At 42.5% G+C, this 72,089-nt stretch overlaps 1 protein-coding gene across 1 annotated transcript; it reads left to right on the top strand.

Moving 5' to 3' along the window:
- Window positions 1-66,088: 66,088 nt before the first annotated feature.
- Window positions 66,089-71,455, top strand: LOC149287338 (RELT-like protein 2). The gene is made up of 5 exons (XM_089493037.1): window positions 66,089-66,287; window positions 68,110-68,175; window positions 68,256-68,319; window positions 69,594-69,782; window positions 71,029-71,455. The coding sequence occupies exons 1-5, from the start codon at window positions 66,092-66,094 to the stop codon at window positions 71,453-71,455; spliced, it is 942 nt and encodes a 313-aa protein (XP_089349163.1). The 5' UTR covers window positions 66,089-66,091.
- The last annotated feature ends 634 nt before the right edge of the window (window positions 71,456-72,089 follow it).

Here is a 72,089-nt window from a genome sequence, read left to right as displayed (position 1 = left end):
GGTTTTTGGCTATGGTGGTTTAGTTCCCTTTTGGGGGTTTCTTATTCTACATATTCATTTTTTACCCCTTAATGAATTAGTAATATAACATTTGCTCTCTCTATTTTTCCACAGTTTGTGCTACCCTGACATTTGCATATTCACTGTTCCAGGTTTAGTTTCTTTTTCTTATTTATTTAAGGTCTTTGATCTGTTTATTATATTGTTTAGATTGTTTGCTTTGTCTGTTATTGCACATGTTTTGTTTTTGTCCTCAGGGGAGTTTGATGGTCCTCAACAAATGGATCTAGGCACTGGCGATTCTATAGTTCGCCCCTCTCATGGGTCACTTCCTATTGTCCCACCAGGAGACGCTGCTGGTCTTCTGCAGTGTTCATTGACTGAGGCCATTCACTCAGCAATGTATTCTATGTCCTCATTACTCTCTCGATCCATTGCACATGCCTTACAGCATGCACAAATGGTGTGTCCAAGGGATCCTTCCCCTGTGGCACCTCCTGAGATTTCTACTGCTCTTCTAAACCACCGAGCCAGCGGTACTGGAAGGCCCTTTGTAAGTCCTGTAGGACAGGTACCTCCAGAAATGTGTTAAATGATGGTGATTTCCCATCCCTGAGAGTACGAGCGTGCGCAAGAGAACCTGTACTCACCAGGCAGAAAAGGCGAGAAAACGGAAACTGAAAATGTCTGCAAATCTGGGGAAGAATCAGTGACAAACTCACAGTCTGGCGAAAAACCTTGTCGTTCTCGTACTCCCCCTCGGGCACCTCAGGGCAAGGCTGGGTGTTCTACCCAATCAGAGGCCATCCTAGACCCGCTAGGTGAACCACTCTCAACTGGATGAGCTGCATCATAATAGGTCAGCGGAATGGGCCCCCTCAAAACATTTCGCTCTGTACCTTCAGAACAAGGTGAATAAGGAGGCTAGAAGTTGAGAGCAGAATGCAATTATACGGTTGACCTAGAGAATGCTAACATAATCTTCTTTGCAGCTGACTGCCGTCCAACTATATCATTTGCATATAACGGTTGCTTGCTTACAACCCCTATCACATATAAACTTTGTACAATTTTCTGCCTTGTTCCACATAGTTTCAGGATTAACCAATTAACACGATTTACGTAACCTGACGCCCCTCTATATAAACTATAGTGTAAACGTAATAAAGCAGAGTGATTTTGGACCTGACCCAGAGTGTGTCGTGTGTCTTATTTCTCTCACCGTGCACGTACATTTATATTCATATAATTTGGAGCAGTTCAACAATTGAAGAAAGGCTTTATTGGAAAGCATCCAAAACAGTTGGCGCCCAACGTGGGGCTCGAGGAAGCCGTACCCGTCGGAGGTCCCTCCCGGGGAGAGTTCACGCCGTGAGCTGACGATTGGACCCTGGGACTGCAGCCCAGTTACAAGGTAAGATGGTTTCTTATCTACCTTGTGTGTCTCTCGTTACTCACGTGTGTATTCAGAGGAGGGAACTCAGGTGGTTGACGCACCCTCGAGAGGCAATAAAAGAACCCCATGTAAATCTACTGTATAATCACTTGTTGAACTGTGGTGCCTCCCTTTTGCTGGCGAGCACACTGTAATGGGAAGGAATCGGTAAAGTGTTGCAAGTCTACACCGGATCAACCCAGTTGCTCTGATCCCCAGACAGTGCCGTAAGACTAACACTAATTTGGACAGCCCAGTCGCCTGTCCCCAGTATATTGTATTACTACAGTGTGTGTGTGTGCCTCGTATCAGAAGGTTTCGGACGGTTGGGGACAAGGACAAGGTTACGATACCGTTGCGGAATGGGGAACGATAACAGCGTTCCAAGTGGGTTTTTTACGCCCTCCCAATTAGTTGCCGACAGATGAGGGAAAAGGTACATTAAGCAGTTATCTAAGCTGGAAAAACGATACAAAATACCCAAAGGAGGAACCTTATCGATTTGCACCTGGCAAAAACTCCTAAATGAAAAGGCAGGAAAAATAAAATGACGACGGATTGAAAGATACTGTTAAAATCTGGCTAGATTGTAGCAAAGAATTTAAATCGTTAGATGGCGAAGAAACGTATGGTGAAAAGCACTCAAGATATCTGTGTAAAATTCCAGTGTCTCATACACCACCGCCCTATAATGGCGCCGAGTTGTCGGACAAGGGGTGGAACTGCACAGCCTGTAATGCAATGACGTCAGGGAGCCGTTGCTCTTGTCTGTACTGTGAGGCCCCCCGCCCCCTGTCTACTCCGGCTACCATGTCGTGTCTGGCACAGACACCAGCGCCATCTTGTGACGCACTTCACCAACTGTCTTTAGTGGAAAATCCCCACCAATTGCCTGCCCCGCCTTCTATGCTATATCCGGTACAGGCGTCAGCGCCATCTTTGTTAGCAAACAACGCCCAAAGTTCTGGCCTACCTCCGGCTCCTATAGGCATAGGGAATATGCCTATTCCCACAGTGTCATTGTACCCAGTAGTTAATCCGGATGGTACATTTGTATTACCTACCCAAATTGTGGCACCCAAACATATGGTTCCAATTATGGTGATTGGGAATGGTGACGAAACGGGAAGGGAAAATATATCTACTAGTGCTGCCATGCCTCCGACCCAACACCAGGCCCAGAACCAGAACCAAAACACTCCTACTCCTCCTCCTCCACAATAGGAAATAGGCAAGCAAATGGAGGAGGGGGACTCATTGCTCATTTCTTGTTTACACTGGCGCTGCCCGTAGCGTACTTTGTGAGACGGATGCACACCCATCTTGGCTATCTGATATACAACTCCCCTGTAGCGGGTTAGAAGGGGTAGTTCAACACAATCCACTTACCCGCCCATTGCCCGTCACTAGCTCTTCGATACATCTGCCTTCATCTACCCTAGCTCAATTTGTGTTCAGTGCCACCTGCCCGTTCAATCTTCTAGGAGCGGGTTTCCTCAGCAAAATCCAAGCCAACATCTCCTTTACTGACAATGGAATTGTCACTCTCAACACTGCTCTTGCCCCTGAGGAAACCTGTATGCTTATGGCAGTAATACATGACCCACCTCAAGATGATCCCCCTGACTTTTTGAACTGATTGCTTGAAAATCTTCCAGCTACTTTGTGGGCTTCTGGGCCTATGGACATTGGACGACTCAACGTCCCACCAGTACAAGTTGTGCTTAAGAATCCTAACATTCTTCCATATAAGGCCCAATATCCTCTATCAGTGACCCAACAAGATGTAATATCCACCCAAGTAGCTGCACTCCTAGAATCAGGTGCAATAATACCTACCACTTCTCCTTGCAACACTCCGCTATATCCAGTAAAGAAGAAACAGATTAAAGGACAACCTCCAGTGTACAGGATGGTACAAGATCTACGCGCTGTCAACGAAGCTACGGTTCTGGATGCCCCCATCGTGCCGAATCCATATACTCTTCTGTCCAGTATTCAGCCTGCGGCTTCCTGGTTTACTGTAATTGATCTTGCTAATGCTTTTTTCTCCATTCCACTGCATCCTTAGTGTCAATATCTTTTTGCATTCACCCACACTGGTCGACAGTATATCTGGACTGTGATGCCTCAAGGAGCCCAAAACAGCCCATCCAGTTTCAGCAAAGCTATGTCTTCTATGCTCTCCTCCTGGCAGGACGCTCACCCGGGAGTTGAACTCCTGCAATACGTGGATAACCTGCTTCTCTGTACTCCAGACCCATCCACGTGTCAAGAAACTACCTTGGATCTGCTCTATTTTCTAGCCTTGGCTGGCTGCAAGGTCTCCAAATCGAAGCTACAGTTATGTCTTCAAAAAGTTGTTTTTCTGGGACATTATATTACCAAAGGCCGCAAACACCTTACGATGGCACGAACGAAGTCTATCCTAGAGTTGGCCCCGCCAGAAAATCTATATCAATTACAGTCTTTTCTGGGTCTCATTTCATACTGTCGTCCCTGGATTCCTGACGCTTCTGTTCTGATGCAGCCTCTATATGACTGTATTCCTCAAGAACTCCCAGCAATTTTCTATCTCACACAAGAAGCCCTAGACTCTTTCTACGCTCTACAACAAATGATTGCCTCATCTCCAGCTTTGGGAATTCCAAACTACTCTCTTCCGTTCCGCCTATATGTAATAGAACGACAAGGCCATGCCACAGGTGTCCTCACCCAGATGCATCGTCCCCTCGGATTTTACTCCAAACGTCTGGATTCAGTTGCTTGCGCAGCACCCTCCTGTGTAAGGGCTATTCATGCTGCCAGCTGTCTTCTAGACGTCACTTCAGACATTGTTCTTGGACACCCTCTGACGATTCTAGCTCCACATGATATTTCAGCTATTTTGCAACAGACTCAACCCAGACATCTCACTGCTCAACGTCATCTCCGACTCCAGGGAAGTCTCCTCCTACCTGACAATGTCTCTATTCAACGTTGCAATGTTCTCAATCCGGCTGCCCTCCTTCCGCTTCCAAGGGGGGAGTATACTGATATTCCGTCTACGGATTTTATTGACATGGCGGGTAATGTCAACACCTCTATCACCATTGAGAGAAGAAAGGCAATTTTGTTAAAAATTGAACCGACGTTGGCCAATTTAGCGTTGACCAAGATGGGCAAAGATGTTGAGGGTTTGCTTTTCGGAGTCCTTTATAAAGGATTTGGGCATGTATGTTGGGGCTTTCACAACCCTTAACATCTATGTGCCGGGTCTTTTTTAGACAGGTTTTTGCCAGGGCCAGTGGTTCCAGGGGCCGCCCCACTGGCCGAAACCAATCGGGTTATAACAGACCAGACAGAGCCCCTGTTACTACACCATGGAAAGCCTCAACGAGGTCGACCATGGAGAGCAAGAGGTGTGAGAGGAACCCCTTCCTACAGACGCATGGGTATTGGAAACGGTGCAGGGTTATCGACTCAAGTTTATCCAAGTTCCACGCCAGTGGCGCATTCCTCCTCCTATAATATTATCAAAGGCAGGGCAAATTTTGGTTGAGTCAGAGTTGAACGATCTAAGAGAAAAAGCTGCTATCGAACAGGCACAAAAGGTTCCCCAGGCTTTTGTAAGCAACATCTTTCTTGTCCCAAAAAAAGTGGGCAGATGCATCCAGTTATAAACCTCCGGCAGGTAAACTCGTGGGTAACATACCATCACTTCAAGATGGAGGGTATCCACCTGTTACGAGATTTATTACTCCCTGGGGGTTGGATGGTCCAATTGGATCTCAAAGATGCCTATTTTACCAATAGACCCAAGTTCCTGGGATTTTCTGCAGTTTCGTTGGAGGAGGAGATGGCGCTTTACGTATCTATCCTTCAGGCTCTCCTCAGCTCCTTGGTGTTTTACCAAGCTACTCAGGCTGATCATGGTGCTTCTACGGATTTAGATTTTTTTCTCAATTAGACAGGGAGACCAGGGACAAGTTGTGGTGTGGATCCTGAACCTAGATGCGTGTTTTTTTCAGTTTGCCTCCCGACATTTCCATAGAGTCGGATGCAAGTCTCCACGGTTGGGGGGGCCCGTTGTGGAGCTGTGTGGACGAGGGGCAGGTGGTCCAGGGAAGAAGCCAGTCTTCATATCAATTGCTTAGAACTTCTGAGGGACTCCATTGGTGGTTGAAGCCCAGGGTTTTTTCAGAGATTCACAAATTATGGGGCCCACTCCAGGTGGATCTTTTTGCTTCTCGCCTGAACCGTGTTCTTCAGGTGGAGACTGGATCTGGAGGTACTGTCAGTGGATGCTTTCCTTCGGGACTGGTCCGACAGTCACAATTATGCCTTTCCTCCTTTCTTGATGATTCCCAGAGGCCTTCTTTAAGTGCGTCGTCAGTTATCAACGATCGTTCTGATTGTTCCCTGGTGGCCGGCCCAGTCATGATTCCCTCAAGTGTTGGAGTTGGCGATCGATATTCCCAGGATCATTGGGGCGGACCCTTTTCTCTTGCGGGATCCATCCGGTCAACCGCATGTTCCATCCGGTACACAGCATTGGATGGTGTATGTATGGATAGTTTTGAAGAACTTAAAAATGTCATACCAGAAGTGATTGAACAAGATACTGGAAAAGCAATTTTGCCTCACGCATTGAAAACAGAAATAATAAAGCTGGGTTCAAAGTACTGCCAGAATAGTGAGGGTCCTTTTCAACCATCAAATAATCGCTCATTGAACAAAACTTGGTTCAGGAGGAAACTAGGAAATGGTCGTGGTGAGGAAGTGACTCGCTCATGGCTGGTCTATTCCCCTTCTAAAAAGTCTGCATTTTGTATCTGCTGTCTTCTCTTTTCTCGGTCAGACCAGAATGAATTAATTCACATGATGGCATCCACTGTTCGCCAGAGTTTACTCAGAAGCATTCATAAAGCCAAGTACTATGGTTTCATATTTGACTCAACTCCTGATCAGGCACAGCGTGAGCAGATGTCAGAAGTAGTGAGGTATGTGGTAGTTGTGGAAGTTGATTTTGAGAAGAAAACAGTACATGTTTGAGAGTCCTTCCGCGGTTTTATACAGATAAACCAAAGGATGCTGAGAGCTTGGTTGAAGACATCTTGAAACAGCTAGAGAAGGACAAAATGGAACTACAAGATTGTTGGTCACAGTGCTATGATAACGCTGCTGTAATGGCTGGACACAGAAGTGGTGTTCATCAAAAGAATAAGAGAGAAAAACAACCTGGCAGTGTTGTGAATTGCAACAACCACTCACTCAACTTGGTGGGTGTACATGCAGCCAAGCAAGATCCAATGATGGTTACGTTTTGGCACCATTGAAGCTCTCTACGTGTTCTTTTCTCGTTCAACACTGCGCTGGGAGAAACTCAACAAATCTGTGCCTGTGGTAGTTAAGTTGCAGTCTGAAACTAGGTGGAGTGCAAGGACAGAAGCAGTGAAACTCATCAACAACTACCTTGAAAAGATACTTCAAGTTCTCCAGGACATGATAGACAATGAATACGAGACCAGTGAAACAAGAAGTGATGCAAGGCAGCTGTATAACCGCAAGTTGAGTTATGATTTTTTTGACGTTGCTGGGATTTTGGAACAAAGTGCTTATCTGCATTGACCGTATTCAGAAGAGGCTGCAGGATCCTAGCATGAACTTCCACAATGCTGCCCTGGATTTGAAAGCCCTCCAAGATCATTTTGATGATGAAAGAGAAGTGTTGGTCAGTGAGTCACTGGAAAAAGGATTTGGTATCTGTCAAGAATGGAATATTGACGTTGAAAGACGTCAGAGGCGAAAGAAAAGCATGCCTGATGAGAACTCGAGAGACGATGGGTTATGAAATGGAAAGGAACGCTTGACCGTCTTCACAGAGAAATGGATGAAAGGCTTGCCCGTCTGCATGACACTGACACCAAGTGTGGGTTCCTTCTTGATGTCAAGGGACTGTGTTATGGTGCCTGCAATAACGACCTAAAAAAGAAGTGCTGGGGGGCGTGGCTACCTGGCATCCATGATGGACGCTTAAGTCCGGAGCTCCGGCTACCCCGGCTCTTTTTTTAGCTTCTGAAAAGCTCACACGCACAGCATGGGCAAACATAATAAGGCTCCGGTAACCCCGAAGCCCTCGGGCTCGAAAGGGAAGGGTTCGCTTACCTCCGTGCGTTCCTTCTTCCAAGCTCCTTCCGACCAGGATTCGCGGGACTCCTTCGCTAGGCCTCCATCCTCTCCTGCAAGCCCGGTCAGCGACGCTGCCACTGAGGACGCTCCTCCGTCTGACGCACTTTCTCCGGATCTGGCGGTCTAGTCCTGGAGGGAGAAAATCAATCTGCTACCGACTAAAGCGGACATCAGTGACATTGTGGATCGCGCTACCTCGGGGATTCGTTCCAGCCTTACTGCAATCCAGGCGGATATCCGCCATATTGGAGAGCGCGTGGCGGCGCTTGAAGAAGGCCAGCCCCGAGTCTGCAAAACTATTGACTCCCTGACATCGCATCTGCGGGACCAATCGACCGTGATCCGCAATCTATCTCGCAAGCTTGAGGACCTTGATAATAGGAGCCGCAGGAGTAATTTAAGGGTTCGTGGCCTGCCCGAATCTTTCCTACACGCGGATCTACCTGCAACTCTTCAAGCAATTTTCAATAAGGCCCTGAATAAGGCCGCTGAGACGGCAATATCATTTGATAGGGTTCATAGAGCCCTGAGACAGAGGCCTTCGGATTCCCTTCCCCCACGGGATGTGGTGTGCTGCTTGCGGGATTTCCCGCTGAAGGAAGACATCGTGAGAGCCTTCAGACACAGACCCACCTTCACATGGGACTCACACAATATCACTGTCTTTCAGGATTTATCCCCTGCCACTCTGCAGAATCGGCGCATGTTGCAGCCTGTTACCAAGGCTCTCAGGGCAGCAAACATACCTTATCAGTGGGGCTTCCCATTCGCCCTGATAGTACGCCAGGATTCTACTACTTATGTCATCAGGCAGCCTGAAGATGTTCACGACTTTACCGAAGCTCTGGGACTTCCCCGTTGCGAGGTTTCTGACTGGGAATTCACTTTCCAACCTCCTGCGAGCCTCTCGGACCCCTCCAGAGAGTGGTCCCCTAGACCTCGTCGACAGAAACGCCAGAGAAGGCAAGACGACGCTCCAGCCTAGCTCTGCAGCCCGTCCATTTGGTCTCCTGCTCTCCACTCTGCGGCTCCTCCACGTCGTCGCCTTGGATGATCCTCCCGAATGCATCTGCCCCGTTGGGCTTCCCTTCGGGCACGTCGTGGCACCATACTCGGGACTATCGGACTCTGATGGTGTGGGGTAACGCATAAAGCTTTTTGTTTAGATTTTAGTTTCTCGGTTTTATTTGTATATTTTTGTTTATGGTTTGGGGTTTTTTTTTTGTTTTTTTTTTGTGCGCCCGCTTCGTCGTCGCTGAAGGGGTCTCTCACCTTCCTTTGCTCTCCACCACCTATGGAGCAGTCCCTAATTTTTCGGTGCCTATCTTGCTCTTGTTATGGTCAGGCCCTGTCACCTGCCTGTCTCTCACCATAATTGCCTGGGCGGTTGTTAATGGGCTCCCTGGTGGCTTATTCTTGCCACGGAGATGCCACGACACAACCACGCTCCTCCCTTGCACATATCATTACAGAACTCTACACGTTTCAAGAGGTCTCCAATTATAAAATAAACTTTCAGAAATCTGAAATTTTGGGGATCAATATTCCCGACGCGCTTCGGGACCGGCTGACTAGACTGTTCCCCTTTCGTTGGCAACCCTCGGCGATTAAATACCTGGGCATTTGGATCCCTGTCGACCTTTCCCACCTGCGTCATCTGAACTATGAGGCCTTATTGTCTTCGGTCCTCGTAGACCTTCGTCGATGGGCGGTTCCACATATCTCGTGGTTTGGTCGCATCGGGGTGCTGAAAATGTCCATCCTCCCGAAATTCCTCTATCTCCTCCAGTGTGTCCCACACCTACCTTATGGAGGATTTGGTGGCCGCTTCTAAGGGGAGGGAATACAAAAATGACCTCAAATGGCTTCCGTGGACAGCCTTTATTTCGTCTCCTCGTATGATCGACCTGGCTTTCGGTACCCCTGTGCGACCCTGATACCCCTACTGCCTTGTCGGTCGTCATGCCCCCTGCCCGCCGGGACACGTGTCATTAATATCGTTTCCCATCTGTAGTGCTCGCTTGTATGACTTCCTTTCACCGAGTCACCTTCGGTAGTTCGGCTGTGCAGTGTATTTGTTTTGTTTTACTTTTTCGTTTGTTTCATTTTTGTTCTGTTCTCTTCATGGTCCGATGGTACAATGTCATGTGATTTCGTGGTCCATGCCGCGTTTCGATTTCTCCTCTGCTCATGTCACTTACCTGTGCATGTACTGAAGCTGATGACCCTGGCATGCTATTCAACTCTGGACCCCGTCCGGTTTCATTTTTCCTGCCTACTGTCTGATGTTTTTCCACGGGTCCTTGATAGCACATTTGTCCCATTCTGTATTATATTGTGCATATTCTACAATGTTGCCACTGTTTGTATCCATTTTACCAGTATGCATATTTTCAATAAAGGAGAATTGACTAAAAAAGAAGTGCGAAAATTAGGTGAATTCAACAGCTGTGATGTTGATGGACAACAACTATATGAAGAAATTTTAGATTGCAAAATGTTGCTGTCAAGTCGGGCCACCGTGAAAATATCAAACCCTAAAGAGCTTCTCGAATTTATTATTCAGTATGGAGATGAGAGCGTCTTCCCTAATCTTTGCATTTCCATTCAGATTAAACCCTGATTTAACCCCTTCATCACAAGTCAATGACTGTTTTGACATTTCTGCATTTGTACCTGTAATTGTCCTCTTTCTCATTTACTATACAAGATATATTGTTTTTTTTCCAGAAAGAAGCTTTATTTAGATACTATTATTTTGATCAAATTATTTACTATAAAAATTATAAAATATGGTGAAACATTGAAAAAATTTACGCATCTACAAAAGCTAATGAAAAACGTGCTAAATAGATTCTAAAATGTGTCCTGAGTTTAGAAATAGTCAAAGTTCTTTAGCTTTTTTTAGCTATTGCTATTTCAAACCCTTTTTGTCAGATTTGGTCATCCTGAGCCCTTGTCCTATTTGGGATATCTTTGAAGCTGGCCAATTCAATTTACCCCATCAAACTATATATTTTGGAAAACTAGACATCCCAATGTTTTTCAAATGCTGGCATTTTAACACCTTTCATGTAATAGTTATACCACCAGCCTTTATCAAAGTTTAGTAGTAGTTTTTTTTACATACATTGTACCTCAGGTTTGGATTTACAGCTCCTGGTATATGTCACTTCCAAACAACTCCTCAATAGGTGTTCAGTAACATCCCTTGAGTACAGTAATACCACATATGCATACATTTGTCAGTTGTTTGAGGGGTAAAAGGCCACATTTTGGGGAAGTGCCTTTTTCCATTTGGAAATTTGACATCTGGTCATCCTGTGCCAATGTCCTAATTGGGGCCTCTTTAAAAATGGCTTATTCAATTTACCCCACAGACCATATATTTTTGAAAGCTAGAAACCAGAGTATTTCAAATGTTGGTATTTTAACACTTTCCATGCAATAATTTTACTACCAGCCTTTGTTAAAATGTATGGTAGTAATTGTTTGTCTTTTATTCACACACATGTGCAGTGATACCTCATATGCAGTGGTTATTTGTGGGCTAAAAGGCCACATTTGGGACATATGCATTTTGGAAGAAGCAGGTTACAGGAGAACCTGGCATTTCTGCAAGAAGGCATTTAATCTTGCACTGGAATGGGAACCCTAAGCCACAGAAACAACAAAGGAGACCAGGTGCATCTTGGTACAAAAAAGGATTGTAGGTTGCAATTTGCATCAGATATATTGCAGTCTTCTTGTACCAGGCCTTTGTCCTCCTCATAATGAGGTAGGGCTGTAGTAGCTGATTTGACAGATGGACCCCACGCATATTCTTGTTATAGGTCCTGATGCACACTGGCTTTCTTGTGATTCCAGTTCTGCCATGGACAGAAAGATCCCCAGTCCTCTCATCATGGATAATGCTCAGCATGCACACTTCTTTCTCTGTCCATAAACTTCAATGCCTGAGATCTCCGCCTTTGTAGCCGAACTATGCAGTTCTTACATATAGTACCACAAGCTACTGTGTCAAAACAATATAGTAACTTGAATAAAGGGATGCTTGTATAGAAATTATGTTATTATTGTAGAAAAGAATTATGTTACACAAGTAACAGTGGTGCCAGAGTACCATATATGTTAATAATATAATATAATAATATAAGTTTAACTTAACAGTTGTGACTTTCTATCCAGCCTATTTAAAGCCATCAATATTAAATCTAATTGCATTTTATAAACGATAACTTCAAATAATAATAATAACACAATCAGAAATACTCATATTTTTCTTCAATGTTTTTTTTTGTTTAAGGAATCACAAAGAAGGAACCACCTACTGCAAAATGTTTTATAGGAAAGTTTGAAGAAGTTCAAGTGCTCTTTCATAATTGGAGAGGAGTGTGGTCATGATACCTTAAGTAATCTTGTGGACAACATCCATCATGACCAATTCACTCTTAAGTTAAAACTTATACTATTAAGGCTTTAACTGGCAATGTGGTTTAGTGAAAGCTTACGTATCCTTATGTTTGTTTCCCTATTGTCGTAAATGCGTGTTTTTATATGAATTAGAATGGTCTGGTAAAGGTAAAGGAGCCTTGGGAGGAGATCTCCATTTTTTTTTCAAATGATCTCATAGAGAATTCCATATGAAAGTGGTTCAAGTGTAAGGATGAGCAGAAGTGGGGATATGAGGCATCCATTAGATGACAAGGTCCCATTTATTATAATCTTCAAAGGAATAGAGGGAAAGGACCCAAAACAACAGCCCATTGCCAAATCATACATGAGGTTCAATCGGTTGAGGTAGAACTGGTTGTATGCCGGATGCCATAACCTATGTGAGTATCTTCAACATTCAGCATTGAAATTGGGTAATAACTTGATGGCAGCATTGGGTCCTTCCCCTCCTTTGGAAGTAAAGCAATGTTAGCTGCTAGCCAGCGTGGGTGGAACTGTGCCACCTCTAAAATCAAATATATAGTCTTAGTGAATTGTTGGAGCAAACTCTCAGTGAATACCTTCACAGTAAGGTTTATTTGGCCCTGCCTGTCTGAAGTTGTTTTATAGCTATGGAGACTTTCTCATCCGCTATTGGAGCCCGCTGCAGGGCTAAGCTTCCCGTGAATATGCTTCTCCAAATGAGCATGAATATCTCATCTCCTCGTGACTTTCTTTTGAGTGCAAATTATACAAAGAGGAATATTATTTACATAGGGAGTCTGCAATCTCCCCTGGTCTAAACGTAACTACGACAACTAAAGTTTTAATTCTATCAATATATAGCTGATGCTGCTTCTCACAGAAAAGTCTTGCCAATGGCGTTTGTTTGAGGCCAAAACTGTCCTCAAACAGTCAACATGGTGATGATACTGTAATGTGGAGCGGAATTTGCGGTGGTGAGCCAATGGGACATGGAAGCCACTTGCAGAAATATTAAAAGTCACACAGCGGGACCATGAGTGCTGAGGCGCATGGTGCGTAAAAGTTGCCAGCGCTTTTCCGATTCCATAACTGAAAAGTTCCAGACTTCCCCTAGCATTAATATCAGCACAAAACCTGTGTGGCAAGATCTTCATGGAATGGATTTCCATGGCCGAACAGCTGCATGCAAGCCTCACACCACCAAGTACAATGCCATAAGTCGGATTGAGTAATGTAAAGCATGTCACGGCTGGACTCTTGAGCAGTAGAAACTGTGTTCTGTGGCGTGAATCACGCTTCTCTGTTTGGCAGTCTGATGGGTGAGTCTGGGTTTGGTGGACACCAGGAGAACATTACCTGCTTTACTGCATTGTGTCAACTGTAAAGTTTGCAGGAGGAGGCATAACAGTATGGTGCTGTTTTTCAGGGGTTGGGTCCAGTGAAAAGAAATCGTAATGCTTCAGTATAGCAAGACATTTTGGACAGTTGCTTCCAACTTTGTAAGAAAAGTTTGGGGAAGGCCCTTTTCTATTCCAACAAGGTAAAAAATGACATGGTTGGATTAGTTTGGTGTGGAAGAACTTGACTGGCCCCTACATAGTCCTGACCTCAACCCCATCAAACACCTTTGGAATGAACTGGAACAGAGATTGCAAGCCAGGCCTTCTCATCCAACATCAGTGCCTGGCCTCACAAATGCTCTACTGGATGAATGGGCAGAAATCCCCACAGAAACGCTCCAAAAGCTTGTGCAAATCCTTTGCAGAAGAGTGGAAGCTTTTATAGCAAAATGGGGGGAGGGCAACTACATATTAATGTCTATGTATTTAGAATGCAATGTCATAAAATTCTCTGTTCATGTAATGTGCAGCTGTCCCAATATTTCTGCCCATATAGTGTATATGTCAGAGCTAAAGCACCTGGTTGCATTCTTTAATCCATCAGTAGGGATGGCATACAGTTGAACACTTGATATGGATAGTAATGCCAAGTGGTGCATAGCTAACGCTCTTTAAGTGAGGATAGGTGGGATTTTAATGTAGTTCTATGGTATGCATTTTTCACAAACAGCGTTTTACCTTCTTTTACATGAAGGACCAGCCCAGCTGTTTACACCAGCTAGGAAGTGCATGACTCATTCCATGGAAATTTGTGATTGATCTCATGTACTCGCTACATGGCAATCATTAGCAGACAATGAGCTCCTATCCTATCTCCTGCTGCTCAGAAAATGATTTGCTAGGGTTGAAATCAACACTAATCCGCCAGTTTAATCAACTGATAACTGGAGAGTACAAAACAGCTTTCACCAAAAGCAACATGCATTAGCTTCACCGGCAAGGTCATATGAGTTCTTATGTTTATGTATTTACATAAAGGTAGCCATGCACACATAGAATTCCCTCTGTGCTCTGGAAATAGCTTCCCTTCTTGTCTCCTCACTGTATCAACCCTCTTATTTTATTCTCTGGTCTGCACAATTGAACCAATGAAAGACATTATTGCAATTGATTTTTTTCCTTGTCAGGGTAGAACTGCCTTCAATGTATTTAATGAATTGCAGGGTCTACTAGCTGCAGATGAGCTTAACTGTAACTAAAATTGTGCTTGCTACTGCAGTATGCTGTTCAGATAACTGATTTGACTTTAAAATGATCACATTACATCTTTACGTATCAGTACAGGCGTTTTTTCCCTCATTGCCGAGAAGGTTAACTGATCAGTCTCTCTATACACGGGGAAGGTTCCAGGTGTCTAGCAAAACTATCGAGCCATGGGAATTTTTTTTTTACTGACCTTCGTGAACATATCCACCCATTTGCTGCAATGCAGAATCATTTCCTGCATCAGGATGTTACTAATTTCATAGCGTTCTTTATCCTGTCCAATTCATGTATAATTTGTTTCCTTTTTCTTTATATCTAGAATAAATGCTGCCTTAAGATATTTATTATTTAATGCAAAAAAAACTATTTTGATTTCTGGCTTTTTAAAATTACAATCTAAATTCCATACTCATTTTTTTTTATTTAAACATTGATTGGTGTGTTTATTAGACATTTGGAAATATAAAATGTGGGTTATAATATTTATATTTTATTTATTTATTTATGTGTTTTTGCTGGGAAAACATAAACAGTGTAAAAACCAAGGGGCATTTTTAGATAATGCATACAACAGTAGATTTTGCACTTTGTGAATTATGGCAAAGTGCCATAATTTAGGTACAGCACATTTGCTTACCTTAAGCAATTCATGAACAATAGGCAGCTATAAAATAAACGTTAAGAGAAAGATCTGGATGCAAGATCAACAGGAAATGGAAGCAGGGTCAGAAAGAGGTCTTCACTCAATTAGATCTTATTTTTCTTTTTTAGTTTTCTGTTGTTTAATTATGTTATCATCCCCTTAACTCTTGTTAAATATTTATCATTTCTCTAATTTGCTTCCTGGAAAGAAGATCTTTGGACTATTGAACATAACCAAATTTTTAATTTGTATGTCAAATTTACCTTTTGTAACTCAATATATAAGTCTGCATCCAGACTACCAATGATTTTAGAAATCACATGTTGCATTTGGCTAATTCTTGCCATGACACTCTTTAAATGTGACAAGTATAGTGTTATACATGTTCCTTTCCTCTCTACAGTGAATGAGCTGTTCACTACACTTATGACGTGTTTCTTATGTCATTATACAGTATATTGTTAGAACATAAAACTGTATTTTCTGCACGCCCAAAGGGTAAACTAAACAACAAAAAATAAACTCAAAAATTGCCGCAAGGGTTTAAATTAATGTACGCTATTTGGAAAAACAGTATACCTGACCATTACACCAACAGGGACTGTTATGACATCACATTCTAAATAGATGGCACCACATTTATAGCTATAAAAGCTCCCACTCTTCTGGGAAGGCTTTCCACAAGATGTTGTAGTGTTTCTGCGGGAATTCATCCAGTAGAGCATTTGTGAGGTCAGGCACTGATGTTGGACAAGAAGACCTTTCTATTCCAGATCATCCCAAAGGTGCTTGATGAAGTTGAGGTCAGGACACTGTGTAGGCCAGTCAAGTTCTTTCATCCTGTCTTTATGGACCTTGCTTTATGCACTGGACACCTACTTGGGTGAGAGGTTCCATCCCACATTGATGGCACACCCACCTCTGGAAGCAAAAAGGGAAGCAGCGTCACTTGTGCGGGTCGGCAGAAGTATGCTATTCATCTTTCAGCACCTGGGGTAGCTGCCCTGCTGAACCCATGTTATTGAGTATTTGTTTTTGAATTTAAAATAAATGATTAACAGATACATAGCTAAGTAATTTGCCTGACTCTGTAGAATGCAAGAGATCTCCATTTAAACATGTATATTTTCACTGCACTTTATTAATAATATTAGGTATTAGGTATGGTATCTGAGGAGCCAAAACTTACAGTTGCCCCTCATATTTTTTATATTATGGTTTTAAACTCTTACACATTATTCCTATTACCTCTGAGAAGAGAATCTAATCCATTTTGTACCCACAGATCCTACATATATGGCTTCCTTTGAGACTTTAGCCTGCAGACAATGTCTGCATAAGGACGTTCCTGTTTTTAATACACAGTAGCAGTTTATTAGTTGATTGTAAAATACAGCAATCCATTGTTCTTTGTTTCAGTGCAGCGGATTCTAACCTAATGTTTTATGCATAACAGGAATTTCCAGATCAAACCAAACATAAACAATAGAAGCTTGTTCTTTTTATCAATATTGTTGACATTTGTGGGTTTTTGAATGTATGCCTTTAACCTTCAGTACTAAAGCTAAGACAATCAAGAGACCAACATATTTTTGGATATCATTTGGTGTAAGCCAAAAGCTTTTTTTTTAACAGATATACAGTAATAACCTATAATATATTTGCGTAAAAGCAGGCTTAAAATGAAATCCTGTCTAGTAATTTAATTTCAGTCTCATAAAATTAGAGCCTCCTCACTGAAATCATGACTAATAAAAAAAAACATAAAAAAAAAAAAAAATACCAATGAAATTCAGTAGTCATGTGCAGCCCCCTTGCAGATGGCTAGAGGGTTGGACAGAGACCTTCCTCAATCTCCTTATTAAGGCAAAAAAAAACAGGCTTTTACAACCCTAAATACAAACACTTGGTTGTTTTTCTCCAGTAAAGAAAACCCAGAATCACAGGAAGCTGCAGATTCTGTCATCACAAGGGAAAAAAAAGAAGAAAAGAGTGGGGGAGGACAGGAAAAGGGATTTGCCAGCTGAGACAATTTCCGTCATCTTGGTTGACAGTAAAGGGTTAATGCTGGATTCATCAGCATCCTGTGCCTCTCTGTTGTCAAGGAGACGGCTAAATATGAAACCTAAATCTATAAAAGCACATTAGAACATCTGCCATTGTTCACAACGAGCAGAGACATTGACAACGGCACCACCTGGTGGCAGAATGTTAGTAGCGCTCGACCCAGATTCCTATATGCCAGCGATAGCAAACAATACCTTTAAGAAGATTCCTAACGCACATCACTGATTGAAGAAAAATGTATAAATATTAATTCAAAGCTTCATGGAAACTAAACATTCAGCCTTGTATAAGCAACCTGAGCTGTTCCAGTCTGATCTGGGAGGGACAGGTTCTAAATCCAGCTCACCATCTGCCTACAGCATTTGATTTGTGAGGTATGTGATGGGTTAAACATTAGAGAGACAGCACCAATGTTTATAGACTGCCAAAATATATACAGACGTGGCACGATTATATTAAATGTCCAAGGAACTGCTAAGGCCCCATTCCTGAATTCAGAGACATTCGACTAAGTACTATAATTTATTACTATTTTTATTATCTTTTGATTATATAGCGCCAACAATTTACACTGTGATTCTCACAGTACATGTATTCAAAGAGTATAACAAAACTAGAGCTGACAGGCTAAGATGAACTGTTACATTAGGTAAAGAAAGCCCTGCTAGCAATGTAGAGATTTTTTATACAAAGTTAATGACTAATTAAATCCTTAGACTTTAAATAATGAAGTCCCTAATTGTTCTAAACCTTGTGCCACCTAGTCCTTAAATTTCACATGGTGAGCGTTTTTCCTGACCCTGTAAGTGTTAGGAAACATAACACGCTAATAATAAGATGGAAGGAAGCCGAATATTTATGGGGATGACAGACAAAAGGACTTGTTTTTCCTGGACAAAGGTAGAAGTCAGCAGATGTTCTTCATCAACAGCAGGACAGGCAGGAAATCATTTGCCTTTGTGCATAACAAGTCACAAACTTCCAAATATCTGGTGTGTGATCTGTGTTTATTTCAACATTGTGGCACACTTTTTTTCTGCATGTTTACAAAGCCTGTGCGCATATAAAATAAGCAAAACAGTCTTTAACAATAAGAAAGAGTCTTTAACGGAAGGGGATACCTTTTTTATTGAGCCATCACACAAAACATATAAAGTCAGAACTTCTGAGGTTCATCAACTACTTTCTTTGTTACATGGAGTACATATAACACATTCTGTGCATTTCTAGGATTTTTCTCATATTACATCCATGAAAATTTATGGGAGGAATTCTATTCAAATGTTTGCGATGTTGCAAAAACATAAGTGCAGTTTTAGTAAAAAGCTTGCGCTTAAAAGGGTCAAACCTTTGCTTCACAAATTAATCCAAATGGCTTCTGAGTGATAGAGCACTTGGAACATATAAAAACTCTCTGATGTTACATCTGGAAATTGAATTCTAATTTTACGACAGTGGGATAGGTTGTTGCAGCCAACATGTGGTTTCTATCCACCACCTTCAAAAAGTACTAAGCAGCATTGTATAGACCCTAAAAATCTTCTTGGCTTACTAGCCAAATGAATTAAATGAAATCAATGAAGACACTAAATGAGTGAAATGGGGAAATTAAAAACACATGTGAACTTACTCAAACAAATCCAAATAATAATAACGTTAATAACAGGATTTAACAGATTACTGACACCGGTATCCCCCTCGATATGGTCACGGAGTGCAAAAGTAGACATATATTTGATCCTACGTCCATTTTCAGCTGTGAAATATACTGACGGATGTGCCTTTGTAGCCCTATTTATTCCATAACTGTGTGGAGCAGGCTGTGATATTTTGATAAGCATTTCCATTTGTGTCGGCCATCTCCACTTTGAGACTCAAAGCCATCTTGCCTCTCCTAATATCCCTCTTTTCTAAAAGCACAATTAGTTTGGTATCTTTGTAGCTTGATATAAAAATAATTATTTTCTTGTAAATGCCATTCTCTCACAAATACTCACATTATGAATATCATCACCTGTCCCCTTACAATGCCTCTAACCACTTCAACTCAAAACATTGGTAGGTATGGATATGGTATATAAGATATTCTCTTTGGAAATATCATGTGGCAAAGGAAATGCTAACAATGCGAGCTCCTTGTATCACACTCATCTATAGCATATACAGTATATATATATATGTGTGTATTGTGTAATTCTTTAAAGGCAAAGCTTTGATTGCTACACAGATTTCCATGAACACTGCCTGATTAAAATCAGATGTTGCATTTGGGACAAAATGCTTATTTAAAAAGTTCTTTTTGGCTTACGCAACCAACAGAGTTTTCATTCTCCAGTCTCTTTGACCAATTTATACAAAATGGAAACAATAAAACCTGTCTGTTTTATTTCACTTCCATTCTTCTTGTCTCCTAAATGCCATTTTAAATTTGAATCAAATATGTTTCCATTTTCAACTTTAAATCTGTTTTAACGCTGGATTCCTTACTTCCACAGAGGATACCTAGTTAATGGAAGCAGTGAATGGCCAGCTTCCCAAAGGACATGACCGAGAGCCTTAACAATCTAGCGATGGGAAAGAAGTCTGGAACGAAATAACATGTGCATTTCCCAAAGAAAACATTTTTCATGCAACTCATTCCTTCAAGATTCTTCAGCTATCCAGAGCTCAGCCAGCACGTGTAAACCATAGAAATGTTCCATGGGTCAACTGAACTTTACTGCTGTGTTGTTTTTGGAAGAAAATATTCTGAAAGAACTACATTAACTCCATGATTGCTAAAGCATAATGGAAGATATATATATATATATATATATATATATATATATATTACATATAATGAATAAAGAATCTATATTATTTTAATATTTAGTATTTGAACTGCTATGACCCTTTTTATGTGTTTCTATTTCAAGATCAAGTCATCTCTCATAGAATTTAAAATGTATTGAATATACAGTACATATATACAGCTGTCATATCAACAGTATTCACAGGACCATGTATATTAAATAAAACCTATTAAATAATTCAGAGTACCATAGGCCAATTTGCCTTTGTCATGACTTATTCCCCTTTATCCAGACAGAACACATTTTTGGGAAACACTGGCTAAAACAAGAACCTAAATTACATGCGCTGATTAATGATAAACCTCAAGTTACATACAAACCTTTACCTTACGGAGTACATTGGTGCGCAGTGAATTAAAACAAAATAATCTTCAGACACATTTGGAAGGCAACTTTAAATGCGGATATTGAATACCCACTAACACTTTACACTTACATACACATACCATTTTAGAATCAACCACTTGCACATACATACACACAGCCCCTCCAACCCCATACACTTATACATACATATTTATAGCCACTCTTACACTATGCACTTACACATATAAACATACATGCGTACACACATGCATGCATACTCTGCATGCACACTCTTAACGCCATAAACTTAAACGTACGCAATGTAAAACCATGCACTTATATATATACACAGCCACTCTCTCTGAAAATCCGTGCAGCTCGCACAAGTCCCCTTCCCTCAGCCTCCTTATTACATTGTTAGCTACATGTTTTTGCAATGTTTATTACTTACTTTGAAAGTCGGTTTTAAATAATTGTGTTTTTAGTAATTTATTTGAAATGATGAATTTCATATTAGGATTTTTTTTTGCATTATAAGAATCATACAAATGTTCTCACAGTTGGTCCCAGCCCATTACATGATGTCATAGGCCACAGTCATATCAGGAACAATGCGTTGTCATATGTGTCTTAGACCAAAGACTAATGAAATATACTTTAAACAAAGGGTTTGTCCCTGTTCTAAACAAAAACTATTTGGGGCAAGAACCAGACATGTGCAGTGTGTCCAAAAATGGCACCCTGAAATATGGGGCTGGAATTCAATTATTTCCAGGGCTGGTTTTAATTGCCAGTCTGGCTCTGAAGAAAAATACTTGGTACTTCTAGATATTGAATTCTGTCTCATGGCTACATTTTGTGGGGTTGGAATCAATACCTCTACAAACAAGAGGAGGTAACAGATGTAGTTATTAGCTAGGGAAACATGCTAGATGGTGGAACTTGGATTAAGTAAATGCAGGAATAAATAGAGAACCTCATTTTTCTACAGTACTCTGAATTATTTTATAGGTTTATCTAATATACATAGCCCAGTGGATAATGTTAATATGACTGCTGTATATATGCATATTGAATAAATTATCAATCTATAATGGTGCATAATACCCTGTAATGTACTAAATATATATTGCAATTAGCGCTAAGACATATATTGTATAATACTACCATTGAACAACAGTATGGTATTTTAAGTATATCCTTTTAAGAGGAAGATATAAATAATGGCCTTCAAGGTGACCTTGAAAATGGCACTTTGTGTGCCAAAGCCAGTGGGTGTATGCTGGACTGGAAATATGTGGTGTTGATATCCTATTATGCCTGCTGGATATCATTTTTGATGGCTTGAAATAAACATACATTTTTATACAACTGAGGAGTACATGGATTCTATGAAATATGCTTGTAAAGGATATACATTTAAAGTGTTACAATTGCTATTTTAGAACTACCACACAACGTAGATATATAATTATCACTGGAAGAAAGGACTTGATCCTGCAGTTATAAGTTACATCTACTCCCAACTGTGCTACTTGATATACTAGCTTATCTTAAATTTTACATTATGACCCAAGTTTGTGTGAGTGGCTGTAAAGTTAGACTCTGGCACTAATCTACATAGTGTTTCTGCCAGAATTTGTCATCAATAAAGTGCAAACTAAAATACTTGTTTTCATAGTTTGTGTATATTTGTATAGAATTTCTATCAGTGCACAATGTAAAGTCTCTTATCTGCTTTCTACTGCATTATGCTGGCCTCTTCCATGTACTTCCACAACAGGGCAGGAGAAGGGGTTGTCGGACACTGAGAGAGAACACAAGAGAGCGTGTGAGAGAGCATGGGTGATAGTGTGAGAGAGCATGAATGGGGAAAAAACAATGAAATTCAAAGATTAATTCAGAGCTTCTAAAATTAAAGTATTTACGAATCCGAAAGCAGAAGTCTATTTGTTACCATATCCCAGGATATTAAACATTTACAAAGTCTTTATCTTTCTGACTTGTCAAATCTCCCAGGGGCACCATCTGACCAATGATGCTCTATGGGTAAGGATTTAGAAAGGACTTCATAAAGTCCGCAGTTACAGTAAGTCTAATGGAACAGTAACAATCAAAACAATGCTTTAATGCTTTATTACATTACTGTATATCACACTGTATTTAATGCTACAAATGGAGTTAGACCTCTTGAAGAAAATACAGGCAGATTATGGTATAATTTCCATCTATACTTTGCAATTTTTTTTAAACCGCACATAGAGCCATTTACAATTTCTACAATAAGTATATATATATCTTAGTAATCTTGATAAATGCCCTTGATTACAGAGTTAAAACTTTGTTCATTGTGATTTGACAGCTTTGCAGGATACTGGGCCTCATGATTTGTTCCACATAGATATACAATGGATCATAAATTCCTTTTCACAGACTTCTCATGAAACAGATTTGCAGCAATTCTCACATATCCTCTGAAAAGTTCTTATATATCTCAGGGGAGAGAATGGTATGTTGGGAAAAACTGCATGCTCTAAAACTCACATTTTTTTGCATATGTAGTCTTTCTTACAACAACTTGCATATTTCTATGTATAGAATTCTAGCTGTTGCTAGTTACTCTGTTTTTTTTCAGTGAGGCACCCCCTGCAAGTTTATAGAAGTTGCTGTCTCATTAAGTTAAGGAAGGTTAGGCCTAACTATGTATATGCAAATTCACTAAAATCATATATATGATAAAATGTGAAAAGTATAATGTATTTTGAACTTATTTATTTTAAACTTTTTATTGGGAAAGGTAATAAACCATAGAGATATGACACTACAGAGGTTGACTGCATATCGGTCAATTTAAAACATGGTGAATGTTCAGTGTACAATAGCACAATAGTCTATATCAATCAATATACGGCAGGTACATATAAGCTAAGCGAAGTATACCCTCAGAATCTAAATTTTTCTGTTCCTTCCTAGACATAAACGACAACATAACAGAAATCAACATTTATGTCAATCTGCTGTATTTCTAAAACCTGCCCTGAACTGTTTCAGCGATGAATAGTAAGCACAGTGGCAACTTGCAATGCATATCGCTATAGGTCACAGTATGCCATATATATTGGCTTTTAATACGTCTATAGGCTCAACAGTTGGCAAATGGTTCAACCAGGAATGAGCCATAATTATTATTATAAATGTGTGGAGTGCTAACATTGTTTCCCCTTGGGGGATTTATGTTTAAGTCACTCTGTATCTGTCAGGGGTACAGAGAGAGCAACCAGAACCCTATTTAAGCTTCCCAGTAAGACTTCTAGAAGCTGACCCGTTTTTGGTCCTCAGGGAATCCAGGCCTTCACTGTTGTCGCCAAAAATGGGATTCTACAACCTCTGTAGGGATTTCTTGGTATGAAAGATGTCATAGGGTGTTTAACTTGCGATGCAAAACAAAGACCTGATCCATTTTAATGCCAGAGTAGGATTCGGAGGCTTGGAGGCTTAGTCTGCCACATATCTAAATAACCCTGCCATATTAAAATCTCACATAATAGTGACATTCAGACCAATTTAGATCTTTGTAGTTTTTAGAGACCTCTCTTTCTCCTCTTCTGTGCCCAAATACATTTAAAACACTAACATTCAAGGTCTTAATATCAGCTGCAGGAAGAATGATTGGAGTCACATACAAGGGTTATAATAACTTAGAGAAAGTGATCAGAGTCATATTTAGTTTATTTTAATTCCAAGGTTTTTTCGATATTTTAATACGTGTAGCGGGTCGAAAAGTCTGTGACGGTGATGATATAACATTTCAACTAGGCTTCGGAAGGGGGCTAATTATTATCTATTTCGACCCACTGAAAGGGCTCACCCACTAGCGGTAATGATTGGAGGGATACTTAATGGCATTGTTCCACTTGCCTATCCATTGACGGAGGTTGCAGGTTAGGCAGTGATACTTCACCTCCCAGAAGATACCTTGTCAGAAGGTGGTTCTGGTCAGCCAGTACTTGGTTTGTTTCACACCAAGGTGTCCGGTGAAAGGGAGCTTCGTAGGCTATAGTGTTTCCTAGCAATACATCCGTGGGAAGCCCAGGCATGATTCTCACCTACCGGTTGCCCTCCTCCATACCCCAGTGGAGGTGCACGCAGAGCCATAGGCAGTTGGTGTTTTTGTCCTCCCACCACTCTTACAATTTTTAATCCGGGGCTAAGTGGGGGGCAAGGCGCCTGGCTGGACAAGGGTGAGGGTGATGCCAGAGTCTCTAAGCTCTTCAGTTAGATGCCCATTAACCTTCAGCAGAGAGACCCGACTCCCCCGCTCCGAAGTTGGGAACTGTATGGCCTGGGTGGATTGCTGAGATAGGGCCGATGTGGCAGTGGGACCACAGGGACTGTGGTCAAGGGATGGAGCAGCCGCAGCGTGAGAGGGGTAGGGGAGACGTAGCCACAGCTGGGGTTGATGGGTGTCTACAAACTTTCTCACAAGCTGGGCAGCTTCCTCAAGGGTTTGGGGGTCATGATCTCATACACAGTCTCGTACATGGGATTTGTCAACCCATATTTAAGGGTGTCTGCCTTGCATCATTGGAGCCCATTTGGTGAGAGAGTCTCTTGGCCCTTATCGGGCTTCCCAAAAGTGGCGTCTGTAGGTGTCCAGTGTGATGGCATACCGAGCCAGGAGCTGCTTCTTCACTTCAAAATAATCCTGACTCAATTCCTCAAGGATGTGTTAGTACGCCTCGGCAGCTAAGCCAGTAAGTTTCCCGACCAGGATGAAGAACCCAATCTTGAGGTCTCTCAAAGTCCTGCAGGTATCCCCCACAATGTCCCCAGTGTGATCATCAAACGTCTGATAGGTTACCTTGATTCTGCATCTGGGGGTAGGACTTCAGAGGGACTATGCATCTTCCTGAATACTGCCTACAACTGTGGGTCAGCTTATTGCTAGCTCAGCATCTCTCTCCCTCTTGGCCATCTCCCGGTTAACTATTTAAGGGGAAGGGCTCAGACCATAGAAAGTCAAACGTTCTTTTACCCTCCGGGAGAGTTTTTTCTGTCCGTTCTGGGATGCTGATGACAAAGAGCTATCTGAGCTGGGAGAACTAGCAGGCCTTTTCCCCCTGTTGTGAAGGTCCACTAGTGCAGCTTCTAGTAGTTCATTCTTTTTCATTCGCATTGAATCCTGACATTTTTGGAGGAGCAATTCTTGTAGTGTCAGAACGGTCAGGCGCTTGTAATTTTCAGCTATCATTAGGGTTGTTTGTTAACTACTAATCCCTTTAGACCAGTTTTGTAAGAAGGATCCCACCGCTTGAAACCAAGGGTATTCCCCAGCCATCGTTGCCAATAATCCTCCTCTGGAGCTTGGGTTAATTGTCAGCTCTTTTGGGTTTAGCATGTTGTCACATATATAGCCAGACCTACAATGTTACCTGCAATTAAGTCTCATGCCTAAAAACAAGAGTCCCGATCAGCACACAGTAGTGAGAAGAGGTGACCAATCAGCTTGCCAGGAAAGCAGCTGGGTGCAAGGCGATGCCGCTTGGAATCCCTTTAATTCGGGGACCAATCAAAAGAGGAGCTACCTGGCTCACCTCAGGAGAACTTTAGTTAGCTGTAATTCCTGTGTTAATGTTTCCTGTTGCATTATGGACACAGAAAGTGCTCACCTGTTAGCTATCTGCCATTACCATAGCTGACAGTAATTCCCCAGTCCTATATAAGGCCACTCCCTCTTACCCTAATTGCCCTTGTGTGGTCTAGCTGCTAGTAGCAGTGTCTCATGGTTTAGAACACAACATTCTGCTTCTCTCCATTCCTGAACCTGGCTTGTCTAGCTTCATCTTAAACAGTCTAGCTTGCAGTGTATCCTCAAGGGAAATGTAGATCATCAGCATGTCCCACGACACTTCAAACCCAAGGGCTCAAACTAAGGGGGAAAAACTCAATTTTGGTCTCAAGGGGTGCATTGCTTTGCCTGACAGTCCAGCCATCTCGTAACAAGGGCTCTACTTCCGGGAAAACATGACAATATTGTGAAGGTCTCCTTGTAGAACTGCGTAGCATATAAATCATGTAGTCTGGTTCATATACAGTAGGCTCAATGCCTACATGTATTACCCTATCAAGACCATGTTTTAAAACATAATTCTTATTTCATCAATGCAGAGGCTTTAAGAAATTTCATATGGATTAACTGAAAGTGGGACAGCAATCTGTTCTATTATCTTTTGTTGTGCACTTACACTTTGAAAGAGTTGAATTACTGCCAAAACTCATTCTACTTTACAGTTAAGCTCTGTGTTATGTTCAACCCTTCTTTTATCAACAGGAATGCTTTTTAATATTGTAGACGTGAAACATATTGTTGGCTGACAGCAAAACAACAGGTGTGAATCTAGGAGATACCCCAAGAGAATTTGAGTGTTGTGCTAAACACCTGCTGTATCATGTATTAAAACTGACATATATGAGACAAGCCAAGTTTTGACTTTTACTATAGCTCCTTCTAATTTTTGAGTACATCAAAAAATAAACTCAACTGAAGATTCTTAATTGTTCTCATGATAGGCTATGATAATGTAGGTATTATTGTCTTGGACATTAGATAATTACATTTGATTACAGCTTTACTTTAAAGTGCGTTGCAGGTTTTTTTTGTTGGTTAAGGACAGCTGGAAAATAATAATCTTTTCATTATTTGCATGAATGGATTAAGGATTCAGTGGATAAAAAGTGTTTTCATCACATACAGTGCAGAGACGTATCCTGGTCAAGGCTGACTAGCCTCATGCTTAGGGTGGCAGTCCCCCCGGTACAAAAGCAAGGGACAGATTTCTCTCATGGGAACAATCAAACCCTCATTGTCCTGCAGGACAATAGGCTGGATACAATGGAGACCTTTAATCTCCTGGTACCTTGTTTCTTAAAGGCATGCAGCGCCTTTTATTGAAGCCCATGGAGCAGCGCAGCTTAGTTGGAGTGGGCCTTGACAGAGCTAGGTGGTGTGCAAAAGGAGTGATTTAATTTAATTGGTTCAAAGTTGTTATGGGTGGGGTTATTATCAAGGTATATAAGTGGCAACCATTTTGTAAACGGTCACTTAACTGCTTTTCTAATTCCTGGTTGTTCTGTATTGAGCGATTTGGTTTGGAGAGGCTTTTGCTTTATTTTTCAGATGGAGCGGGAAATTGAGGAGATTCTGGAGGGGCTTCGATTGGCTACGCGGGAGCGCGGTACCGGATGGCTGAGGGAGCAGTTGGCACCTGTACTGGATGTCGGGACGGTTCCCTCATCGGGTCGGCCCGTACGGCGGACAAGGCCTCCGGAACGTTTGAGCCCGGAGATGTCGACGGGAGGACGGCAGGTCCGAAGTCGCTCGGGAGACCGGCGTGACGAGAGTGCAGGAGGCCAGAGCGGAGCTGGTGTTCGTGGGAGTGGTACTTCGCGGGCGCCGCGTGGTCTGCAGTGGGCCCTGGCGGAACAGCAGAGGATGGAGGTCGACCTGGCTGGTGGCGGTCGTGGCTACATCGGCAGGTATGAGGAATCGAGTGCGGCGGGCCCCGGGAGGTCGAGGGGTGCTGTCAGGTCTGCGAGGGGTGAGACAGGTGGCAGCGTGTTTGGCAGTGCGTCTGCCCCTGAGGTGCGCAGCGGCGGGAATTCCCCGACGTTTTTGTCGGAAGATGAGGGGGCGGCTTCTGCAGTGGTGAGGGTTAGTGGCAGCCCCCGAGCGTTTTCTTCGGGCCTTCGGTGCGGGGAAGGTGCCGTTTTTGCGACAGAGCAGCTGGCTGAAGGTGATGGGAGTTACGCGGTGGGCCACGGGCGGTCCCGTGGTGCCGTCTCCGGATTTACGGCCACTTCGTTGGGCCGGGCGCAGCGTATGACGCAGGATGCTGGGTGTTTTGTTGAGGAGACTAGTGGTAGGCAGGTGGGTCGTGGTGGCCGCACTTCTGATTATGGGAGACAGGCTCAGGATGTTGGTCTTCGCGATGACATTGAGGCGCTGGTTTCGTCTGGTGGCTTAGGTAGAGGTTTGAGTAGGGCTTGTATTAGGTCTAGGTCCAGTAGGAGCCCGGGGAGGGATGCTAGGGCTGTTAGTGGCTTTCGGTCCCGGATTCCTGTTCGGCGGAGTTCGTCATTTCGTGGGGAATCTGTCGGTGTCTCGGCTTTTATCTCCTCCTAGGTCTTCCAGTGCAGAAGGAGTTCATGGCCCGGGTCCTCAGCGACATCCTGCGGCGGCTGGGAGTGATAGGAGTACGGCCTTGCCGGGGGATCTTCGTGAATGGATGCAGCCTCGGGGCCAGGAGCTACGGCCGGAGGTTCCGGTGGTGAGTCCAAAACTATGGTTGAAACTCAAAAGTTGTTAGATGGTTTGAAGGGTTTGTTGGGGTCTCTGCAGAAGGGGTCTCAGGTGGGTTCTGGTTGTGGTCAGGTGTGGTCTGCGGCTAGCTCCGGCTTGGGAGCGGCCAGTGCCGTGGTTGTACCAGCAGTGGAGGGCTTGGATAGTAGTGAGGTTTTGGCAACGGGGGCTACTTCGGTTGGTGCCGAGCGGGCAGAGTTGACAGGTGGGATTCCTGATTCGGCTAGACAGAATGCCTATGTTTCTTTTGCTGGCCCCCTGGGGGTCCATCTTAAGCAGGATGTTAAGGATAAGATTTGGAAAGGGGACTTTGTGGAGATATTTTCTTTGTTACCTTTAGAGGAGTTTATTGACTTGAAAGAGGAGGATAAGAAGGATGCTAAGAAGGAGGAGGAGGAAAAGAAAAAGTGTTACAGGAAGATTCCCAAGTCGTTTGGGAATTGGTTGAGGGGTTTTTGTATTTTGGCTAGTGTTATTGGGGAGAAGTCACCTAATTTGTGCTCCCCCTTTTCTGCTACTTGGATGGTATCTGGGAAGCGTATAGGACGTACGGGGGTCTAGCGTGGTGGAAATACGACGAGCAGTTTAGGCAGCGGTTGTCGGCTAATCCAGGTATGCGGTGGGACCAGATGGACCTGCCATTATGGATGAAGCTTATGATGGCGCAGAAGGTGCAGCCCTTTCAGTCGGGGGCCGGCACGGGCGGGCACGGTTCCTCGTCGGCTATCAACAGGAAAGGTTTTTGCTGGCTGTTCAACGACAGCCATTGTAAGTGGGGGTCTGCTTGCAAGTTCAAGCATGAATGTTCCCGTTGTGGGGGTGCCCATAGTTTCGCGAAGTGCTTTAAGAAGGGAAAATCTGGAGGAGTCCCGGGAACTGCGCCTTCCGGGTCCGGGGCCGCTTCCTCTGGGGCTAACCCCGGTGAGGTTAAACGCGATGCTACCCTGGCAAAGCCGTTACGGTAATCGTGAAGCGGCACAGTTGTTTGAGGGTTTTCCATTCCTTTTTCTGTTCGGCAGTTTAGAAGTTGTAGTCGGAATTTGAAGTCGGTTTTGGAGTTTCCAGAGGTGGTGAGGGACAAGTTGGCAAAGGAGGTTTCTCTGGGCAGGATGGCGGGCCCCTTTTCTGTTTCCCCTCTGGATAATTTACGTTGGTCACCATTGGGGGTGGTACCTAAGAAGGAAGTTGGGAAGTACAGGCTGATTCATCACCTGTCATACCCGAAAGGTTTGTCGGTGAATGATGACATTGACGAAGTGCTGTGTTCCGTTTCCTATGCATCATTTGACCAGGCTGTCGAGTTGGTTAGGAAGGCGGGCCCGAACGCCCTTATGGCTAAGGCAGATATTGAATCGGCGTTTCGTTTGTTACCGATTCACCCTGATTGTCATCATTTGTTGGGTTGTTCTTTTGAGGGTCAGTATTTTGTCGACTTGTGTCTCCCTATGGGTTGCTCCATCTCTTGTTCTTATTTTGAGAAGTTCAGTTCGTTCGTCTTTGTGTGGGTCCTTGGGGCTCTGGGGAGTGTGGTTACTTGTTACGGATGCTGGAGTGGGTGACCAGGTCGTTTGGTGTTCCGCTGGCTGCGGACAAGACTGAGGGTCCCACTACCTGTTTAAGTTTTTTGGGCCTGGAGATCGATTCGGTTGCTGGTGAATGCGCTGTTATGGTTTTTGTTTGATTTGTTTTCAAAGGGGGCTTCCCCTGCGGTCTTGGGAAGGAATATGTCAGCCTTGGCGTTTTTGTTCAAACTTAAGGGTTGGAAGGATCATACTAAGGAATTTTAATGACAATACCCAGTGCCTTCCCAAAGATGACCCCAAGTATGACAGGCTTTTTAAAATTCGCCCCCTTATTTCTCACTTCCAAACCAAATTTTCTGCAGTTTATACCCCCAAGCAAGAAATTTGTGTTGATGAGTCCCTAATGAAATTTAAAGGCAGGTTAGGGTTCAAGTAATACATTCCCTCTAAACGCTCCCGGTATGGGGTTAAATGTTACAAATTATATGGGGGGCGTGGTTAACTGCCAAGAAAGATGGCCGCTTAAGCTTGGAGCTCCTCAGCCCATCTCCGCTATTTTCCGCTAAAAACGCAGCCTCACCGACCTAAGAGCCACGTGAGGAAGCACAACAAGCTCCCAGATCGCAATCACAGAAAGAAAAACACGCACTTACCTCGGTGAAGAAGTATTTTTCTCCCGCCAATTCCCATGAGGACTATGTGGAGGATAACGCCTCGGAGATCTCACGCTCTGAAGACCCGTCGTTACGGCAGGCCCTCAAGCTCCTTCCTACCAAAGAAGAAATGATCCCAGTGATAGAGAAGTCCACCCAGAGCATCCGAGATGCACTAACCGACATCAAATCTGATGTATGCCAGTTGGGCGACCGCATATCTGTCACAGAAGGAGATACAGCTCGGATCAAGGGCACAGTGGATTTATTGTCCAGGCAACTTTACACACAAGCAAGCACAGTCAAACAGCTCTCACGTCGTCTGAAAGATTTAGACAACAGGGGCAGAAGGAATAACCTTCGGGTCCGGGGGCTACCAGAGACGCTCTCTCAGGAAGACATCATACCTACTTTGCAGCTCCTATTCAACGAACTACTTCAAAGAGCAGCTGACACCCCGATAAAATTTGACAGGGCGCATCGGGGCCTATGTCCCAGGGGAGATCTGACCGGCCCTCCGCAGGATATAATTTGCCGCCTCCACGACTACCCGATTAAGGACTTGATCCTCGGCAAATGCCGCACTTGCCCTACGCTGAAATGGCAGGACTCCAAAGTCTCCTTATTCCCGGACCTGTCCCCTATTACTCTGCAGACGAGATGGCTCCTAAAACCTCTGACAACTGCCTTGCGTGAAGCCTCGATCCCCTATCAATGGGGGTTCCCTTTTGCTCTGATTGTCCGGCGAGATTCCAAAACCTTTGTGGTACGCCAAGCTACAGACATACCAGCCTTCCTCGAGGCCCTCGGTCTCCCTGCTGTGCAAGTTCCGGACTGGGAGGACTCTTTTACTGCACCGCAACCACTCCAGGATCCGACGCTCCCAGACCTTGCCGACACAAGCGCCAGAAGACACAGCTACAGTAATCTTCATCTCACACCCTGCTCTGCACCACACCGACACTCCCCATCCGGGTCACCCGCCTTTGCCCTCGGGACTCCTCTACCTCCTCAGACTCTTGCTCGCCGAAACTCTTCCTTATTGCCTCCGTGCCATGGGATGTCCCGGCGATTTCGCCGAATCTAAGATGGACTTTATCCGCTTTCACCGACCAGGTACTTTACTTTCTGCTCCCCACTTTTTGTGACATGTATATGTGCCCTCACTTGTATGTACGCTAAAGTGCCTTTTCTATTTTTTTTTCCCAAATCTCCGTTTATTGAGGCATGTATACATACATAACATATGGCGTACAGATAAAGAGTCAACACGGGAGGCAACTCCCATAACAGCAATCGAGATAAGAGACATAAGTCCAGCCATAGCATTGCATATAAGAGCGGCATACCAGAGTCCGGCAGACTCCTAAGGGAACATCCTGCTAGGCATAACCGGAGCAACACGAAAATGCAGATAGATGTAATACATGTCGACAGGCACCCCAGGTCAGTAACAGTACAGAGAGCTTTGGAAACAAAAACAAAAACCAAAAATACAAAACAACAAAAACAGAGTACTCCAGAAAGGCATGCGCAACCAATCGTCGGGACACTGATCATGGAAATGCAGGTGAGTAGAATCCCAGATGGGGCCACAGTGAGATCTAACACAAGTCGCCTGATCTTGGGGCGTACAGACCTCCGAAAGTGCGTGGGAGGCCGTGAACCTGACCCAAGGGAGCCATTTAATATCATTATTGTATTCCTTGCCCTGAGAGGAGGCCACCAAATCTTCCATTTGCATTATAAAATTCACCCTAGCCACCCATGCGGCAATCGGAGGAGGTCCCCTCTGCTTCCAGAACCGAGGGATAATTGACTTCGCCGCCTGCACCAAATGAATCGTCAGAGAGCGCCTGTACGAACCAGACGAAGCTCGGGTATGATGAAATAATAAGGCTGCCGGGGACGCTACGAAGTTTGGGTCGGTAAGTTCCCTTATAACCCCAACCACTGCACGCCAGAACGGACGAACATCAGCGCACTCCCACCACAGATGGATATAGGAACCGACACCAAGGCCACACCTCCAACAGAGAGGCGACTCCTGTGGAAGGAAGATGTGGAGTTCAGCGGGCACCCTATACCACCGGGAAAGGAGTTTATAAGAACACTCTTGAAGTCTAGTGGAGATGGAGCCCTTATGAACCAGACCAATCATCACATCCCATTCGGGGTCCGTAAAAGTTAGCTGGAGATCCCTCTCCCACAGACTGAGAAAGAAGGGTTTCGTGGTAACCCGACTCTCCAGTAGAAGGGCATAAAGTCGAGAAAGAAGGTGAGTCGGTTCAGGACCAACATCACATAAAACTTCAAAAGTCGTTAAATCCCTACTAATTTGGGGGTTGGGCAACAGTGTAACCAGGTAGTGTTTTAACTGATGATACAGGAAGGACATACGAAAAGACTGGTTATCTGGTGGGACTAAATCCGTCAGAGGACGGAAAGCAGTGCCTTTAAGTACATGGCAGATACGAAGGGTTCTCGACTGTTTGGGCAACAATAACTTCAACAGGTCATGTCGGACGCATAAGGTAAGTTCCGGGTTATTCATTAGTGGAAAAAGGGTGCCTGGGACAGTGGTCAGAGTCTGTTTGTCAGCCAATCTCCGAAGGACCATCAAGGTCGCGGAGATGGTGGGGTGGGAGCGGACAGTCAGCAGCCTATGACGAGTTGGCAGCCAGGGGGCAGCCGAGATATGCCCCACGAAGAAAGAAGCCTCCAACGAGAGCCACAACTTCGGTACCCCTAAGGACCACTCCACCACCCTACGCAGGTGAGAGGCCCTCCAGTAGGACTCAAGGTGGGGCAAGCCCATGCCCCCCTTAGCCTTGGGCCTAGTGAGATGCTGGTAGGAAAGACGCGGTGTGCGGGCACCCCACACAAATTTCATGAAAACCCTACGGCAGGAGTGGAAGTAGGATTGCGGTAGGAAAATAGGAAGGGTCTGGAAAAGATAGAGGAATCTGGGAAGGATATTCATTTTTAGGACCGCAATACGACCAAACCAGGAAATATGCGGTACCGCCCAGGTGCGCAAATCAGCGGTCACCGACGTCAATAACGCATCAAAATTCAGGGAAAAAAGTAGGGAAAGATCTGCGGGAATCCACAGACCAAGATATTTAATGGCCTTAGCTTGCCATTTAAATGGGAAAGCGCTGGATATCTGATGCCGGACAGCGTCCGGTACATTAAGCCCTACAATTTCCGACTTTTGAATATTAACCTTAAAATTTGACAGGGCACCATACTCGCTCAATGCCCTAGAAATATATTGGAGGGAGGATAACGGGTCCTGGACGATGCACAAGAGGTCGTCGGCATATATTGCCACCTTATGAGTGATCCCAGAAACCTCACAACCCACAATAGCCGTGTTAGCACGGAGTGCCTGGGCCAGAGGTTCCATAGCCAATATATACAAGAGAGGGGATAGCGGACACCCCTGTCTCGTGCCATTGGCAAGACAAAGTCTATCCGAAAGCACCCCATTGACCCTTATACGAGCAGAGGGGTTAGAATACAGTACCCGCGCAAGAGACAGAAAATTGCCTCCAACGCCAATCACCTCCAAAACCCTAAACAAAAAAGCCCAGGCGACCCTGTCGAACGCCTTTTCGCCGTCCATAGAAATGAGGGCCATGGGTACCTTGGTAACATGGGCATGTGTAAGGAGATTAAGAATCTGAATCGTGTTGTCCCTGGCCTCCCTCCCAGGGACAAAGCCAACTTGGTCCCCGTGTATTAAAGAGGGAATGAAAGGCTGAAGACGCAGGGCCATAACCTTCGCCAACAATTTCACATCTGCGTTGATTAAAGAGATGGGGCGATAGCTCGAACAGTGCTCGGGGTCTTTACCTGGTTTATGGATAACCGAAATATAAGCTAGGTTAGTGTGAGGGTCTAATTGAACATTAGAGGCCAGCAAGTTAAACAAATTCACCAGCTGTGGGCCCAAAACCGGCAGGAAATGTTTATAATAGCGCACTGTGAAGCCATCCGGGCCAGGAGCCTTTCCATTTGGAGTCAGCTTTAAAGCTGCAGCCACCTCTTCGGCAGTAACGGGTGCATTGAGGGATTCGCTAGCCAAAGCGGGGAGACGCTGTGGTAGATACTTAGAGAGATAATCATCTATGGAGGCCCAATAAGCGGGATCGGAACCCATCGAAGAGGGTAGGGTATAGAGCGCCTTATAATAAGCATGAAAACAGTCCGCAATTTTAGCAGAGTCATGGTGGAGAACTCCCCCATGATCCCTAATTTTGGGTATAAAAGAGGCTGCCCTTTGGGTTCGGAGAGCCCTAGCCAACAGCTTACCGGGTTTATCACCCATTTCATAGAAATGTTTCCTAGTCAGAAGGAAAGTTCGCTTCATCCTTGTGTCTAGAAGGGAGGCCAATTGGTGTCTAAGGGATTGTAATTGGGGTAGGATGTCTGCCGCCAGGGTAGACTTGTGAGATTGTTCCAACTGATGAATCTGCGTCGTGAGGGAGAGAACCTGAGCCCGTTTGGAATTTTTAATTATGGAGCCAATTTTCATTAAATGGCCTCTAATTACCACCTTATGGGCCTCCCAGACCGTAGGATATGGAATAGTATCTGAAACATTTTCCGCAAAGTAGTTACGGAGGTGAGTCAACACCTCCGAAGCATACACGGGATCGTTCAATATGTTCTCATTAAGCCTCCAATTCCACGGCCTGGGGGGCGAATCAGTAAAACGTAAAGTTAAATGGACCGGCGCATGGTCAGTAAATGATTGTATGCCAATTTCAGTGGAATGAAGTTGTGGCAGATGATAATGGGAAAGAAATAGGGCATCGATTGTGGTATACCTATCATGTAAATGGGAATAGAAAGTAAAATCTTTAGTCGTAGGATGTTGAGCCCTCCAGACGTCCACCAGTTGGTTTAAATGAAGCCATTTTTTGACCCTCTTAATTTTAGAGAAAGGAATATGTGAAGAACGGGCCGAGGAATCCTTAGTCGGATCCAGGGTCATATTGAGATCACCCCCAAAAACCGTAAGGCCCTCACGAAAATCACCCAAGGCAGCCAACATTTTACTAAGGAAAAGGGGTTGATCAATATTTGGAGTGTAAACATTACCAAGCTTAACTTTTTGATTACCAATATAACCTTTCAGGAAAAGGGCCCTACCTTCAGAGTCCCTCCAGATGTCCAACAGTCGAAAAGAGAGCGATTTGTGGAGGAGGATAGCGACGCCTTTGGTTTTGGAAACCGGAGAGCTAGAGAAAAAGGCGTGTGTATAACGATTATTTGTCAGTTTAAATTCCTTGGGGAATTTATAATGTGTTTCCTGCAAAAATGCTATATGCGTGCGATAGGATTGCAATATGTGGAGGAGTTTGGACCGCTGCTGGGGCTTATTCAAACCCCTGACATTCAGGGACGTGACCCGCACCAAATCAGGCGCCATCTAATGGACATCTGGGGAAACCCATTGCAGGCATACCAAACCCGGAGTACATATTAACGAAACAGCAAAACATGAAATAATAACAGAAAACAGAGTCTCGAGCAAAAAAAGAAAACATAAGCACAGACTCTGGATGCCTTAGCATCAAATACTGAGCCAGTGACCTCCGTGAGGTCCAAAACTGCAACTTCACCCCACAAGGGAGGGAAGCGAGCAGGCTCCGGGGGTAACCGCCAACAAGAAAGGCAGTACGTAAATGTGGGAAAAATAATGTAACCAAGAAAAAAGAAAGAAACGTAAAAGATAGCAGTTCCAAAATTCACGAAAGCAGAGCCGCGCACCCTGACCACATACAGAGCTCTAGCCGCAGCAATAGAGAACCGAGGTCCCAATACGTAGAGACGCCGAGACCCCCCAGACGAACCGCAGTCACGACAGTGACTATAGGATGTGACAAAATAATGCAGTACATACGGCGCAATAGAACGGCGGAATGTCTCGCAATAAAGAAAATAAAACAAAACGAGGCAGCTCCCCGCCGAAAAGGATACTCGCGAGGGAAAGTGGTCCCAACGGCGGAACGTCCACAGTCACGGAAAGATTGCAGGAGATATCACAGAGACAAACCGAACTTAAGGACAGGAGTCCTCCACACGGCGGTGACGCTTCCGTCGCTGAGGTCTCGGGATCCACTCACCAGCAGAGTCCGCAGTAGGTGTAGGTAACATAAACGTGGGTTCCCAATCTTCCACCCCGCAGGCCGGGAGATCCAGCGCCTCAACGAAGGGTTGCACATCCGTGAAATGACGGATTAGATGGGTATCCGATCCCCTGCGCACGATAAGCGCGAACGGAAAGCCCCACTGGTATGGGATATGGGCTTCGCGCAAGGCCATGGTAACCGGTCGTAGAAAGCGCCTGGCACGTAGAGTCGCGGGAGACAGGTCTTGGTAGATGGCAATCGTATGCGATTCCCACGAAAGGGATGTAGTACCTCGGCAAGCGTGGACGATCTCCTCCTTGAGTGGGTAACTCCGCAAGCAGCAGATCACATCCCTCGGTGGAGCCGAGCCCACCGGCTTCTGCCGCCCTGTCAAAGTCGATAACGGTATCAATAGGCCGCTGCAGGATGTTATTAAAGATCTCCTGCAGGGTCGATTGTAGATCTGCATGGAGAATAGATTCTGGGAGGCCTCGCACCCGCAGATTATTCCTCCTACCCCTGTTATCGATATCATCAAGTTTCCTCGAGAGATGCGACAAAATAGAGGACTGGTCCCGCATTTGTTTGGATAGAGAGTCCACTGTGTGGCAAATCTTAGGCTGTTCATCCTCCAGGGCGGCCACGCGGTCCCCAATATGGCGGATGTCCCCTTGAATAGCGGTGAGACTGGAGCGGATGCCCTGGGTAGCGCGTTCAATAATATCGGAAATATCTTCCCTCGTAGGTAAGGATTCTAACTTCCTCTGCCACGGCGGGTCCGAGGGGTCAGCAGAAGCTGCAGAAGTCTTGAGGCAAGCCGCTCCCGCCACTTCACCGCTGGGGCTGCCTGGTTCCGAAGCAGGCCTCGAAAAGGAGTCGCGAGATTCCGGATCCGATGGCGGCTGAAAAAACGAACGAACCGAGGTAAGGGTTCTCTCTTTCGAGCCAGATGGCTTGGGTGTGCCAGGGACCTTGTGGGTTTTACCCATTTCGGCGAGCAAACGTGCTACAGAAGCGAATTTCTGGCAGGGTGCACGGGAGCTCAAAGCTTACGCGTCCATCTTAGCTGGAGTCCGGCCACCGTCTAAAGTGCCTTTTCTTGAGAATGTTAATTCTCGTCGCACACACACCTTTCACTCCATATGAGTGATAGCCACATTTTATTTTTCCTTTGTTTACACCTGTCATTGCTCACTCTACTTATTTCTTTTACAACTCATTATACTGATGCCACCTCTCCGATTACACTTACCTCTTTCCACCACCCTTGCCATTACACATCACGAGTCTACCTAGTCGAGTCCTACAACCACATTTGGCCTCAGACTTAGGCCTCCCACATTGTCCTTCTCTGCCTCGGAACATGCAGCACCTACCTGCTACACACTTGACTAGAAGTACGACTTACTCAGGCTTTAAAGCCCTACTTATTTTTCTACACACTCCTCACAGTAGGATGGGGTTACCACACACCCCCCATGTCCCTATACACTTGATCCACATGTATTGCAACAGGCTGTTGTTTTCCTTTTCCATGATACACTTATTTTTTAACATAGCGGAGGGGCCTCCTGCTCCATGCAGGCCTCTATTCACACACACATTTTTACACACACCTTTTTATTTCCTTTTTTTCCCTTTACGTTCCCTTAAGACTCATATAGCCTTTCTCCAGGAGACCCACTTCCTTAACTCTAAACAGCCTACATTAACTAACCAATATTTTCAAACCGCCTATTTCGCTAGCTCCCCCTCATCTAAAACTAAGGGAGTGGCAATATTATTTCATAAATCGGTCCCTTTCCAATGCTGAGACATATGGCGGGATCCAGAGGGCAGGGGTCTGTTTTTGAAGGGCTTCCTAGGCCCCCCCAGAGTCACTTTTGCAAACGTATACGCCCCCAACAAAGGACAGATCCCTTTTTTGGTTAAACTCCTCTCCGTCTAGCAGCATACCAAAAGGGTATTACGATATTTGGCTGCGACCTGAATATGGTCCTGGACCCAAAGTTAGATTGTTCTGAAGGTAAATCTTATTTGCCTTACGCTCAGATAAAAAAGGTAAAGCGCATGCTATTGCTTAATCAATTGGCAGACTCCTGGAGATCCCAACACCCTACCACAACTGATTACACATTTTAATCCCCACTTCATACCAGATATACTCGGATAGACGCACTTTACATCTCGCACCGACACCTTTCCTACCTACACTCCTTATCCATTGGCTCAAGCACCTTGAGTGACCATTCTCCTGTACATATGAAACTTTGTATTCCACCCTCTCCCCCCAAACACTTTCAATGGGGTCTCAATGACAATCTGCTCAGCACCCCTCACTATGTGGAGGAGTTCCCTAACCATTTAACCCACTACTTTGCAGATAATAATTTGGAAGACACTCCCATACAGACCCTATGGGAAGCCCATAAGGCTGTAATTAGAGGCCAGTTCATACAACTGGGTGTTAAATTGAAACGAGATAATCAGGAGACCATGGTCAAGCTCTCACGTCAAATTTCAGAGCTGGAACTTCACCACACACTCACCCTAGCCCCTACGTTCCTTGACCAGCTGAATCTTTTGAGAAAACGTTTATCCACTCTCCTTGACTCTAAAGATCGTCGACACTTTCTCCTTACTAGGAGTCGGTTCTATGAATTAGGAGATAAGCCCGTTAAACTTTTGGCCCGGGCCCTGAGGGCCAAACGGGCTTCCTCGCATATACATAAAATCAGAGATTCCCACAGCAATCTCCATTATGACACCAGGAAAATTGCTGCCTGTTTTTATGACTTCTATAATAAACTGTACATCTCCCCACGGACGGACCACCCTACTGACTTCCACAACCTATCACATTCCTACCTTGCCAAACATTTATCACGTAAAATTTCTCGGGAGGACAGGAATCACACATCACTGTCTCCGAAATTTCTGAAGCGCTTAAACTGCTGCCAAACGGGAAGTGCCCGGTTTTACGCCCCTTGTACTACAAGAAATTTATCCCCGTCCTGGGCCCTCACATGATCTCCCTGTTCAATGCTCTGGCCAAGGGGACCCCTGCTGGACCCTAATCTAATGTGGCCCATGTCACGGTGATCCTGAAGCCGGGCAGGGATGCTGAACTATGCAGCAACTATAGGCCGATATCTCTTATAACTACGGACTTGAAGATCCTGGCAAAGGTCCTGGCGATTAGGCTCCAGCCCCTCGTCCCGGCCATCGTTCATGGTGACCAGGTGGGGTTTGTCCCTGGGAGAGAGGCTTGTGATAATGTGGTCCCGTCCGTTAATCTCCTTACGTTGGCCCGTCGGCGGGCACTTCCTCTCCTCCTGGTCTCCATGGACGCGGAAAAAGTGTTCGACACGGTGGCCTGGCCCTTTCTGTTCAAAGTTCTTACGGCTATGGGATTGGGTCCAGGTTTTAATTCATCCGCTCATATCCGCGTTAACGGGTTACGTTCTGATAAAATAATGCTCTCTAATGGCACGCGACAGGGCTGCCCCTTGTCCCCATTATTATTTATTTTGATGCTTGAACCACTTGCGAACGCGATACGAGCTAATCCGCTTATTCATGGAGTCAGGGTTGGGGAGACAGAACATAAGTTAGCTATCTATGCTGATGACATGCTATGCACCATTACCGACCCTTTAACCTCTGTCCCACAACTCGTTTCTGAATTGGAAATCTTTCAAGCCCTGTCGAACTATAAAATCAATATTCAAAAATCGGAGATATTGGGGATTAATATTGACACCGTAGTCCATTCGCACCTATCCATTTCGATGGACGTCCAACTCCCTCCCCTATTTAGGCGTACATATCTCGGCTGACCCCTCTGAACTTTTTAGTCTTAATTATTTGCCCCTTTTATCCTCCATAACCACTGACCTCCACCGATGGTCGTACACTCATATCTCGTGGTTCAGGAGGATGGGGGGTCATCAAAATGAATATTCTCCCACGCCTCCTGTACCTTATCCAGGCACTCCCGATCTCCCCCCCCGCACTTTTTTCCAATCCTGTCACAGGGCCTTCGCCAGGTATATATGGTCAGGTCGGGCTCCTAGGCTCGCTTATTCCCACCTGATATGCCTTTAAGTCTATGGGGGGCATGGGTCTTCCAGATATGGAGGGATACTGGATAGCCTCTCATCTCAGAAGGGTGGTCGAGTGGTCTCACGACAAAGACAGCCATTGGGTCCAAATCGACTTTATCCCCCTTGCTACATTATTGGGGGGATCCCCCCCACGTTCTCCCCAAAAATGTCTCCATCATCAGATCAAACACTTTATTAAGTCCATTGCCCCTTTACCCTCCCTGACCAGGACACTGACACCTCTCAAATCTATATGTGTGGATAGTGTCGCATCCACTCACCTACTTTCTTGTCTGTACAGAATAAACTTAAATGGTCGCTCTTCCACTAAACCTTATTATCTGAGTCTATGGGAGGGGGCGAGCTGGGAATCTCCCCCGACTCGGCCACCTGGGACAAGGCTATTACACTCACACACAGTTGCTTGATCTCCAGTAAACTCCAGGAGTCCAGGAGATACTGTTCTCCGCATAATACGTTTTGTTGATGACCTTGATATCTCATTTGACCCGGCTAGCGTACTGCTCCATGTGAATTATGTGCCTTTGGGTTCCTATAAGCGTAGCCTCACCATACTTTTTCTTACCACTGCTAAGGCGGCAATTCCCAGGTTTTGGTAACAGCCCTGTGCTCCGCCGATTTCGGCGTGGCTCTCCCGGGTTAACTTTATCCATCAGATGGAGGAGCTGGTCATGTCTTCATGTCTTGAACACAAACACGGCCTGAAATGGCTACCTTGGCAATCCTTTATTACATCCCCGTCATTCCACTCACTTATCTCTAACACTCCAACTGTCTGAACCTAAATGTTTTAATTTGCCAGATCCCACTTGCCTCTTATTACCTATGACAACTCTCTTGGAATACATAACATCTCCTCGGGTCAGCACTCGCTACTTACTTTGTATGCTCCAACACACTCTGGTTCTCACATCTCCACCGGACGGGACTCATGGTCCCATTTATTTGAGTTTCTCTGTTTCTTTTTATTTCATTCATGTCTTGTATAATCACGGTTTTAGCTACTGCTGCTAGGTATTCAGACTGCTCAGTCACCAATACGCCCGGTGATGCTAACACTCGTCTCCCAATAACCTGGTTCAATCTACTCTGTAAAAGCAGACATGCTGTTTGGTTATATAATTCTGTATCCTCTCAGAGTACGAATATTTCTTGTCTCTATCATTTTACGGTCCGCATGCCGTACTTGCTATGTAACGTTTCCATTGCCAAGTATCTCTGTACCTGTATTGTATACCTTGTGCAGACTGTCATGCTACCAGTGTATCTTTGCAGTACCATGTATGTCTTTTACATATCTTTTAATAAACTGTGAACTGTTAAAAAGAAAAAAAAAAGGTTACAAATTATATGAGAGCAGTAGTGGCTACACATATTCCTTCCGGGTGTATGAGGGGAAAGATGCCAAGCTTGACCTACCAGGTTGCCCAGACCATCTGGGCATAAGTGAAAAAAAGTGTCTGGGGACTGTTTGCCCCTTACTGAACAAAGGGTACCACTTGTACATTGACAACTATTACACAAGTGTCCCTTTGTTCAAGTTGCTGTTTTGCATGGACACCGTGGCCCGTGGCACCATAAGGCAAAACAGAATAGCGTTCCCAAAACAGCTTAGGGAAACCAAATAAAAAATTGGGGCATCCTTAGCTTTGTGCCAAGAAGAATCATAAGTCACGATGATGCCACCATTCCTGTTCCTGTCCGGGGCCAAGAACTGGTCCAGAGAAAACCAACCTGCATCAAGCCCTACAATGGACATATGGGGGGAGTGGATTTGGCCGATCAGTTATTGCAGCCATACCTCATTATGAGGAAAACAAATACATGATATAAGAAGGTAGCCATTTATTTAATGCAGATTGCAACGCACAATGCCTTCTTATTTTTAAAAACATAGAAATGGTGCAGGGTGTGTTATGCCAAAGGGCACAGGAAGGACACAATATTTTACTGTTCTGGTTGCCCTGGTAAGCCTGGTCTGGGCATTGGCAACTGTTTTAAGGAATATCATACAGTTGCCAGTTCCCCCCGTGCGAACTCTGATCTCTGACAGCCGGGGAAGGTCTGCGCAATGGACGCAGACAACCCCCGCTGCTAACCGCACCTCCTTCCGGCTGCAGTGGAAGTTGTCTAGGCGAATCGCGTAGACCTCTACACGCTGCCCGGACAACACACCGGGGAGTCAGAAGCACCGGTAAGTTTGGAGGAGGGAGGGGGGTGTTAAAAGGGGGGGCATAAGGCATTTCTCTAGGCAGAGTGCTCTATGAAATGCCTTTTAACCCCCCTTAATGCATCTCTGCCTCCAGAAATGCCTTTTAACCCTCTATATGCCACTGCTTCCTGACATGCCTTATTCCTCCCTATATGCCACTCTGCCCCATCATATGCCTTTTAACCCCCTAAATGCCAGAGTGGCATATAGGGGTATAAGGCATTTCTGGAGGCAGAGTGGCACATAGGGGGTCAAAAAGGCATATCATGGGGCACAGTGGCATATAGAGGGTTAAAAGGCATATCATGGGGCACAGTGGCATTTAGAGGGTTAAAAGGCATATCATGGGGCACAGTGGCATATAGGGGGTATAAGGCATTTCTGGGGCAGAGTGGCAAGCCTGGGGGCAGATGTGCATAACTGGTTGGAAAAAAAGGAAGGTTGGAAAAAAAGGAAATAAAACCAAAATATTTTTCTCAATCATAGCTTTTATTTAAAAAAAAAGTTCACATAGTTTACATGAATTAACATTTACTTAATTTTTCCTATAGGGTCGTCTTATATTCAGGCTTTTTCTTTTTTTTCCTAAATTAATATTCAGATTCAGATAGTCTTATAATCGAGCAAATACGTATCTGGGCCCGTATTTAGTCACTCTATTTAATGGCCTCACTAGGGGGGATCGATTTGACCCACATACAAACACTGCCCATATAACGGTAATCCCGAAGCCGGATAAGAGAAGAGATCAGTATGGCAATTATCGTCCTATCTCTCTCCTTAATACAGATGTTAAGATTTTGGCTAAGATCCTGGCCACTCGCCTTAAGCCACTGATACCGTCCCTTATACATTTAAATCAAGTTGGCTTTGTCCCGGGGCGGGAGGCACGTGACAACGCGATTCGGGTGCTTAACGTACTCGCATATGCCCAAGAGAGGTGCATTCCGCTGGCTTTGGTATCCACCGACGCTGAAAAAGCATTCGACAGGGTGGCCTGGCCGTACGTATTTCAGGTGCTTCGGCACCCAGGTTTGGGTCCAATGTTCAGAGGCTGGATTGAAACTTTGTATTACAACCCGTCATTTGGTTAACGCTATTAAGGGAGTGTCACTTGCCGGAAAGGAACATAAACTGTCCCTATTTGCCGACGACATGCTTTGTCTTCTCTTGGACCCGGTATCCTCCCTACCGTATGTTATTGAGGAATTAGATGTTTTTCAACGCATCTCTAACTATAAAATAAATATGGCTACATCTGAAATACTTGGGGTTAACCTAACGAACCAGACTAAACAGACTCTAATTACAAGTTTTCCGTTTCGCTAGTGCGACACCTCAATCAAATATCTGGGTTTAAAGATACCTGGGGACCTCACACTGCTTTATAACTTAAACTTTTTACCTCTACTTCATCGAGTTTCCGAGGACTTACATAAATGGTCATACCCCCATATCTCCTGGTTCGGGAAGGTTTCCGTAATTTAGATGAATATCTTACCCAGGTTCTTGTACTTATTCCACACTCTACCTATTTTTCTCCCCCCGTCTTTTTTTTCGAAGATGCCAACGCATTTTCTCTTCATACATCTGGGCCTCGGGCACCTCTCGTTTGGCCTTTACTCACCTCACCCGTTTTTCCCCGCCTTTCCAAGTTTATTTCAAACAAAACAATGTACTACCCAGCTTAATATGGTTTCAAATGAAAGTCCTACTTGTGCTGAAAAAAACAATATATGATTTGTGTGGGTGCACTAATTGAGAAGAGAGAAATTACAGTTGACATAGAAAGACATAGCAAAAACACAAACGGCTCCGGTCATTTAGCGCAAACTTAGTAACAAAAACCCGGTTCTGAAGGGGTTAAGCGTCTCCCTCTCCAGTAACACTTCCTCTCTCCTTCCTCCCTCAGTTGGTGGGCACCAAGACTCACTTCCAGGATCACTGTTCTCACTTTACACTACCTCACTTGGCAAACTAATCTCAACCTTTGACTTTCAATACCACCAGTATACCAATGACACTTAGATCTACTGATCCTCTCCTCCCTCTTAGATCATGTAACTAACTTGACTCTGTCTCTAACTGGATTCCTAAAACTCAACCAAAATCGAACTTCTTTTCTTCCCTCCCTCCCATGCTAACATTCCCTCAGTTTCCCTCAATGTCATCATCTCCCCGTCCCCTTACCCTCGCTGCCTTGGTGTCACCCTTGACCTCTCATTTACTTCCCACATCAAGTCTATCTCAAATATCTGCCTTCTACATCTTAAAAACATTGTTCGTATTCATCCTTTTCTAACATAAATTGCCACTTAGGCTCTTGTTCACGCCCTCATTATCGTCCGCCTTGACAAATTGTAACCCTGTCTTCGCAGGTCTCCCTCATACCCCTCTACAATGCACCATGAACGATGCTGCTTATCTTCCTCACTCATTGCTTTACTAATGTCTCTCCCTTCTGTCAGTCTCTTCACTGGCTGCCTGTACCCTTCAGAATTCATTTCAAAATCCTGACACTTACTTGCGGTTCCCCTATTTACATCTCATCTCCAAATACACTCCCACTCAGTCTCTTCGCTCATCTGATGATGTCTGTCTGTCCTGTGCTCCGATTTCTAGTTCTCATGCGCTTGCAAGATTTCTCAAAGGCTGCCCCTTTTATTCTGAAATAATTTCACCAATACTAGTCCGGACCAAATGTCCAAAACCATGATATTTTATTTTTTCTCTTTATAAAGTGATTGTTGGGCTATGAAAAGTTCAGAGTCTAATATAGTCAGGGGCATAACTAGAAACCACAGGGCCCCTGTGAGAAAATTGCCCAGGGGCCCCCAAATTCACCAAGCAGCATGTCCAAACTGCTTGTATCTTCTTTGCCTCAAACAGATTGTGAGTGCCACCTTATCCCCAAACAGCCTGCCTGTGTCATATTTGCTTCAGCCTTTCAGTACCCCAAACAACTAATCTGTGCCATCTTTGCCCCAATCAGCTTGTCTGTGCCATTATTGACCCTTGCCCCCCTCCAAAATACACTTATAGGTAATAGAAGTGGACTGCCTGTTTCCCACTTTAGAGTTTTAACTGATTAATTAAATGTTAAGTTTTATATTCCCTGTTAATATGACTCACTTTTACTAGGAGTTACGATACTGTAGAGACATGTAAAATCGCATCCATTCACGCCTTTAAGGAGAGTGTAATGTCCTGTCCTTGTATCCTGTACTCATAGCTGTATTATATATGTTGTGTTTATATGCGTCTATGGGTGTGTTTGCAGAAAAATATCTGTATGAAGCATTTGGCAGGTATGATTAATAGTTAAGTATTTTGGCTTCAAAATCATGTGGCTTAGTTTTAAGACATATGTCTAAATTATATTTATATGCCCATTAGGGTATGTAAAAAAACACTTGGTCAATTTGCATTTCAGCCTAAAAATCTAGTTATTAGTTTTGGGGTGTCCTTGACCAGACACAATTTCCAGGTCAAACACCGTGCACATTCGAAAGAGAACGGAGTAAGCCATTACATGTGTGAAACATGATGAAACCTCAAATATGACCAGGGCTTCTGTATATCACGATGTCAAGAGCAGATAATCTTCCCATGTAAAATAGTAACTACCGTTTTTTAATTCACCTGTAGCACCTTGCTATACTGTTTAAAATGATTACAATTCAAAATAACTGGTACAGTCCAACTGAATTTATAAAGAAGCACAATAAAGAAAATGCAATGTGCTAATCACTTAAAAAAAATACAAGAAAGAAATATAGATGCATATGTATATATATTTTATATATATATAATATATATTATTTATATATATATATAAATAATATATTATATTATATATATATATATATATATATATAATATATATACAGCTACAGGTTTTATATATACTCTAAATTTGAATATTTATAAATGGCTGGGGAAAAAAAATATAGTCCTGATATATATTAGCTAATTTCTGATGCTTTATGTTAATATTGATATGCTGGGTAGATAAATAAATATATAAATAAAAAATCATTGTGAAACTGCTTTGCTTATGCAGATCTTCAATTACAACACATGCAAACCAAAATATCAAGGTGGTTCCCAGAACAAGTTAAATCACATCTCTCTCACTCCCTTGTGATTTTGCCACGATCAGAGAACGAGCACATTACACTGAAGTATTTAGTTCACAGAGAAATAATATTCCTGTTTTAGTACAGAGAATATCTACCTGGCATATATCAAAGCTTAATTATATAAAATATATTCTACATAATATTTATATTAGATTGCATAGAAATCAATAAAACCACTTTGTGCTCTTACATCAAATCCAGGTATAGAGAAAAAAACTAATTATAATAAAAATGTTTCTGATAATGAAATGTGATGTCCTTAAATGAGAATCTGGTACAATTTAAACTAAATTTATATTCTAGAGATACAAAAAGTGATATATATATATATATATATATATGTGTGTGTACATATATATATATATAATGTATACATTTATGCATGTGTATGTGTGTATATATATATATATGTATCTATATGTATAGTAAATATATGACTCCTAGCATTAGGAACATCTTTATATCCTTAGCACATGTCAATCATTTGTGCCTTTTTCCCTGCAAACATGGCGTCGTGCTTTTCTTTCTTCTACACAGGATATTAGAATTATGGGAAGGAGGGGGATGAATTCCGGTGGAAAGTAGGTTAGGGGATCTGCTTAGTTACAGAAAGTCAGCTGAATCCATCCACCAATCAAAGCGCGCTGATGTCACTGCAGTAAGAAAATTCATTTTTAACTCAATGGCACACATCTGGTGTCTGAAAAGTGTAAATGCAGGCAAAAATGAATTAAAAGTAAATTAAAATATCTTTAAAAACTCTGATAAACAAATAATGTTTACGAACTGTCAATAAATAATTCCATAAAATAATATTGTAGATTTATTAGGCATGTATATAAAAAAATGAAAACTTATGAGGGCTATAATATTGTCCATCAAATAAACTGGAATGATGCTCAACATATTTACAAAATATTTTTATAAACAAAGATCAAAATGAATTACCCTGAAAATTACAGTTTTGTTTACTTCCAATTTTACAGTAGCAGTAAAAAATATTATTATGGTCATCACAAATTTAAGAATGTATAATAAGATTTTTTTTAAAAAATATAAAAAATCATGGGTTACAGTTTTACATAGTTTCAGGGGAAAAAAAGAACATTTATTGTATACGAATAATCTTTGCCCTTTATTTAGGTCAATATTTTTATTTTCCTAACACACATTATTCTAAAAATGTGATGAGATCTTCCTTGGTTTGATAAAGTTTGGAAGTGTTAAAAACTATATGCAATATCGTTATTTTTAGAGCCTCCATTAGTAATGCGGCACATTTAAGCAGTATGGATGCAGGTAAAGTCTCACAAGTTCCTCAGCTTTTTCAAGTGAACAGAAGACGAGAATATGAGGAAGATAACTGAGTAGAAACTTTTTCAGTTGCAAGAGTGGCATCATTTTTATATTCCATATTTATCTCTACATTCCTCTTACTAACCTGACCGAATTATGGCTTTTAGTGGTTAGCACCCGTAGTAAGAGACAACACTTCAAGTCATTTGGTACATGCTTTGTCTCTTAAATTGGGGGAAATGATGTTCCTTTTATAGAAGAAATAGTAGGTAAAAAGTACACTGCTTGGGTCTGTTATAGAATAAGGCAAGTTGCAAATAAGCATTTTATAGAATGGAATCTACAATGTTGTCACAATGGTTGTAGCAAGACTGTCAAAGAAAGTTCCGGTAATAGCTGGGAGGTAGGTGTATCATTGGTTTGCTAGGTGATCTGTTTACAATATGCCTGGTGTACCACATATGGTGCCTCTGCCTAAGGTCAAAAAAAGATTAGAAAGGAACCCCACTGAGGTTATATTACTAGTCACTCAAGTTGTAAATAATGGTGCTAAAATGGGACCCGTACCCAACAATGTGCTTGACCTGCATTAAATCAATCCTTCTAGTGACTCACCTTTTTTACAGATGTCATGGCAAGGATTTTGCTGGTAATTATCATCATGTTCTGCTTCTACTGTGTTGGAGCTGAAGTTAAAATTTCAGGGTAATTCATAACAAGGACAATCCTAAAGATAACCCTGGTGCTAACGGGCTAGTGCCATAATCATAAAAAGTAAGGCAGCATCATTATAAATCGCCCCAACCTGTTCCTGAAATAAATCATGCCTATTGAGTAAGGTACCTGACACCTACTTACCGATACTGTCGTATCACATTCACTCACACAAAATAAAGTTGAGAAAGGTACAAAACCCACATTTTTTATGAGGTAGGACCTTATTGTCTATGCTAGTGGATCGAGAGAGAGGGAAGACATCCTAGTCACTAGTGATACCTGAAAGATCTTGCTTCCTCAGTGCATCTAGGGCTACATTCAACAAGGCCAAGAATATGGTTCTGAGGTTAAAAAAGTAAATTTTAATTGTGAGCTTCCTTTAAATGCAAAAATCTAAATGTGCATAAACATAGAAAAACTGCTGCATTTTTGAAAATAATTTTATGGCCTTATGCATTATATTTCTCAATATACCACTCCTGTAGGGGTTAAATACAATACAGGACAGGTCCTACATTAAACAAGTACTTATGTATTTATACCTTTTCTTTCAAATGTCAGTTTATCAAGAGCATTGGAGAAAGCGTGTACTAATTTGCATTAGAACCAAGCATTCCTGATGAATTTGTATATTTCTATTTGCATTCACGCAAATTAAAATTTTGTGACATTTATTTCCACACACATATTAATCATATTCACAATTTTGTCAGTACCCGGCTAATGCTTTCATAAACCTAAATATTTTATTTAGAAATACACATATAAACATTAATTTATAAATGCTTAAATATACTGCAAAATAAATCCAAAGGGTTAAAATATTAGCATTGTTTTTCAGTTCGCAGTTTCTGTATTGCTTGCCAGCATTAGGTTTTGTAACGAATCTGCTTTTCCTTTTCTTCAATCCTCAATAACAGTATAAGAGCCTGCGTCATTATTGTTGCATCATCTTGGGTGTGTACACTGCAGAACGTTTTCTAACAATAACAATCACTGCGCCATCTGGTGTTCAAATAGATGAATTTCACCAATCACTGCTCCACCTGGTGTTTGAAAATCAACACTGCAGGAATTTCTGGAAAATTAAAAGTTGAGGCTAAAACTGCTGCAAAGGTACGAATTTTAGTGCGTTTACACACTAGTTTGATTGTTTAATCAGGATTTTGTGTTAGAAAATGTTAAAATACATCTCTAATTGTGTCTAAGACATTAACTATGATATTTTGTATTTAAATTTAGTTTAAAAATGTTAAACTTTTTTAAGGCATGTTAAAGCAGTTGTGTGTTGTTAGTAATAATATTCTACAAAGCTGTTTTCTTTAAAATGCAAACAAATAGGAATACTGCAAAGTATGACTGGTCTATTATTTCAGACCTTACAAGAAAAGCTTTTTTGCTGTGAAATATTTTGCTAGGAAATATTCTTATTATTGCTGTATAGAAGAACAACTAAACATTTCAAAGTATTAAGTACATAATGGGGAACATTGTCACCCAATTGATTCACCACGGGAAGGCCTGGCTTCATTCTCCATTCCAGTTCATCCCAGTATGATGGGGTTGAGGTCAGGGATCTGTGTAAGCCAGTCAAGTTCTTCTGCACCAAACTCATCCAGCCATGTCTTTATGGACCTTGCTTTGTGCACTAGGGCACAGTCATGCTGAAATAGAAAAGGGCCTACCCCAAACAAAGTTGGATGCACATCATTTTCCAAATTGTCTTCAGCATTCCAATACATTTTTCACAATGCTTTGCTTCCAACTTTATTACCTGTGTTTTTGGTTATGTTCCATTGTTCTGGCCTTTGCTTGTCTCTTAACCACTCTACATTTTTTACTCTCAGGCCCATCATTTATGACATGAACTCCCCCTTCCCCTTCTCTAACAACATCACTTGTTTTAAGTGGTAAACTCTGTCATGTGGATTAGTATTGCCTCAGACCCGAAGAAGAGATCCCTTGAAAGCTTGTCTTTTAAGTATCATGTTAGTCCAGTGAAAAAGGTATCATTGCATACGGCAATAATCTGTTTTTTTACATCTTAAATATCATACCTGGGAACTTCTGGGCTCCAGCTACCCAGAGCCTTCCCTTGCAGGACGCGGGCAAGACTGTCCACTGACCTCAGTGGGAGGTCAGGAAACACCCCCATTTAAAGGGGAAAATGGACGGGGCGTGTCAGTGGTCAGTACCTGCAGTGGTCAGGAAAAGAGGTAAACTGGCGACATGGTCATGAGCTGCCAAGGGCTGGCCCATGTGGTCAAATCCAACAGACAAGCTACTGTAGCTAAAATTGCTGAAAATGGTAATGTTGGTTCTGATAGAGAGGTGTCAGAACACACAGTGCTTCTCAGTTTGCATATATATATATATATATATATATATATATATAAAATCAGTTCTTGTGAATGGGTATGTTTATGAGTTTGTCGGTGTGATGGTTTTGTATATCTTTTTTTGGTGGCAGAGCACATTTCTGAGACAAACTCTATTAACTGCTAACTTTTTAAAAGATCTAAGTGCCAGGTTCTCATTTCCACAGTACACAGGAAAGCAGACACATATTATTTGTTCCCAGGGCCGGATTAAGAGCATCATGGGCCTGGTGCTGAGTATGTTGGTGAGCCTTTTTATGGAAATAAATAAAATAGACAGAATCTTAACTCCTCGGCATCAATGTGTACCAGATAAAGATGAGGCAGATAATATAGGATACAATCTTATGTGATGGGATTGGGAGTACATCAGTACACAAAAAAAAGTCATCATACACGGGACGCTTGAAGTCACAATTTAGTGCAACTAATCCTTTTCAATAAAATATGCAGATTGAAATAGAGTAAATAACACAAAACCTTTACTTTTCCAATCACTGATTTCTGGGCCTAGAAAGTTTTTTCCTCTTAAGTGACTACAAATCTAGGAGGGAGTTTTATCTCTGGATAAGTAAAAATTAAATAGTTATTGTTATTCCTACAGTAAGTACAGTGCCAGGAAACAGATGACCACAGACCAGGACAGGCTCTGTCACACCGATACCCAAACACACACACACCAGGACAGGCTCTGCCACACCGACACCCAAACACACACACCAGGACAGGCTCTGCCACATTGATGTCCAAACAGACACACACCAGGACAGGCTCTGCCACACTGACACCCACATCCGGAAGGGCTAAGCTACAACAAAAAGTATTTTCCACGTTGCTTTGTTGTTAACCCCCTTTTGTTTTTTGCCCCCTTGTGTATTGCCCCCCAGACTGCCCTTCCCTTTAATATTGATTTATGTAATGGCCCCAGCTGCCCCCCCTTGTGTATTGATGCAACCTGCCCAGATAAAAGGGAGGATGTATATCTGACAAATTGGTCCCCTTCCATGAGTCTATACATCCCCCATACTGCAAGGCAGCATTTTATCTGGGCTGGTCAGCAATATGTAAAAATGAAAACATGGCCGATGTGGTCACCCTAATGCCTCCACACCCTTCATTAGGGTGACCATTTCAGCCAGCCAGCCCCACATTGTATATTTATCCCATGCCAGGCTCCAAGGCCTGCTCCACGAGGCTCCCTACCTGCTGTTCCTCCTGAAGCCTCTGCCGCACGCCACGCTGCTGCTCCATCGCGGGGTAGGCCGCGTCCCCGGCCTCCAGTTGAATGCGTGCCACGATCCGCGTGCGCCTCCAGGTCGGTGACAGCAAGGAGGCACATCCCGACATCAATGGACCCTTCCTCATTGGCAGAGGTGGGGAAGGCAGGGAAAGAGGCTGGCAATCCCTTTGGGGGATTGCATAGTGTAGTGGGAGAAGGCGGGAAAACTCTGGAGTTAGAGGGAGGGACTTTACCTAACAGCCCATATAAAAACCCTACACACCCTTCATTAGGTGTTTAGTTTTTGAGCTTACTAGCTGGCTTTGTTCTGCTCAGACCCTATTCCTTCTGGGATTATCCTACACTGTTTGACTTCTCGGCACCCGACTTTGGCATTGTTTACTGGACTTTGTGTCTTTCTCCTCTCCTGACCCGGCTCGTTACCTGTTGTTGCACCTTGCCGTCTGTCCTGATCCTGGTTCGCCTCCCGGACTTCGCTTTAGCCTTTGGCCCTCACCCTGCGTACCGTGAATACCTTGGCCTCCTATTTCTCCACCCTGCTCTACGCTCCCAGCACATCCTGACATCCCACCACCCAGTCCCCCTTTGGTATTGATTTATGTGATTCCCCCAGCCAGCACCCCCTTGTGCATTAATGCCCCCACACCCTTGCATATTGCCCCCCTTCAGTATCATGTCAGCCCTGGCACCCAGATTGCATTCACAGGAACTGCAACACCCAGATTGGAAGCATAGGACTCGCCATCTTTGCCCCAAACAGCCTGCCTGTGACATCCTGACCTCAAATAGCCTTCATATTGCATCCTAGCCTCAAACAGCATCACTGTGCCATGCTCCCCTACCCCATTTACACATCTATGTTATCACACACATAGTCATTCATTTACTCACTCACATTCATTCACTACACATACACATTTACAGATACTCATTCATTCACACATTTACAGATAATCATTAATTTACTCATTCATTCATAGATACTCATTCCCTCAATCAGGCATACTGACTGGGCCTATTTTCAGGTAGGTGCCTGGAGCTACAGCTCCATGAGCCCCTACGTTAATCCGGCCCTGCTTGTTCCAGAGAAGATGCTTGTGATAAATTTCAGTGAGCCAACATATAGTAACATATAATGTGACAATAGATTAGGACCATTTTCCCCATCCAGTTTGCAAATGTTTCTGTTGTTATTAAAAAAGTACAATAATAAAAAAAACGTGGTGGGAGTTACTCTTTAATTAGCATAAATCTGTATCCACTCTAAATTTGAATTCATTAAAAAGATCAATTTAGTAAGAACAAAGGTTCCACTTTAATATTCAAACTTCCCTACCTTCTAATATGGTATCTTATAAGAGGGTATGACTGGGAAACATATCCTTAGATCACACGCAATATCTGATCAGGCCAACCTCAAAACTGACACTGATGCCTCTTCAGTTAAGGACCTTGTAAAATAAAAGCCCCTCGGAACATGATTCACTGGCAAATATTGCATTGACATCCCCACCACTAGAGGGGCTATACAGTTGTTGTTTAGCAAGCTATATGATTAAAAAAATTTGCACACAAATTTTGGAGCTGGTTAGAGTGGGTAAAATGACTATTGCCCCCAGAGCTGCTATAAGTTTAGGGAAATAGGCCACCACATAAACAAGGGTGTTAACCTGCCTGGAATTTTATGTGCTCCCTAAGACTGAATTGTTCACATTTACTAGCTTCTGCTTTGTAGGCACAAACTCAAATTCATATTGTATACTTGCAGGTCAGGTTAGAATTGTAATAATTTAAAGTTGCCTAAAGATGGCAGCAAATGCTTGTTACATTAACAATACATCCATAAGTGTAAATGGTAGAGGCTGCAGGAAAAAGAGGTAGTGCCTTGCATGGGTGAAAACTATCTCACCTCATTTACCCCCCCCCCCCCAAAAAAAAGTTGTTTGAGCACTCTAGGAAGTATCCAAAGAGTGACAGGAAAGTAAGGCATTGGAATGACCTTCTGGCTAAATGTTGCCTATTAATATACTTTCCCATAGCTTTATGGAAAAGCAAGAATTGCTGATACTACTGTCATCTCTGACCCCTCATTGGCATCTACCAAGCTGCAGCTTCTTCTAAAATCTACCAATTGTATAATCAGGAAGTTAATGTAATGGGACAACATTTAAAGTAATGCTTCGGTTTAAGAATTATTTGGCAGCTAATGGGTGAGTGGCCAAGTTACAGTATATGACTATATGTTACTGTTTACCGTGTATCTTTTGCAAGCTGTCTTGTGCACAACTTTTCTTGACTATAGCTCCCACCACCTCCACAAGTATTTACATACAGTATGTTGCACTGTAGCAGAGTCAGCATGCTGTTTTATGCATGCCAAGCTTTAACCATTTTTCACAAAGGCAAGAGATTTTTTGACAAAATGCAGCAGGCGTGCTTCACAGTTCCTGAAAGCTGGTTTGGTCTACGTGCATAATGTCTCTGAAGTTACTGTCACACTGAGACTGAGCAACAGGGTATCTCTCAAACAAGGGATATCCAAAAGCACCTGACTTGCAAGACCGCTACTCAATAGTCAGAAAGTGAGACACAACATATAAAGTTTATTTTGTTCACATGTAAAAGATTATACTAGTCCAGTAGAGTTCACCTCCACCCACACCTAGAGGGATGCAAACAGGCCAGGAGTTTTGTGTACCCTTGGCTCAAAACAAGTCATTTAATGCATTTCTAATTTAGGTTTTAAGGTAAGATATTTATGCTAAAGCTGATATCCCAACATTTTGTTTGCAGCGTTCAAGGACTACAGCTACACCCACTGACCTAGACTACATGTCGTAAGATAAGGAAAACAATAGATTTAAGAGCAACCCTCAAGTGACAGCATTTGAGAGGTCTACCCCACGTAACACTAGAGGCAATGTGCGCAATAGAACAACAACAGATCTGTTGTGAGTTGCTCAGTTGCATGGTCAACAAGGGACCGTAATATAAAGGTGTGGGTACCTCCTAATGGGATAACAAGGGGAGGGATTAATGTACCTTTCCACTTAAACCAGTTCATCAAGAGCCTTTCTTCGTGCATCGAGGGCCTGTAAGGGTGGGGGTGGTGTCTTCAGGGGCATGGCTGGTTTGTGGAGATCATGGATCCATGTCATTAAATTACTGAATTTCACTAATAAAATAAAGATTCTGACAGCCTAACTGCAGACTCTGAGGTTCGATACAAGATTCTCATCTTTCAAGATTTCTCTGCACTAGTTGCCATGAGAAAGAGGCATCAAGTTCATAATGCTATTCCCTGCTTGTCTGCAGATAACGTGGAATAATTTAGCAGGAAGTTTTGGAAACCCCTTAAGAGGCGCAAACATATCTTTAGGAAAATCAAACGTAATTCAGACCCTGGGCTGGAATTTTAGTAATTTTATTAGGATGGATTGAGATAAAACTGGTTGTTTATTTGTTGTGCCAATGTGATTATTGGTTGGAGAATGTTGGATTGTTGTTTGATTTATTTAGGTATTTTTAACATGGGCCGATCATGACCTCTACCACATACGCATGCACATTTGACAGATGGCGCATGGCTATATTATAAGCTACTAGTGCCACATATTATTACAACCTTAACATAACTGGATAATGCAATCCTTCACAACAGTGAAGTGGCTTACGCCAGCATGAATGATACTCCATCCCAAAAAGACCCTACAAAAACCCAGTCATAATGGCTTATAAGCATACCTGGGACCTTCTGGGCTCCGGCTACACGGAGCCTTTCCTTGTGGGACGTGGCCAGGACTCCACACTGACGTCAGCTCCCCGCCCCAATTTTGGGGTGTTTCCCGCTGCCGCCAGGGAGGGGCACTCAGTGAAGCCACACTCACTGCTTGACAGAAGCCTTCTGCTCCCACCACAAGACCTCAGCAAGGTAAGTGATGGGAGTAAGGTATAGTGAGAAATGGGAGATATAGTAAAACAATGAAGAGATAAAGAGAAAGATATAGGGGAGAGATAATGAGGAGAAAGAAAGGGGGAGATAATGAGAAAGAAGAGATGAGAGAGAAAGGATACAAAGAAAGGGAGATACTGAGAATCAGAGATGGGGAAAACTTGTAGAGAAAACAAAAAAGGGAGATATAATAAAAGGAAAGGTATTGAGAAGGAAGAAAGATGTCAACAAATAGGAGAGATAACGTGAAAGGAGACAGAAGAGAGGATAGATAAAGAGAAATGGGAGATAATATGAGATTGGGAGAGGGAGTTAATGGGAAAAGGGAGAAATAAAGAGAGAGAGAAGCCAGCCTGTGATAATTATTTATTGTCAAGTCTACCTGCTGCTTGTAGTGGCCACCCTTCCCTCTCAGGAGCACCCCTTTCTAACTACTTGGGACAGCTGAGCCATGTTACCTGAGTTTAGCTCTGCCCTTTTATACCTGCTCTGCCCTTCAGTCTGGGCCTTTGCATTGTTTGGCTTGGGTTCCTGTTGGTCTGCTTGCAGTTAAAACTCTGTTTACTTCGTTCGGAACTCCTGTGTATGACCTTGGCTACGTTCACGATCCAGCTTTGTTAGTGTGTTTCACCTGCTGTGATCTACAGCTTTCGTTGTACTGAGTCATCCAAATAGCCAGACACTACTTGTTATATACCATAGTAATATGATGCAAAAGCATGTATCTGCAAAACAATGTGAGAAAGAAAACAAAGCGCAAAAAAAATTATATATAATGTTTCATGATGCAATGCAAAAACAAATATTTTTGAATTAGATATTGATATGGATTATTGTCCATATTATCACAATTCATAATAAACATAACTTTGCCACTATTTATGTATTATGTATATCAGCGATATTTGTAAGGGTACTGGGGAAACTACAGAAGCCAGGCAAAGATCAGCAAAGACCTTCATTTGTTAACCAAATTAACTTCTATATCATGAGCACCCACTTTACTTTTACTGTATGTACAGTTCCGGATTCACTATGTAAAACATGCTAAGATTACAGATACCCGGGGAAACAGGGGAATTTGTTGACAACTGGGATATAAACCTGGTTATCAGCTTCCTAGCAAAGTCAGGAATATTGGCAGCTGTGCTTAAAGGATGCTGAATGGGGATTGCTTTTATTTTGGGATCAGGCTTGTTTTTTCCACCTACCACTGAGCAATCCAGGCATCTGGCATGAGCTGCCTTGCAGTAGTAATAATAATAATAATAATAATAAAATAATTCACTTTATCAGTATGGTAACTATGGTTGGATCAGTGTTTGTTATCTTTTCTCACATATTCGGAAGATCAACACATGTCTCTAATGCATATCTTCTAACTAAAGTACTGACACTGACTGCAGTCTCCAGAACCAGTTACACCTCCTCTTAAAACGTTCATACAGCGTACATTTTCTCATTTGGCCACTAGGTGCCGCAACGCAATTCCGGTTGTTCTGACAAGCCATTAATACAACTAAACGGGGCGCTGAATCAGCTGCGTAGACGGTTTTACGATGCCTTAGAATGCTTTAATATAGTATCTACTCGACTCTCGTTGTATCCGATTTTCGTTTCTCCGCACAGTCATAAATGAGTGCAGTATTTGGGCCGTACACACATACACCTCTGTGGGTTTGTGAAATCCTACCTCCCATCCCCCACTTTACTTATAACTGAATGGGAAGGATCGTGGCTTTAGAAGTGTAATGTGAGCCCGCTAACCCACTGAACATGGCTGGAAGACATCGCCTGGTGTTTTTAAAGAAAATATTTCTCTTGATCGCATCACTGGTGCATGCTAATGTCAGAGAGCCTCTGCTGTGCAAGACCTCCAAAGAAGGAGTAGATCTCTACCCGGGAGCTTCATCGGCTGCTCATCTCATCTGGTATGTAGGAATTTAGATTGTACTGAAAATGCCAAACGTGCTTTTTCGTGGTTAATGTAACTAGAGGGGTACATCGGGAGAGACGATCAGCTTGTCAGAGGATCATCTTGAAGGGTAGGTAACAGGGTAAACTCTTCTAATTGAGATTGGAGGGGGCGCTGTATAGAAAACTATGGGGTGCAACTTGTCTTAGCCACTCCACTAATATACGGATTGTGTAGCTGAGCCTTTATTAAAGTGATTAAAATAATAAATCTATCTTCTATTTTACTCTTCCAAAGAGGGAATTGATCCTTTTTATTTTAGTGTGTGTATATGTGTGTGTAGATATATAGATATGGGTATACTGCACAAGCTAACACTTGTAATATACCTTATACTGCTTCAGTTACCAGGCACCGGGCAGAGTAATTAAGGTTGGTGTGCAATTGTGCACTTTATACTGTATGTATGTTTATTATTTTGCACAAAAATGCACTTTCTTCACTGATCTAAACATCCAGGATAACAAGATCACTTTTTCAGATTTGTATCTAAGTTAATTGTGTATGTCTTCTTGTAGCTCTTATAAGGGCATTTTCTATGTGTAAACTGGCATTTAAAAACTCTTAGAAAGACTTGAGGTGTAAAAGTACTAAATAAGATTGTTAGGACGGGGCACATGACTTGAGAGTACTGCTGCTGTAGATAATACACTATCTGTACTGTCACAGTTTCACTGTTTGGAGGCAAGCTTGAAAAATTAACCCCTAAAGCTGAAAGAATGCACAAGAGCCTAAATGACATCATCTGATAATAAGGCAAAGTTTGAAAAGTAGTCCTATAACCATAGCAACTAATGGCATGTACCTGCTGCACCATTTAAGTGGTTGCTATAGTGATAAGACCACTTTTGAAACTTTACAACAATTGCATTTTAGTGAATACCTCCAATGTTATGTTGGTAAGCAAAACGGCACTTATGGAGGTTCTAGAGTGGATGTAGCCAGGATCATCTGAAGGTGCCAATGTATATATTAACCTTGACATTGGCATCAAAAGTTATAGGAACGCTATGCCAAGTAATCATGTTTTATGTGGATGTTTCAAAATAGCATGGGACATTTATGTGCTTTGTAATTAAATGCTTGTTTGTTTTGATGTATTTGGGAATTTAGTTTTTCTAAAATACTCTGCATCTTTCAAACTTTGAGTTGCCTCTCATTAATGCTCATCTTGTCTATTCAGTACAGCCAATTATTTATTCAGTTTCTCATTTACATTCACAGTTATATTCTAGTTTGAATTGTTTGGTAATAATATTATTCTACAGTGATTTTTGGGAGTTGTGGTCCAATAACAACTACCCTCCCTGAATTAGCTGTTTAGAGTTGGGTGGTTGATTGCACATTGAGATTTCATCTCCACCTCAGTCACTCAAAGGGTTTATGGGGTCACAAGGCATTAACAGATAAAACGCAGCCTTAGAATATTATACAAATAAAATTTTTTCTTTGGTTTGCTGTTTTTGTCACATGTTCTCACATTGTGAACATTATATATATTTTCCCTGGGGTGCTTAGGGAGCTTCCTGATCCTGGAAGAGACAGGCAGGATGATGATGATGAGGAAGGAGGGAGGAAAGGAGGAGGGATTGTGGTATCAGGCTTGCCGCTGCTTTAGTTAATGCCTTCTCAGCTATGTGACCCTTCCAGAGACATGGGAATAGATAGAGCATTAAGAAGACATGCCCCCAAAGTGGTCCTTGGTATTGGCTGGGTTGCTGTGTTGCTAGGATACTGTGCATTCAAAGCATCTTCATCGTAACCAGGTATCCAGGTAAGAAGCATGCATGAGGGCATAAGGATTGTATTCACAGTAAACCTGAGCTGATAAATAAGATGGGATGTGCAGATTATAAAGAGCACAGGGGAAATAATAAACTGATACCTGCAATAAAAGCCATTTATGCTTCTGTGATAAACTGCAGTGTGCCCCTAGAATAGTTTCAGTGACCAGAATAAATGAATTCATCAGGGTGTGTGCAGGATATTGCAGATCTGCAGTCAAGGTCATGCATTGCTTATAACTGTACTTTCAAGGACAATCAAAGGGTTTGATGCCTCTGACGGCTGCTTGTATTTCAGAAAGGAATATGTTAACACTGCAGTATTTTTTTTTTTTTGCTGCAGCATTCATTCATTATATGGTGCAGCATGCTGTGCTATTCTCACTAGGCAGATTGACCTCTGTTGCCAGATTGCTTATATTATACATTGCGGAAATTATTTCTAGGTTCCAGTGGGACATACCCCCCCCCCCCCCGCAGAATGTAAACGGTGGGGGGCATCCAGAAATTAGAGGCGATTCTGTCCGGAAACTACAATGGAATAGTAGAAAAGTTATTTGTTTTGCTATATTAAAAACTATTACTGTGATTACTAACCAAAGAAATGTCATTATAGACTATACATTAACCAGATTTCAATTGCCAGTTAGCGTTAATTACATGTGCTCATGCATTCCAATGATATGGTCGGCTTTCTTTTTATATATGGATTTTTATGCAAGATATGGATTTTTTTTGTAGGAATAATGTTTGGTATGTATTGTGCGGATATTTCAAATGTGTGCCTATTTATAAAATCCATAAAGCAACAGAAGTAATAAAATTGCTTAGCTTGGTAACCGATTGCGATAAATAATTCCATCCATTATAATGCTTGAATGCATAAGACGGATGCACAGATTGAGGAGCAGACTGCTGTGTAAAGAAATGGTCCCCGTGTGGCACTCACAAGGTTGCAGGAGAAAAGAAGAAGGGAAGTTAATCAGATTTAAAGGACTGATTCATGATATTCCAGAAAAGGCTTTTTGTTTATTTTATCTGTTATAGGCGCAAATATCCAGATGTGATACTTTGTTCTTCCTCAGTGGAACCCTGGTATCTGGAAATATTAGACTTTAAGGCCAAAGACAATCCTGTTAGTTGACAGTTGAATAAAATGCATATCTGTGTAATTAGGGAATCATCACACTGACTGCATTCGTTCACATGTTGTTGTGCATGGCCATGTGTAATATGAACATGCTTTATGTTAGGAATACATTATTTTAGAGCAGAGATTAATGCCTCTGCAGTAGCACAAGGCAATAATATCTAGCACACCGTGTCATTGGGAATACAACAGTTGTGTTCTATTGGATTATAATGTATATACATTATGAAGGAATAATTATTTTAAGGATATAATGTAATGTAGATGTTTGGCAACTCGAACCTTCAGCTCCCTCTACAGATTTTCTATAGGATTCAGGGTCTAGGCCACTCCAGGACCTTAATGTGCTTCTTCTTGAGCGTGTTTCTGGATTTTTTTGTGGTTGTTCTGTCTCTCACTGTTCAAATAAACCTACCATTAACATTATAGACTGATCATGTCTGTCAGTGGGCAAACGTACAAAATCAGCAGGGGATCAAATACATTTTTCCTTCACTATATATATGAAGCTTGTGCTGGAAAGTTCTGTTAATTAAACTTAAGTGTTCTTTAAATTAAAAAGCAGCATAAAAAAAACCCCTATGAGTTGTGTTAACGCTGCAAACATGCCATCTGGTAGTGTCTTCAAGCTCAATGACCTGTATTGAAATGCTACTGCAGAAGCAAAGCCATTACGTGCAATCAGCATATGTTTCTTGCAAGTGTGGATCATGAGAAGGGAACACAGGAATCACAAATAATTAACGTGCAACTGGAAACAGCAGGATTTTATAAATTGTTAGTTTTATTTTTGAAACACCATGCGCAACTGTAAACAATGTTATCATTTATATATAAATGTTTCTATAAAAATGTATATGATTTAATGTAACACAGTTAAGGAGTAACTTTAAGTAATATTTTATTATTTAATATTTTATAATCTATGTTTTTGTTTATGTTCAGAGTATAACTTGACCACTTACACATATCTTCCAAGTGTCCTTCTCTAAGAAGGTTCCCCAATCTTTCTGTCTTTCTTTCCTCCTCTGATGCCCCTCTTTTCTAGGAGCTCAGAATTTTTGAGTTTTGGTGTTTCAGCCACACCAATTGCCAAGAGGTGTATAAATCAAGCATATAGGCAGCCATCTCCATATAGATGAACATTAGCAATAGACCAAGGGCTTGCAAAAATGTTTATTAAAAGTGGAGACAGAAACAGTTGCATGGTAATGACTCCAATAACAAAACCTTTGCGTGTTTAATGTCTTCTCTGGTGCTTAATCATAAGCTCAAAACATATCTTACATGGTCCACTAAAAGTGCCGTTATTATGTAGTGGAATGGCTTAGACTAACTCAAAGCCATAGACCATGCACGTAGCAGGGCTGCTGAGTGCTGATGCACATAGCACATAAAACTTGCTCATCCTCTGTAGCTTTACTTACTACAAAGATCCAAACTGCTTCTGGAAGCAACATAAGCACAAGCTCTGTGCCTCAGGAGCTTCATGAAATGGGTTTCCAGGGCTGAGCAGCTGCACTTAAGCCACTGTGCACAATGCCAAGCGTCGGCTAGAGTGGTGTAAAGCACACCACCACTGGACTCTGGAGCAGCAGATTCGTGTTCTCTGAAGTGATGAATCGCACTAGGGCGACTCTCCCAGTACTAATGCCTCCATCAGTTGAAAAGGTCAAGGATAAGAATTCTGACTCCCTGCCTTTAGGCCCCATGATTTCCAGCTGTGCTTGCATACATAACAAAGATTAAAAAAAAATCAAGCCAAATCATTTCCTTTCTAAAACAATTTTCCAATAAACCCTGCCAAGAAAATCATTGAGAATTTCATGTATATGTCCTATTACAGATGTTTTAGAACTACAGCTGAGAATTTGATGTATATGTTCCATGCATTTTTCGTGTACTAGTTGGCTTGTAGAAAGAAATCTATATAAATAAATCCATCACTTTTTTTTATATATTTAACATATTTGTAATTGGTAGACAAAACAGACATTAGTACTCATTCTCCAGTGTTTGACTACTATACCCGGAGCCTTCCCTTGCGGGACGTGCCCAGGACTGCCCCCTGACGTCGGTGGGAGGTCCCCCTGACGTCGGTGGGAGGTCCCCCTGACGTCGGTGGGAGGTCCCCCTGACGTCGGTGGGAGGTCCCCCTGACGTCGGTGGGAAACACCCCCATTTAAATGGAAAATGGGTGGAGGATTCAGGTCTTGACCCGGAGAAGCGGTGGAGTGGCAAAGTAATAGAGAATGAGGAAACTATCCCATAAATCTTGTTGTTACTAAGTAGCTCTGCATATATATATATATATATATAACAAATAGCCCTGCACTCCTACCAAATCCTAAATATGGTGGCAAATACTAGTTTCCCTAGTTTAAAATGGTGCCTGGTGCTTGCCTGTTAGCAAAATAACAATAATCAAATGGTAATAAAGCCAGCACTCTTCAATAGTACATAGTACTTTTATTGCAAGACACTAAAATATCGACGTTTCAGTCCAACTTGTGGACTTTTCGTCAGGACAAGTCTTCATCAGTGACCATAATGCCTTTAAGTAGCATAAAAAATGGGTAGGAGTTTGAATTTCAGTTTCCGGATTAAAATTCCTGACACGTGCCACAGCTGGGCCAGACTCCAAGGTCAGTCTGTGACAAGGTTGACACCAGCCATCCTTCCTGTCTTTAGTCCTTGCTACCACAAGTTAGGTTTAATGTCTTCAGCGTAAGTGGGTAAGGGGGCTTTGGCTTCCCATAGTATTATACTCTTACTAATACAAAAGCACATTTAGCAAAAACGGTATATTAAAGCTGGCTCAAGTATAGAAAAACAGTAAACTGTCATCCTTGAACGAAGAGGAAGAATTCAATTTAAACATGATTACATTTTACATTTCACATAGTAAAAAGAAGTGGGTTTTTACAAAAAAAGGTTAAAAAATAAATGCCATACAAAATAAGAGAACAAAAATTCAAATAATACTCAAGAAATGTAAAGTTCTCCCAGGGATTAATGTCTTTCGTTTAAGAAAGGTGATAGATGGCTAGATAGTCCTTCATCTGTGTCTCTATTGGTGCTGGCAGCTGAACAGGGAGCTCCACCTTTTTGAGGAAACCTGCTCCCTGTCCCCCTGTTGCAAAAAATAATACTGGCTTTGCATTGGAGAGCAGCGTGTGGGCTGGGGTTTTTCATTAACCCTTTCACGACCAAGTTCCCTTTAACATCACGTTGAGAGCTGGCGGGCAGGGGGTGGTTCCTGATGTTGTGTTAGCGAGGTCCATGACAAATACATTTAAACGGCATATATTTCTGATTCTGAGAGATGATAAAGTCCTAAAAAGGGAAATGTATTTCTTCACCTTGGATAAGAGCCAGGATCAGGATCTTACCCTTTTATGTGAAATGTTAAGCTAAAAAAAAAACCATAATGACTCAAAGGTTTTGCAAACAGTTTTTGTCCAATGGGGACTGAATAATAACTCACAAAGTCAAAAATATATCAAATGGGTAGGAGGTAAGGCATGGACGTCAGCTTTGTCCTTTTTCTACATTGAACCCAAGCACCCATTTATCTGGGGTGTGATGAAATCTTAATCTAAATTAAAGATATTCCATTGTTGTTGTTATTTATAATTTATGACATATTTACTGCAGGTCATCACAATTAGTGCATTACAGTTTTGACTTCCAGAAACAAAAGATGAAAAGGGCCCTGCTCAAGTGAGGTTACAATTTATTAATAAAGTGTATTTTAAACCACCGGTACCTTGAATAATAAAGGTGTGCAGTAATACACAACCCATAGATTTGAGTAACATTTTAATATAAATGTGTAGCTCACAACAACATATACTATATACTACAGAGCATTTAGAAGTGATAAAAAAATCAGTTCCCTTTTCAAATTACAGATTCATACGATGAATGATATCACCATGGAGGATGAGGAAGAAAAAAATGCACCGCAACAGAGTCCGTATATGCTTTTTCTTCTGGTTTTGGTTTTCTTCATCACCGGCCTTCTTGGAATCCTGATCTGTCATGTCCTAAAGAAGAAGGGTTATCGGTGCCGTACATCACCAGAAGAACCGGACCCTGAGACCAAAGAAGCTCTACAGGAAGACCAAGATAGTGAGTAATAGAATAGTGTGCATAGACTGGATGACATAAGAGCAGAAGAGGTGCATCTTAACACACATAGAAAGTCTGGTTCCAAATAACACATGCTACAGGTAGGACTTCCCCCCCAATCATGGCCGGCCCAAGACATAATGCCGCCTGGGGCGAATTTTAAAATGCCGCCCCTCCCTTCTTCTCCCTCCCTATTATCTACCCTATCCCCCCCCCTTTGTACTTCCCTTACCTTTCAGCAGTCCAGCAGCGAATCTCCCTGCTCTGCCACGGTGCGCTCTGCTTTACTGCTGAGCGCCGGAAATGACGTCATATTCCGACTCTCAGCATTACAAGCTAGCACCGAGACCGAGCTAGAGGGCTCGCAGAGGGGAGAGAGGGGTGCCGAGCGGGTACTGACAACTTGATAAGCGAAAACCACTCGGCGCTTGGGGCAATTGCCCCATTCTGCTCCATGGTAGGGCCGACCCTGCCCCCAATCGTTAAAGAACACTTAGATTCTGTCCTTAAGACCAACTATGAATATTCACAGATACATACACCTGTTTTGAAGCAGAACAAAAGGCAACTAGGCAGTACCATCTGTGCCCATAATCTTCTTAGGCCTTTTCTCTTCATCTGTCTCATTGTTCCAATTCCTCTACTGGCTCCCCAGATCATCCAGAATAAAATTTAAACTCTTGACTTTTATATTCTTTTATTTCAGATGGTAACATACTTAAACAACGCCATGATTTAGTTAAATATTTAAACTACTATAATAATATAAAATGATTAGATTACCGTATTTGCTCGATTTTAAGACAAGGTTTTTTTCAGAGCAAATGCTCTGAAAAATACCCCTCGTCTTATAATCGGGGCCGTCTTATAATCAGACCTCAAATAGGTCTGACTATGAGACGACTAAGATCCAGATCCCCCGCAGCTGCAGGGGACCTGGATCCTCCTGTCTCCCCCCCCCCGCCCCATTTACCGGTACTTCTGAGTCCCCGGTGTGTAGCAGGGGCAGCGTGTAGATGTCTACGCGATTTGCGGGGAACTCTGATCTCTGACAGTCTGGGAAGGTCTGCGCGATGGACGCAGACAACCCCCGCTGCTAGCCACGCCTCCTTCTGGCTGCAGCGTAATTGCGTGGGATCTACACGCTGCCCCGGCTACATGACAGGGAAGTCAGAAGCACCGGTAAGTTTGGGGTGGGGGGGCGGGGGAGTGTTAAATGGGGGGCTTAAGGCATTTCTGGAGGCAGAGTGCTCTGTGACATGCCTTTAAACCCCCCCTTAATGCCACTCTGCCTCCAGAAATGCATTTTTAACCCTCTATACGCCACTCTGCCTCCTGAATGCCTTAAACCTCCCTATATGCCACTCTTCCCCATAATATGCCTTTTAACCCTCTAAATGCCAGAGTAGCATATAGGGGTATAAGGCATTTCTGGAGGCAGAGTGGCACATAGGGGGTCAAAAGGCATATAGGGTTAAAAGGCATATCATGGGGCACAGTGGCATTTAGAGGGTATAAGGCATTTCTGGGGCAGATGTGCATAACTGGGGGGCAGGTTGGAAAATAGAAGGAAATAAAACCAAAATATTTTTCTCAATCATAGCTTTTATTAAAAAAAATAGTTTAGATGAATTAACATTTACTGGTAAAACTTTTTTCATATAGGGTCGTCTTATATTCAGGCTTTTTCTTTTTTTTCCTAAATTAATGTTCAGATTTGGGGGGTCGTCTTATAATCAGGGTCGTCTTATAATCGAGCAAATACGGTATGTTTAAAATGAATTCTGTATGTATTCTGTATATCTATTGGTCTCTATTGCAGGTACAGATGGCATCTCTAATGAAGATACAGTAGAACGTATAGTGAAGTGCATTATACAAAACGAAGGTTGGTGCCTTTTCTACCAAATTGCTAGCACTTGTTTTAAAGATACGCTTGACATCTTAATACCCTTTAATACATTTTAGCAAATGCGGAAGCACTTAAGCAGATGTTGGGGGACACTGAAGGAGATGTGCCAATAGTTCCTGGGTGAGTATAAGGTTCCCTAAATGTTTATAGGTAAAAAAAAATGTTGTTGATTAGACTATTGAATCAGATTTTGTAAAATTAAAGAAATGCTTCAAATCGCATGTTTATAAACCGTAAAATATCCATGCCAGAAGCTAGCTATAGACCAGAATGTTTTTCGTATAATTATAACTAAAATGCGATATTCTGTAGCCAAGAAAAGCTTCCCACACTTAAATTATGCCAACCAAGTTTGGAAACTAATCTTCACATGATGTCAGAAGGGTAATATTTGCTTATTAACTATAAATTTAGAAATTGTAAATAATACAACAAATGCACTATGTGTTATCCACAACACTTAAAAACAGGAAATGATGAGAAATTAGCACTGTTTATTGAAAGTAGTAGCATATTTTATTTATCAAAAACTAAATAGTCCTAGTAAGTCTATCAGTGTGGTACATTTTGGGCCAATTAGTACTTCTCTCTTTAAGAGCTGGGCTGATTAATCACTACACCCTTAGGGCTATTGTTGCTAAATATTAATAATATAATATACAATAATATATCAGTATTTAGGATGCCCTGTCCATAGCCGGCTCTTTGGCTAGCACAGGTGAATGTGCCAAAATGGCATGATGTGAGAAAATGCTAAGAACCTACTGTAATGGCAGTTCCTGAGTGTGTTTTATAAAAAATTCTATTATAAGATTCATAATTAAGTCACACAATCCAGACATCCGTACGGCCAGTTTGTGACCCATTAGAGCAGAGGTAACATTTTACTTTACACTTTATCTCCTGTCATTCATAGACACATGGCATTGCTGTTTTGTGACCAGGGCCGGCCCAATACATCATTATCTACCCTTCCTCTACCTCCCTCCCTCCCTAGTATGTACCCCCCCCCCCCTTTGTATGTCACTTACCTTGCAGCAGTCCTGCGGCGAGTCTCCCTGCTCTGCCACGGTGCACGCTGCTTTACTGCTGAGCACCGGAAATGACATCATCTTCCGGTGCTCAGGATTACAAGCCGGCACCAGGACCGAGCTAGAGGGCTCGCAGAGGAGAGAGAGGGGCGCTGAGCGGGTACTGACAACTTGGTAAGTGAAAACCACTCGGCGCCCCTCTCTCTCTTCCGCTTAAAAAAAAAAAAAAAAGGCCCTGTTCGTGACTCATAGAGACATCACTATTTACTGTTTACTCTACTAGATACTGCACTACTAGATATTCTAGTACATTAGTAAAGGTATAAACATTTACAATATTCCAATTTTTCCCATTTATATAAGTTTGTGTCCGCATCGCGACAGCCAGGATTCTGGTCCTCCTCATCATCATACGGTACACCTTGGATCAACACAAGCACCATGCATTCACTGTACCCGGAAGAAAAGAAGTCTTTTGCATCGTATGGGGAGATCAAAAGAGGGCAGGGGAAAATCACACCCAGGAGAGGTTACAGTCTTCTCTGTTGGAAGGTATTGCTTGTTTCTTTTGAAAATCTGGGAATGAAATGTAAGCAGATAGTAAAGTATATTGGTACACTTGGAGGAAACTACCTATCGTGTTTGTATCTTTCTTATATATTTTAGAGTGTCTAAAAACCACAATAAATCATTTTTTTTTCTATTAAAATAAAATAAATGTATATGCTTTTAATGAGCACCATTTTTCAAGGTACCTTTAATAAAAAAAATTCTTATCTTCCAATATGTTAAGTATTATTGATTGTTTTCATCTGTAGCTTGCACTTATTTGATGTGAGTTTTTGATAGATGCACAAAGTGTTGGTTGCAAATTGAGACAGTTTTACGTTTCCAAGAGCATGGTAGATAAGGGAAACAGCCTTCTAGCAGAAGTAGTAAAGACTATGCACTAAGGAAAGTTAAACACGCGTGAGATATGCATATGGCTGTCCTGAATCAAAGATGAGACCAAGGACTGATTAAGGAAAAATGGGCAGACTAGATGGGCCGAGTGATTATTAAATGCTGTCAAATTCTGTTCCTATGTTTTTATGGTTTGGTTTATTTATTGGATATAGTTGCTTACATAGACTTTGCTCCTTCTCGCTAATGTTCCCTGAATACTAAAGTGTGATGTATAGTAAGAAAACCTGATAATCTGTAGCTGGGTCCCAGCTATGGACAAAGCAAGGACTCAGTGAACACCCAGCAAATACTATTTAAACATAGTATTGTTTACCGAGGTATTAAATATTGGGTAATTCCATCATACTATATGGCCATATATTGCTTAGCCCACCACTAAGTCAAAGTACCCCAACTTTGGCGAGTCCTATCTAATCTATATTGCTCAACAAGGAGCTGAATCAGTGGGACTGCACTGCTGTTTCGCCCACTGAGACTCTCCTGCAATTCACTGCCCTCTCTGGCACCATTAATTTCCAGTGAAGGACAGTTATGTCTCCCAGCTACAACTGCTGCCAAATTAGCCCTGAAAGGAGCTAAATGTTCTGGGTGTACTGCTGGAGATCGACAATGAGCACAAAATTTAGTGTTATCAATATATTTTATACTATATACTAATATACTCTTAAGACATCAGTGTTTGGAAGATGTTTAATGAAATCATTTTTTTTGAAGCATGTTATAATTTCCTGGAAAAGTTGTAGCAGCCCAAGAATTTGCATGTTTACATTTCTTGTAACTGACAATTTATGATTACTAGTGTTTTACTATGTCATTGGTGTTGCCATTTTAGATTTAGAGTTACCCATATTGGGAAGAAACACAGTATTCAAGGATCACAAGATGAAACAAATGTAAGCAGTGAACCTATTTCACTAGACAAGGATCCCGAGGACCAAACAGAGAAAAAAAACCAAAACGGCATTACAACGCAAGATTTTCATGAGCATGGGGCAACACATTTGTCACAAAATGGACCAGGGATGGTGGGCTCAACAAAGTTTGAGTTTGAAAGGGATGGCAAGATTAAGGATGTGGACAACAACGGGCTAAAAAAATTTGAAAACAGAATTCAGAAAATCTCTGTGAAGACTAAGGCGTCCAAACAAAGACGGAGCAGTGCTCCAGAGCATACAGCGGCACGAAAGGAAAGTGGGGATTTAATAGAAATGAAGACAGTCGGATGTCCAGAAAAAAAACCTACAGCAACAGACAAATAGGTAAAACAGGTAATCGCTCACTAATTTGCCAAACTTCGACTACAATTATGTTTGTCTTGGTACATGAAAGGAGACTTTTCAGTAGCCCACCTTTCTTTGTTGGGAAAAGAATGGGACAGGGTCAGATTTGGGATAATCTGGGAGGGAGAAAAGAACTTTGATCCATGGTAATGTCCATAATGGGCAGTCGGATTCTCGCCTTCAACTGTGAGGATCCGACAACTCATTATGGATGCTGCTGGTGATGTGCTGACTGAAAGAGGGAACAGACAGCAGAAAGTCATCTCCAGTAAGACAAGTAACAGATTTTTTACTCAAAAAGTGTACTGCTAGGAGCTTTTAGGAAAAATTAGAGACTTTAAAATAAACCTCTCTAAAAATCTTACTCAAAGAAAAGGGACTGTCTCTCGCTAAAGAACCAAACAATGTCATAGAGTAAGAAACAAGAAAAGTTTAAACGTAACTTTTTATTATACAAAATTTTAAAAATATATATGCCCATTCTAAGTAGTTGTATGCCAAGAAAAGAACTATACCTGCAAATAGTTGAAATCCACTTCAATTCTGCCCTGCCCCGACCCTAGCTATATTTAAAATCTAGATGTACACATTATACAGCGCCTGGATAGGAAGA

The sequence above is a fragment of the Sceloporus occidentalis genome, unplaced genomic scaffold (genome assembly GCF_023333645.1).
Source record: "Sceloporus occidentalis isolate IW3139 unplaced genomic scaffold, rSceOcc1.0.p SCAF_62, whole genome shotgun sequence".
Taxonomy (NCBI): Eukaryota; Metazoa; Chordata; class Lepidosauria; order Squamata; family Phrynosomatidae; genus Sceloporus; species Sceloporus occidentalis.
This window is presented reverse-complemented; position numbering and strand designations above follow the sequence as displayed.

Bases quoted from the DNA above. Each gene is read 5' to 3' on its own strand.
- LOC149287338 (XM_089493037.1), top strand. From the start codon at position 66,092: ATGGAGGATGAGGAAGAAAAAAATGCACCGCAACAGAGTCCGTATATG. The intron at 68,176-68,255 runs GTTGGTGCCTTT...AATACATTTTAG, and splicing joins GTGCATTATACAAAACGAAG to CAAATGCGGAAGCACTTAAG. The intron at 68,320-69,593 runs GTGAGTATAAGG...CATTTATATAAG, and splicing joins GATGTGCCAATAGTTCCTGG to TTTGTGTCCGCATCGCGACA.